Here is a 72,089-nt window from a genome sequence, read left to right on the forward strand (position 1 = left end):
AAATAATAATGTCAGTTCAAGATAGGATATGTTTTAGTAATTGAGAATCAAAATTGTTGATACTTTAAATTATAAATGTTGCTTTGCTTCATAACATATAGAACATATTGAAGAAAAGGGTGTTAGATATCTATTTTTTCTAAATAAGGGTGAAAAAGGGTGATATCTATTTTTTCTAGGGTGAAAAATACTTCATTCTACCCACTGAAATGCGTTCACAGTTGTCTCCCTGTGCTAATGCACGGATTGGGGATATGAAAACCTCTGTTAAGGAAAATCCAGTGGTTAGCATAATTTCAAAAGTAGCTATCTGTGCCATACCCTTCCTGGACTTCTGATGATCTGAAAACCTGTAATAGTCACAATGCTATAAGATGGCAATGGGTTGTTACGGCTCTATTTATGCTGTTCTTTCCAGCTGTTTGGAAGTTCTGCAGGGAGGGGTGTTCAGACAGGCGCGCCCTCTTTGTGCTGGGGGATGTTCCGGTTGGGCAGTGGCACCTCTAGCACACGGTGTGTGAGGCAGAGCACTCGCCGTCCACTTCCAGTCTGTCTGTCTTTGCCTTCCCCACGTAGGAGATTCCGCCTGGCTCTATCAACTCCTTCTTCACAGAAACTAGAGAGAAAAAAAGCCCTTTTTGGCAGTTGTCCTGCAAAAGACTTATGAGGTGGTTGTGCCTTGGGCCAACCTGGCTGCATGTCCTAAAATGTTGGAGATGCAAAGCCATGCTTCCTAGATGTAATACAAAATGCGGCAGTAATGATGGGGACTAGTGGAGCTATTTCCAGTTTAGTTGCTTGTGTAGCCAGTAAAATGTGCAATGGACAGTTCTCTGGCCAAGAGGCCAACTCACACACCATGATTTCCATACATAAGCATTCCAAAAACAAGATAGTTGCATCCAAATTGAGTATTGGGATCGTTCCTTAATCCATCATGATTCCTGAGTTATTCTTGGGTGAGTGCTCTTGGCACAGGCCAGTATCGTGTAAGAGACCATTCCAAATATTCAGCAGTCAGAGTGACCGTGGGTGATGCCCAAGTGATGCACCAGCTTTGTTTGCTTTACTAGCGTAGAGCTAGTCCCAACTGGCACCGTACCCAGGCTTCTAGGCAGAGGGAAATAATGTTAGGTCAGACAGTCATTACATATAAAGATTTTTGTTAAGTGCTTGTTATGGCAGTAGCAGACTGTGAGTGAGAGGGAGAAATATTTTATAATTATTCTAGGAGTTTTAACTTAATTTCTCTATCAAGGGACCCCAACCATTACTTTACTTTAGATAAAAAATTAGCAAGTCTCAAGCAGAGAAATTCAGAGGGCTGAAAGATTCCTGAGTTCTCTGCTCAGTCCAAGTGTTGGAGTGTCTAAATCAGCATCCCCATCAGTAAATAGTTCTTTTGGCATGCTCTGAGAGCAGAAAATATCATGTTTATTATGTAAGTGGGCTATAAAAAGGAAAAAGAGAATATTTAAAATATCATAAGTGATTATGCATTAAAAACACAACCACATCTCAAAAAATTCTTTGCGCATTCATCTACATTAAGTGAAGTGAATATTTTCTATGTTTGACCTTGTCTCAAAGAGTTTCTAAAAGAGAATGATCAATACCAATACAAGCACAACAAGAACTGTTATTCTGCATCCTCCCACTGCACTTATGTTTCATGATGGAGACATACAAGCAATTCTGGTAACCCCTCAATGCTCAGGCTAAAACATTCTCTCAAGCTCAGAGAAAATGCATGCAAAAATCCTTTGCTGGGTTAAAAAGAAATCTTAAGCAAAGCTAAAACAGAAACTCCTGCAGAGATGTGACTTGGGTCTCTACATCTGCTGTCTGAAACCTTATCTTTAAAATATGATTTATTTTCAGAATATAGAGATAAACCTGCCAAGATTAATTATGGAACACTAACATTTGTCATAATTAAGTCAACATGGTGATCAAACACAACAGCCTGTCTTAAAGACCTGATACAGAATATATAGAATTATGGTCTGAATTTGATATAGAATACATAGAATCTGATATAGAATACATATACATTCCTGTGAATTTGTAATCTATTCATGAAATTCTGGGAGAATGGTAATACAGGGAGTCAAAATGTTCAAGATCACCTCTCAAAAGGTGTCAGGTCAAATGCTGACAAGTGTGCTGCTCGATGCCGAAAGGCAAAAGGGTTAAATTTTCTGTTGAACTTGATGAGAGCTAAGAAACTGTATTGCTTTTAAACGCCAGTTTTAAGTGACTTAAATAACAGTTATGTTTCTTAAATGTGTAGGAGCCTCATTCCATCTTGAAAATAGAATTTAGGCTTCTGAAAGCCATCTGAAAATTTTAGCGTTAAAGCTACAAACATAGGTATTGGGTTTGCAACAAAAACGTGCATGCCCTACAGTGTCAGGAACCAGTCTCAGAGGAGATGGAGCCAGCCAGAAGCCCTGTAATTATTGCGTGCCAGCAATAGCATGGCACAAGGTGTGTGGAACAGGCAAAATGCCCAGGAATACGGCACTGCGTTAAGGGGAGTTTTACAGGTTTTAGATTAGAGCTCAAGCAATGAATAAAGGATGCCTGAACCTGGCTGCAAAGGACCTGTTTTTTCATGAAAGACATAGGCAGGCTATGGTGAAATATTTCAGAAATATTTTCTGAAATAGACTTAAACTTACAATATCTGAACTATGGGACCCTAGGTTTGGAGTTGTGTCTTTTGCTGTGATTTTCAGGAACAGAATGTGTGTGTGTGTGTGTGTGTGTGTGTGTGTGTGTGTGTGTGTGTGTACATGAATGCACATGTGTGTATGTATGTATAGAGAGGTGGTGTACCTCTAGGGGACTTTGGCATCTGAGGTTCTTATATTATAGCCTGTTTCTTTATAGCATTCATTATAGCAAATCACTTTTTCATGCAAGATCACTGATATTATATTAAGTACTTTAAGAGTGTGCAAGTGGATCAAGTTAAGTTGCATTATGTGGCTTGTGTTTTCACTGGAATATACGAACAGGAAGGAAAATCCCAGCAAAACCTACAAACTTATGCTTTTTTTCATTTCAGCAATTTGTTATTATTTAAATATTTTATATGGTTGCTGAAGGGAAAATTCTAACTTCTGGCCAATTCCTGCTAGCTAGGTTTTGCATAAATTCATACCCTGAGCTGTCAGCTACAATCTAGTGCAAAAGCTGCTCTGTGGTTGCAACTGCACTGTGGGAGAGCAGTGTATTTCACAGCACTGATGCTTCCTTCCTCATGAGGGAGCGGACTGGAGAAGGTTGTGAGATGAATTCCTGCTTCCATCACTCAGTTCCTGTCATGTGAGAATGTAAAGGAGTCTCTTCAGGGGGAGAAGGGAATGAATCTACTTCCCCGTTGCAAGAAATCCTAATTCTCGGATGTATCATTTTAAAGAGGAGGGCACAGAGGCAAAATGGGACATCCACACATTTTCCTGGGTAAAATATAGAGGTGGACAAGCTCCACCTTCATGCTTGTTAAACAGTTATGCTAGCTGGGGCAAAATATGCCTCTCAGACTTTAAGAAACACATTTTTTTTTTCTTCAAAAGCCATGTTTTTGATGCCTCATGCAGTATGCCTACACAACAGGGAAGAAAATGGTATTTCAGAATAGTTTATTATTGTAGAGCCGAGAATGCTGTGATTTGACCTTTTCAGAGACTTCAGTGACTATATTTTCTCCTAAGACTGCTAAGACCCGGTCAGATCCCCGGAGAATGGGCCACAATTGAAATTTCTTATGGCTTCACAAAATTGAGGGTGAAATCTGATGTCCCCAGCTTTTGTATACTATATACTGGTATTTGCAATTAAAATAGTCTTTGTTATTGACCAGGCCACATGATGTGATAGGGAGCCTAAGAAGGCACTGTACATAGCCCGAATCTGTCACATAGAATAAATTAGAAGAAAGCTTTACTTGAGCTCAGTCACTGTATATTCTCCTGGATCTGAGTGGTAAGCTGACAGGCACAATCATTTTCACAGATCAATGATGAAGTGCTTTGCAAGACATATGATACATGAATTGACACGGTTTTTCTTTGCGAAGTGACAAGGAGTTTTTTGCTATTGCTTTTCTTCCTTATCTAATCAAGGAAAGCATAATTTATTTTTACTAATTCTGAGAAAAATGTATCCCAAATAAGTGTTAATAACTACATAGTAGAATCTCTACATGGCAGATTATACATTCCATACGTACCACATATTGGGTGAGTTTTTGCCAGAAATTTTCTCTTTTCTACTGAATGTCAATAACACTTGGTTATCATTGACTTAACAGCTTTCTTCTTGCCATGAGCTTTTTAATAATCCTGGCTCGACATACTTGTTTCTTGTAGTCTCGCTTTGGAAACTCACTCAAATACCATTGACCCTACGGTGTTGTATGCCTATGTTGGTTGTGGCTATGGATGGAAAATGTATTTCTCTATGTCTAGCTGTAGTAAGGTTACTTGGAATAAGAATCAAAAGAGACCAGCACAGTGCTGATTCCTGATGATTTCACAAGTCTCCCTGTGTTCCTATGTTACAATAACCAGGACATGCCACCCATCTCCACTACTGTCCACTCCTCATGATGTCTTAAACCCCCAGTGCATGCCACACAACTGAGTCCTCTGTTTTGCAAGTGGAACACTTCAGTGCTCTTTGGACTCTTTTTTTCTCTGGAAAGTAATCCATATATGATTATTCTGATGACATAATAGCATAATAGCATATAATTAATGTTTTCTGTTCCCCTTGCAATTCCTAATTCCATTGAGTAAGTGCTGTGCTGATGTTTTTGGAGAACTCACTGTTGCGAGTCTCAGCTATCTCTTCTGAGTGACAAGAGTTAATATAGACCTCATTGTTGTGTTTTCTCACCACACACGCATTACCTCACAACATATTTTCATAATTGATTTTTTATATGGCAACTTGTGTGCCTGGTTAACACATTATCCCATCAGGTAGTTGTGTTCTCAGCAAAAAGGTCACAGGCTCTACCAAGCAATATTTACTTTCATTTTTGTGTTATGCCCTCACCAGAAAATGAGAGCTTAAAAAAGACTAGGACTTTAGGAAATTATTTAAGTTGATGCTTCTTGGCTTTGGAGGCAGCATTTTCAATTTGCAGCTGCCTATGTTGAAAAAAAAGATAATTAAGAAATCAAGAGGTACCAAATCTTGTCACGAAGTAGAAGGTATAGTTAACATATAATGCGTAAAACATTCACCATCAAAGGGTGTGAATCAATAGTTACTGCCCGACATGAAATAAGAAAAGAGTTAAAGAATGTGCATTCCTTGACCTGCTAAGAAGAACCTATGGAGATGAAGCAGAGTTTTACTCAAAATACACTTGCTGATGCTGGGAAAAGGTACACAAATAAAAGCTAGTGGAAAATGGAACACAAAAAGAGAACGTAGGGGTTATGTAGCAAAAAATGTGTAGGGTACTGTATGATTGTGATGAGATAAACTGACCATTTCTGTTGTCTCTGAATGAATTGGTACCATTCTTTAAATTGTAAAAAGGCAGCATGACTTTCACTGGCCTTTGGGCCAAGGAGGGGGTTTCTTGAACAAGTGAGCCTTATAATCCATGATGGGAAACAGAGTTTTCAAGCAAAATAAAATTGCTGGAAAACAATTGGAGGGATTGAGACTATTTACAGAGTCCCAACTGAGCAAACTTTTGCAACTAAAAGCAGGATGAGAGTAGGAATACGGATTGTGAAGGTGTCTTTTCTCAAACTTCTGTTGTAAACAAGTTTAAATCAAAAGACAATTTGCGAGAGAATTTTTACAAGTGTTAAATAATACTCCCATTTTGGTAACAGCAAAATGTTCAAGTTGAATTTCCAATTTCAGAAAGGGGGAAAATTCATTGAGATGAAAAATAAATTTATTTTTGACACAAAGAAAACATGATTTGGTTGCTGAAAAAAAATGCATTATTCAACAGCTCTGTTACAAGATGAACTGCTACCCCAAATCAATATTTGTTTTAAAAAAATAGAATTATGTTGACTTAAGAAAGAGGAGAGGAAACTTATGCAATTTGTTCATAGATCTTCTTGTCTTGGTTTATAAGATTGAACTTTACAGTTCTAGGACTCTTGTCAGAACATGCTGCCTATGACACTGGACTATGAAATGCTGTTTTTGAGCTTCCTCGAATGCTCAGAAGACTGAGCTCTATATTCAACCTCACTTCCTTCTCTGTCTATTCTGTCTGTTGTTGCTATCTTGCTATTAAATATCACAGGCCGGAATACAAAATTACTTTCAGCAGCCACTTCTCACTTCAAATCATTCCAAGTTTAAATCTGGCCTTTTCTATATAATCCCCACTGAATACGTACTGAATGACTAATAATATATTTTGTTGTTAGTGTACTTGGTGCATCATTTGCTTTTTGTCAATTCTGCATCGCGTAATTTTCCTCCCTGACATTAGGAATTTATTTCATCGTGATTTGCTGTCTCCTTATAGTGCTCTTTGTCAGCAGATTCTCTAACAACTCATTTCAAAAATGTTAATGCAGTTGAGTATAGTTGACACAATGCATATACATGTGTATGTATGTATATATCAGCTGTCTTGCCAACTGCACCCTGCCAGAAAGTTTAGTGCTAGTCTAAGCTAGCATACCTTAATTTTATTGATTTTTTTGATTTCTGTAAGGATTTCAAAACAGCCTTGGTTTCACCAAAATCCTCTGAATAACTCCTACTAACTGACATAAGCTGTAGAGCTGTCATAAATTGTCTATTGTGCTCCAGATGCTTCTGCCCATAATTCTGAAGTCAGATAAGCATATATGTAGCTAGCGCTTTTAGAAATCTTCTGTCTTCTCTGCTCTGACTTTATTTTCCCCTTCGGAAAAAAAGGATCAGATCATTGTCATTTTTCAATCTCCCTCTCTCTAAAGCTTTAAAATTTAACTTCTTGGGATTTTTTTTTTCTCCTGTTTTTGTAAATAGTTTAATAACTGAATCTTATAATTCTCTGTCCATTGTTCATGAAACTGGGATCTTTCAGAGATCAGAGTTTCACGGAAACATCAATTTCTCTGAGCTCCAGTTGGGTCTTTTTCCATGTTTCAGGCTTTGAATACCAGTCTTCCAGTTTCTCTTGGGACGTAAGTCTCTCATCCTGTCCCCTGTAGATCTTTTGTGGAACTTCACCAGGAAATCTTTTTGTAATTCAGCATATCTTCTACAGAGAAAAAAAAATAACAAGGAAAAGTTTGTAGAAAGAGCTGTTTCTTTTGCTTAAACCAGCCAATACAGATGGGAAAAAAAGTTTCAAGAACACAAAATGCTTTTTCAGATCTGAAAAAATGAGCACCAAGCTTATTGTATTTGGGCTAGAGGGCAAAATAGAAGCATCAGATTTAGAGCTGATTAATGTAGAATTAAGTAATACATTCACAGATTTATGGAAGAAAATGTCATTTTCTCAGTTATCCATACTTTTTTTTTTCCTCCTTTTTATGCCTAGTGCTGAGCCATGTCTAAAGCAAAGGTGTCTTGCTATGAAGTGGTAATGACAGCAGTAGATGTGCTATTGCCTCAGATCAGGCCACACAGTGTTGGCATCGACACTGTTGTTAACTTCTTCCTTCCTACCCACAGTCTTTGCACCTGAGTGATCTTTTGATGTGAGAATGGTAGCAAGATCAAGGAGTGAGGACTGGCCAAAGGGAGAGAAATGAAGAAATTCAAAATTACAGGTAGGAAGCAGAACGTATTCAAACCTGAATAGTCCGAGATAACTTGGCATCAGGATATTCCTTACACAGAGGCTGTAAGTATGTGTGACAGCCATGTGCAAATTTGCCTTACTGAGCTGCTTCTTCATGGAACAGAAGATTCTGAAGTCCAAGACTGTGGTTGCTGAGAAGCTAATGATCAGCTATAGCTGTTACTGTTGGCTTGGTGCGTGTGAGAGATAGAGGTGACTAAACACTCCGTAAGGACAAGAAGGTTGAAACAGGGACGTCACAGAAGCAAGGTTGCTGAGTCAATATGAGTTAAAGGTGAAAATATTAAGTAGGTTGGTGCCAAACATAGAAACTGACCGTAGGCTAATGTACTTTGTGACCTTATCCCTGAAAAGGTCATGCATACTTCCTGAGAGAAAGTCATGGTCTTTAAGCAGCTGTAGTGGCAGATAACTATACACGTATCTCTGCTTACATTTTAATAGCATGTATAATAGTAGCATCCTGGATCTGTTTTTACAGGGATGAGGACCCCTATAGATTAAGCATAGTGTAGATATTAAGAGGAAATAACACCTTCTGCTTTCCAACATGATTCTTTGGCACACGTCAGCCTAATTGCTGGAGCAGGCTATAATGCAAAGGCTGAAGAGTCTGGATACAATTAGACATTTCACACCAGGACAAACTGCTTTCCATGATTTTCTGTCCCTCATTTTGTTCAGAATTGCACTAAGGCTGCTGCTGTGGTCATTTCAGAATAGGGAATTAGAATATGTTTAACTCATCCTATAAAGTAATATTCACATGCTGGCTAGTGCTTACTACCATATGCTTAGATCCAGTTTCTGGCCTTGAATGGATGTTTATGATTCCCATTGATAAGAGGGATAAACTGCCCTCAAATATGTCAGAGAGTTGTTTAACGTTTGTCATGTTGTGAATAAAGAAAATATTGTGAGACTTGGAGAGCTGAATAGCCTGAATAATTTTAGCTTGAGATGATTAATCATGCAGAACAGTCTAAATAAACACAGCAAAAGTACAGTCCACAATCTCTAGTCTGAATAAAATCAACCTCTGAATCAGAATGTTAGGAATGATCATGTTTTGAGCACAAAAAGGTGGAGCATATTATTTTAATAGGAAGTATATAATTATACATTATTTTATTACACTCTTGTAAATTAGATGTTTACTTAAATGAGTTTATCCCTTCTGGTAAGATGAAAATAAATACACCATATCCTTAGAATTAATTCAGATCACTCAAACTGCTAAAATGTATTTCTTTTCTCTTAGCACCTGAAATAATACTGATACCACTCCAAGTGGTATCACACAATGATTTTCACAGGAACTAGCTAAGTGAACTGTTTGCCTTGTTGTGGTCAAAATGTGAGCAAACACGCACAGATTATATCATGTTTAAGAAATTGGTCAAAAACCCAAAACACTAAGGTTCACTTAGTCTTAAGTTATGTAAAGATTTGCTTTGGTTCTAATTAAATCTCAGATGTGTTTCTCATCGTTAATTCCTACCCTGGCACTTTCTGGCTATTTAATTTAAGCAAATAAAATGATTGTTTTACAGCAAAGTAAAACAACAAGTATTTATCTTGTCAAATAATCACATGCAAACCACGAGGTTCCTTCCAAGCTTGTTTGGATAAGAATTAAGTGTATGAAAATATAGAGCTTTTTCTGCCAGCATGCATAATTTAGTTTTTAAAATAGGCTAGTCTCCTTTCTGTTGGCAACATCGTGGAATTTGTTAATTTGCCGTAAGCAGAAATTACTCTTCAGAAATATATGAGCATCAGACTTCTTTTGCCAGTTTCTTGGCACTTCTGTTTACTTTGGATAATTCTGATTTTTTTCTGTTGCTCCTGTATTCCAGATTTTTCAAGCTAAGCATAATAGTAACAAAAAGTGTACAGAATCCACAATTTACTATTGATAAAACTATTTAGCATCATCTCTACTACATGTGGATTCTTCTCTGTTATTAATGATGTTGTAGAAACAATAAGGACCAAAATTACCATATATTTAGGTTTTTATTTCAGATAGTTTCAGCTGGAAAATGAGAGGAGAAAATTACTTTGTTTGCATCAACCTTTTAAAAACTGTTTTCTTCCAGTAGTTTTAAAAAAAAAATCACTTCCAAATTTTTGAAAGCTTTTTCTGTTTCAAGCGTCATCCAAATATGGCCTAAATAATGAAAACAGAACTAAACCATGTAATTTTTGTACAATTAAATCTGTAATCATATTTTCTTCAGCTGAAAAGAGTTTGTATTTGTTTTGTTTTCCTGCTTCTGGAGCCAAACTGAAAATATATTATTTGTACAGCTCTAATATTTAGCAAGTCTTAAATTCAGCTAAAAAGAGTGACTTCAGCTTCAACTACTGACAGAATTATGCCTGTGAAGCCTAGGAAAGACAGTTTGCTTTTAAAAGCTGTTAGATGAATTAAGTTAGTGGGCAAGGCCCTATTACAGAAATTTAAAGCCATACTCAGCCTGAGGACAAATGGCAGAACCCCTTAGAAGTCAACTTAGCCTAGGGAGAATTTATTCTTTCCATAATTTTGTCATGGAAACTAGTCACTTAAAGTTCCTGTGCTTACTGTAAGGAGTTTTAGTGCAGAATCAACTTTTCAACTGCTTGTAGAATGAACTTAAAAATCCCAAATGACCACGAAGAGTAAAGGACATGGGAAGAACAGTGGTAGAGAGGTAGCACATGTATCTCTTAAGTAGATCTTCATTTTTAATTCTCAATTCTGTCCTGGAATTGAATTCTGGAAAGCTAAAATGGCTTTAATCCTTTAGAGGAAATATAGTCTTTTCTCTTACCTCTTGTCCATTGTGGTTTCTCATGTCCCTGCTACTGTTTTATGAGGTACAGATTTTGATAGCCAAAAAAAATTAACATGTGATTTGCTGCCTTTCGTACTTGATCTCATAAAATTAAATGGTTTACATTCTTTAACCACAGTAACTGTAACTTCTGTTTCCAATCTGAAATGGAAAGATTAATGGAGTAGTTTTGAGACTGATAAAAGTCACAGATTGTGGTGTCAGGAAGCTGCATTCCTCCATCATTTTTCACCGAATGCATGAATTCCTAGTTTAAGACCAGTAGCCAGCTGATGGCAGTCATGAACTGCCATCTAGTGCAATAACTTGGCTGGAGAGGCTCTTGATACAATTTGAAACTGGCTCCCAACTTTCATCAGCGTCACTATGTACCACTGACCTAATGACAAGGTAGCTGCGAGTTCTTTCTTGAGAAATCCAGGCAGATCTAGGGAACATATTCAGGTAGAGTGACTGAATAAAGTACGGGAAATTCTCTTTTATGAGAGATAAATCAGTGCAAGACTTAATTCTGGGAGATATTTCCTATTGCAATTCATAGCTTTTTCTCTACTTGCAATTCATTCTTTCTAGATAATAACTGGGAAGATAAATTACGCCAAACTGAGTAAGAGCCATCTGAGTGTATTGAAGGCTATAATAGCAAGTCCCCATACAGTTGGTATTTGTGGTAAGCAGAACTGAAAATATTTGAATCAATTCTTGCCTTCAACTAGTACAATAAAGTGTTACCTTTTTGGACGGCAAGTTTACCACCTTATTCCACGGCAAGTGTATGTTCTAATCTGTATTACCAAAACTGTGATTGGACATTTCATTAAAAAAAAACAAACAAACCTTATTTTGTTTTTATTTTTCCAGCAATGCATCCTTCCAAATGAACTGGAGGTACAATGCAACTACTTTCCCTCTTTGTATCTTTTGTGGTCTAGATGTTTCTAACCTCTTTAGAAATGTGGAGGTTGTAAATAAAGTTCTTTGAACATCAAACAAGACATTCAGTGACCCAATTTACTGTTGTCTGTTGATCTTCAAAGCAACTTCAGAAATTGGATTCATATTGATATGAATGACAGCAGTGATTATTAAGATTTTTGTATCAGCCTTTTATTCTCTCCTTTTACTACAAAAGCTTATGGCATTTTCTCTTTACTGCCCAAGCTTGTCCAACAGTCCTCTTTCTTTCTTCAAAAGTCTACATTTTAAGAGCATCTTACAGAAACTGGGGATTTTTTTATTCATTTATTGGTTTGCTCATCAGAGTACTGATTGCTCATTCCATAAACATTTTCCTAGACAAACACTGCCATTTCTTTAAAAACAAAGTCTGGCAGGAAGTATTGGAAATAAAAACCTGTGGAGAGGTCAAAATCTATGCAGAATCTGGCAAAGTTCTAAGTTTTTAATATTTTTCATGATTTCTGTCTTGAAGTCATAATGTTTTAAGTCAGGGTGAGCTATTAAGCTCTGATAGTGCATTTATCCATAAAATAAGGAAGGTATATATATTAGTGACACTAAGGATATTTTGATCAATGGCTTTGAGGTCATATTCTTCATTTGGTTCCACCTGTATTTTCTACAATCAATAAACTTAAATACCAGGGTAACTGTGGAAGCAGCAGCATTTATCAACCAGACAAAGCACCTCCCTTGCTTTATAATCATCGAGTAGTCCCGTGAAGACAGAGTCCTAAAGTATGGAAATGTTTTTCTCCATGATTATAAGGGAACAATGTAAAGAGGAAATGGGCATACAGATAAGCTACTTCATGATATATTATGAAAAGTTATTTTGCAAAAAGTTATTTTGATTTTAAATTAAAATGAGAAATTATTTTGCAATGAGATGTGCTATGCAAAAATGGTTTGGCAAAGGATCTTCTCTGCAGAAGTTAATTTGCAATGAGAGATTTTGAGGCATAGTTATTATAGAAAAAAAGATTATATAATTGGTGAAAGAAAAATAGAAGGCAAGCCAAATGATGCAAGCACTCAGGGATCACATTTACTCAAAAGGTTAGAGAAATTAGACTTTTATTCTGTGGCTGAAAAAAAATGTGAAGCACATAAAATTTTGAGAAAGTAGAAAAGTTTCACTACGGGCAATTGAATTAATGCTGACCATAAATTATTTTAAAAAAAGACTATTATTAGTCATGTATGTATGTGTACGTATTTAAGCACATATCTTCAAGAAAATATATCTTTTGATACTTCCTTCTCCAAGTATTAACCATAATTTAAAGGTTTTATCAGTTATTATTTCTCTCTCTGTTTCCTCCATACTTCTGATGCCAGGACCATACCGAAAACACAATTTGTTTTGCTTACAGAGCCAGTAAAAGGGTGAAAGAGAAGATTCCTTTGAAGCTGTTTTCAAAGGATGTGATGGTGCTTTTTTTTTTTTTTTTTTTTTAATTCATTTTCTAACCATACATTTCTGATGAATGTCCAATAGTGCACTAGGGAAAACCCTGCAGTTCAATTCTTTATATTAGCTCTAGAAATAAAGCCTTTCTATTGACATACTAGATTTTGATTCAGCTATGAAGCCTAGTTAGCTAAAACTGCCACATGCATTTGTAATGTGAATACAAAAAAAAAAAGGCTAATACATTTGGCATTTACTCTTTATAGTTTTGCAGTATTCATGCTTAAATGATGCCATTTGTACATAAAATAACTTGCAGAACTTTTGCCTCATTAAACCAGTCCTAGACTCTATGTCCAGCAACGTGGATCCTTCAATATTCAGACCTGAATTTGCTGGCACTGTGTATATAAGCAAGGATTTTTCAGGAATAGGCTACCCTCTTCCTACATTAAATGACCATTCTATTTTGATTAATTAAACTCAATTTTTCAAGAATGAAGAGTTTGTTTTGAGTTTAGAAAGGTGTTTTGTTACAAACGTTTTTGACCATCCTGCTTTCCAATAGTTGAGTCCATCTTTCATGCATTACAATCAGATTATTAGCACATTATAAAAAGCTGCTGGTTTAAATATGGCTTTTCTTAGTTTGGAATATCATTATTAGTATTTAACATGTAATTACACTTGTTAATTTGCATAATCTCTAAAGGCACTTATATATTTCTTTGATGATCAATTTTAAGTGCACATATCTTTTGGAGTAATGAAAATGAAATGTCTTTGCATGAAGTCTCAGTGGATTCAGTGGAAATGGATAAAAGCACATCTACTTTTTAGTGTAAACAGGAATGACAAAAGTGAAGATGAGATGAAACACATAACTGTTCACAAAAACAAAGCCTAAAAGCTGTGCATCATTAGCTATTTATGTTTAAATACTCTTCTTAACATTAAAAATAACAATTAGGAAAGTAGGATTCTTTTTAAAATAGTATGTGACTTGCTACCTGAAAACTTGCATTATGATTGCATCTTCCCCAAAGGATCTTTTTTAAAACTATAAACCCATGAAAATAGGGTTTCACCATAAAAATCCTGACACATTCTTAAATATTGTGTTACAACTGTGACAATATTATATGTGCAATTAACTACCAAGGGCAATAAAAGAATCTATTAATATAAATTGTTTTAAAATGGAAGATGGGGATGTATTTGGAAAAAAAAAAAAAGGAGTATTGCGGGGATAGAAATGCTAAATCAAGGAAAGTATGTGCAGTAAATGCCAGCTTACAGATCTGCTTTAAGATTTACTGCAAAATCTCAAGGTAGCTTTATTTTTCCTTAGAGGAAAATGAAGTTATTACCAGATTTTATGCCAAATCTTATGAATTGTCATGATAAAGTGATAATAAATTGACATTTACTGTGCAAAGTCATTGAATAGTGCTTCCACATGCCTGTGCAAGGATAGAATATCTTACATTTTATGTTAGTATCTCCAAATCTTTTTACAAAGATACTGTCAAATCTGTAATATTAGAATTTCTGATCTTCCAGAAGAAAATGTGTGAGTACTAAGCAGTTCCAATAAGCTATTTGCAAATATTGACTCTCAATATACAAATAGGCCTACATAAATTATTTTTGTGTCTATATAAAAAGGAGCAAAATTATTTTTTCTGTCTTGCAGTAGAAAAGTTATTATATAATACTGCACAGTGAACACAAATATATATAATATTTTTCTTTAAATCAGCAAGTTTTGAAGAGTGAATTATTCATGTTAAACATACAATCCATTTATAGATAAATGATATTAATTTTATTATTATTTTATTCTTATTATTTTGTCTAGATGAGCTGATAACCTAAAAACTCAGATAACCCAACATGTCTAGTCTGAAATACTGCCAAAGTACTGAAAGGCTGGGAAGTCCTGGCAATGGAGAGCTGGGAGAAACTTAGAAGGTGTTCTTGAAATCTCCTTTCTTCCCTACTTATGAGGAAGACCACTTATGAGATCTCATCTTAATATTGGTGTAATAAGAAGAAAGCACAGAACTTCTCTGGCAGTATTTCACAAAAGGCGGAGAAATCAGAGTCAACTCTTTCATTTATTGATCTCATTAAAGAATATGAAAAAAATAGAAATTTAATTCAATACCTTCCTTCCATGTCTTAAACATAGTAAACTCTCTAAATCTCTTTGATTTTTTTTTTATGAAAACAGCTTCATCTATTTTTTCAAAATTTGTTTTCGTAAGAGATTGAAAGGATGGATTTTTGATTTCATAACCCATTTTTCTAGCATCACTAGAACCATATTACTGGTTGACATGACTTTATATAAAATCAAGATTATCTTTTGACTGCTAGAACATGCATTTCTTCCCTGTGAGTTGAACTAAAAATGTCAAGCAAATAAGAGAATTACATCTCATGCATCAGTTCCCACATTCACTTTGCAAAGATTAGTCCAACCTCCCTTAATTCAATGAATTCCATCTGAAAGATTTATTATTTCAGGCTTTTTTTAGTTCCATCCATTTTCTGCTGTGATTGCTGATCATCCTTATATTAATCCCAATATTCACTCTGAGTACAACATGTTAAAGTGGTAGGAATCTGAGTGTAAGGAACTAATCGAACCCAAGAGTACAGCCAAGTAAAATGGGCAATTTAATGATAATGACATTTTAAGATACACTGAAGGGCTTTCTTCCCTGGCAGCTCTTACTGATATACTTAAAAGTTGTGGTCATGGATGGGAAGCTCAGTTTTGTGGGCGATGAGTGTGTAAATAATTTTTCTAGAAGTAATTTGCAAGCATTTTGTGAGGAAATGACAACATACTCATGGTAAACAGATGTCTTTTTCTGTGAAACTCATCAACTGGTTTTGCTTGCCTTGTTTTTAATCAATCCTGCAAATGTTTTTTATTGAATTTGTTAGATTTTAGATCTGTCTGTAGACAGGTCTATTCCTTTGCAATCTGCTACACTGCCTATACCCACATTCCCTCTAGCTCTTATGTATTTGTTTTTCATAAAATAATTGCAAAGCAAGCTCTGGTTTAGTGCAAACAGGAAGTGCTTTACATAGAAATGTGAAAATGCATTACACAGTATTAACATAAAAGAAAATGAAAAAAAAAAAGAGAAACCCTCATCAGCTACTCTTCCACTGTTTTCTCTACATCTATTATTGAAGAAGAACTTCGTAGGGGTGAGTAGAAAAATCTCAGCTGACATTTGCAATAGGGAAATGAGACTGTTGTGTTACCACTAAGAATGGTGAAGGTAAGCCTATGTCACATCCTTCCCCATGAAATTTTCTTTTTCTGAGACGAAGTCTTATTTTGATCGACTTTATGGCCTGTATTAGCATGTTGTTCTCTAGGCATAATAGGAGGTTCATAGTAAGTGGAAGTGTGTGTGGTTTGGAAGATTCAAGTACGACAGAGCTATTAATGCACTGAATGCACTAAGCAGCTCCTCGCACAACTCATGTTTTTGGGGTGGAAACAACCTCAGAAACAATGACCCTGGTTTAAATTTTTCACCTTGAGCCATCCAAAAACATAATCAGACTTGATCTTAATTGAATGAGGGGATGTTTGCTTGTTTTCTGGAAAACTGAGTGCATGTCTCATGAAGAAGTAGAGCAATGAGGATGTATTTTGTCCTTAGGGACGCTTCCACAACTCTGCAGCTGCCCTCCCTCCAGCTTTGCTTCCATCAAACAAAGTGACTGCAGTGTGTTTTCCATGGCAAGCACAGCAACCAGCACAGGTACAGCATATTTGTTCCTCTTTGGGATGTCCCTACTACTTATGCCCAAAGATCTAGCAAGGAGTTTTGTCAACTTCATTACCTTTGTTTTTTTCCATGATGGAAGCTCAGGCAGAAACGAGAATGTAACTGCACTGCAGAAATAAATGTGGGCTAGCTGCATGAATACTTTGGGGATTTTATGAATGTTTTAAATTTCTCTCAGCTATGTATTGGAAGTCTGACCTAGGAATAGTGACATGGAGCACACACTATTTCTTTCAGCTGTCTGAGATATTTCTCCTCTAGTTACTATAAAACAACCCAAACTGTTTTAAAGAACATACACAAATATATTTCTTCGAACCCTTGTCTTCTAGAAATACTAGCTTTTTAAAAGGATGATGAGTTAAATTTACGGTACTAAATAAAATGAGGCAGCAACTGTTCTTTGGCCTGAGAGCATCTGGTGCAGTACAAATTTTATCCATGCTAGTGAACTCTTACTTTCCCTCCTCTGTTGGGAATAATTCCCCACCCATGTGAAATTAAGACCGAGGCATTTTCTAATGCTTGGAGGACTGCGAGTTGGCAGGGGTCAAAACTGTGTCTCAGACCTTAATCTGGGGTAATTGGGTATTGTGTGGCAGTGTTTAGGCCCATGCTTTGACTTTATATTATTAGTATAAAGATAGCCGTCTTATGAGGAGATATAAAGGTAAACGTAGATGAGGAGAAAGGGAGAATTTACTCCTTTTTATGAGTATCTTATGAACACAATCAAGAAACAGGAATGATATGTCTTCAAAGAGTTTTTCTTTGTGGTCCTGAAGACTAAGTAGTTATAGCATCTGGAAAAAGTGCCAAAGAATTTTCCTAAGTTACTGACTTGTAATAGGGATTTTCTCTTTTAGTAAACTACTCTGCTAAAAAAATAGACAACTTTTGTCCCTAATGACTACCTTTAATATCTGTTCCAGGATATCTTAGAAAAATATGTTTATTTTATGCTTTTCAGAGAAACTAGTTAGTAGAAGAGTTCCTGCTTCCATGAGGCATCTCTCTTCTTTACTTGTTTGTTTGTTTGTAGGTATAACAATTGGAGACTACAAGATAAAAACTGAAACTCTGGAGACCAGATAAGATTCAGAGATGTGTTGCTATAATATAGGGACACATAGGCTGGGATTCATCTGACCAAATGCAGAGACCTACAACCCAAGCAAGTTATTCACAGCTCGCTATATATAATCAAGGAAAGATGTAGATATTTCTAGGGAACAATTTGTCTCATCCTAATAAAGACTTCTAAGGTAGTTGCAATCTAAATCTACTAAATTGAAACTCCTTTAGAGCAGAAAGAAAATGCATCTGTTGTCATAAGGGCCTGCTAAATGGAGGCTGGACTACCTAGTTTAGATACATACACCTTTATCACCTTTATTTCAAATGTTTGCCTTTTTTTATTTATTTATTTATTTTTTTTTTTTTAGTCTTGTCCTTAGTGACACTGAAAGAACTTTGTGAAAAAGAAAGTGACACTGGGTGCTTTTTTCTTCCTCTGCAATTCTCAGCTGCTGAAGTGAGCTTGGTTATCCAGAAGCCTTTGAGAGGGTGGCCTTATGTGATAGATGCAATGATTTAACTGATTTAACTGGAATGGGTGTAACTCTTCTGCTAGTCTTCTTCTGTGAGCTTTAAAGGAAAAGCCAGCACCTCCTGGAGTAAACTGGAAAACATAACCTCTACTATTGTTTGGAGTTTTGTTGCTACATTTATCTTAAGTTTCATATTGACTTCAATGATTTGCATATATTTCTCCTGAAAACTGAACATGATTAGCATGTAATATTTACTAGTGATGTCAAGGGGAGGAGGAGAGAGGAAGAAATGGAAAGGTTCACAGTTTTATCACAGAAATACATTTCATACTGTGTTTAGTGATGGGCTTTCTACTGAACCAGAGAGAAAATTTGGTTCAGTTTAGATGGGAATATCTAAATTAAGGGGAGAACCAAAGGAAAGCAGCAGAAATGATTGGATGGCTAGGAATAAATGACTTATGTTGAAAGATTAAAAGAGTAGGGGATTGTAAAGAGAAAAGAAGACCAGGAGGTGAACATGTCAACAGTTTTCAAACGCAATAAAGGCTGCTGCAAAGAGATAGGAAAGAAAGACCTCTGCTCTCTTTCACTGTGAACAGAATGAGAAATAATGGTATTAAACTGCTCGAGAGAAGACTTAGGTTATGGATTAGGACATGAATCTGTAACAGATGGTTGCTTATGGAGGTAGGGAGCTTTTTAAAATGTTTTCATTAATTTTGAGAATGACACAGATACAGCAATGATCATGCATTGAAATAGTTAAATGGTCTTTAAAGGACCTAGTCTGGTCTGTCTCCTGACTTTTTTTTTTCCATAGTTCTATAAAGACTAGCTGAAATCATTGTCCTTTTTGACCCAATTTCTGTTCTCCAATTCTGCTTTACTTTATCTCAGAATTCATAGGTAGCTGAACTCTCTCTTCTGACTCAAGCATGGTTGATTACCAAAATATTCTTGACCAAACATGTGATGAATTTTTTGCCAGTGTTCCTGTCTCTTTTCTGATTTTTTGTGGCTAGACTTCTGACTTCTGCTTCTATTAATTGATTTAGTTAAATCTTTTTCTCTGCCTCATCATTTCTATCCTTGCCTGTGATAGAACATCTTCTTGGGAAATCCCTGAAAAGCCCTATAATATTATGTGTACAAAGTTTGGTCAAGGAATAATATGCAAAAGCCTGCCTTTTTCGAGATTAAAATATTTTCCATGATGATATAGTTTGAATTTCTTTTACCTGATTTCATGTAAAAACTTCTCCTTTATAGAGACGTCTTGGTTTTCTAATGTATAAACTAGCTATCTGTTGAAGATTTACCTTTTTATTATCATTTTTGCATTATGGAAAGTTTGGGAAATATAAATTATTTTGAAATCTCTTCAGTCTCCCTTTACCGTTGTCAGTGTAGCTCTGGATATCTGACAAACCTGCTCATCTGATGACTACACTGTAACTGATTTGTTAATCAAATTTTTGGTTTTGTTATGATTTCTGCCTACTGCTATTCATATTGACACTGAAACATATAAATATTGCTTTGTCTGTCCTCACAATTTGAATGCATTTCTCAGGAAATAAATTAATCCTAGAATGTATGGAATTGCACTATTTTGATGTTTTTAGTAGATTAATAGGTTGCCTCTTAATTACTTCTAGCAATTACTTTCTATGGCGCAGATAATTTTCCAATCTCTTTTCCATTTTAAAATCACCCATTAGGAGATGAAGGCCTTGCAACATCAAAAGCAGACATTATTCTTGACTCCAAGCACCCTTGTGCACCTTTTGTTTTGAGGTTTAATTTTTTACTTTCTCTCCCTCTTCCCAACAAAACTGATTCTGAATGACTAAATTATAAGTGCAATACTGTTAAGTAGGTGCTGTAATGGCACTCCTGTAATGGTTTCCATTGGAAATCTGACATATTTAGTGTTTTATAAAATAGTCTGCATGTCCTCTGCAACTTTTGTAAATCTCTCTAAGACATTTCTGTTATGAATGTCCAATTTTATTTAATATTTATACTTAATCTTTTGCACTTCATCTTTTTGATCTACCTTGTTTTATTGATCAGTTTTACCACGTCCACCACAGCTTCTTCTCCATGACTGAGGAGACTAAAACCAAAGGAAAACAGTTCATATAAAACATAATTTCTTGCACAAATTTATTTTATTCCTACCAATCTTTAACTGCATGTACAGTTGAGAGTCCCTTAAATCTGTCAGGAGTCCCTTAAAATAAAAGAAAGATTACATTATGGAAGTATACCCTGTCTACAAGGCATTTATCTTGTGGAAGCTAGGAACACAAGCTAGCAAACTCATTGGGTGAAGTTCTTGCCACACAGAAATCAATAAAAGTTTTGCTCATAATGTTAATAGGGTCAGGGTTTCATTTGCTCTATTTTTTTTAGTATATGCTTGAATTATGAGCTAAAGTCACCCTTAAGTAACTGGGCAGAACTTTGTTTTAAGAGATGTTTATGCCTACTCCTGCTAGTCATAAGCTCAGTTTCTGCAACTTTTAATTCTACTCCTTGGCTCACTGTTAAGTAACTCTTGCCATTTTGCTGACAACTAATTATTAACCTTTTATTCAATACCCTAGTATCTATTAGAAGGAATTTTCCCCTGCAGAGCAAATACACAGGGCTTTAGTTCCCCAATACATCAATTCTCTTAGCTCTAGGACAAAATCTGTATGACAGACATGTCAAGTATAATTCAATAGGAAAGCCTGTAGTGGTTTCTCAGTATGAGCATGGATGAAGAAAAATGGAGAAAAGATGAAACTACAGCAGGCACTTGTGTTACAATCTCAAATATGAGGAAGACCTTCAAGATCACCTCATCAGGTGGCTGTAAGCCATATGGGGGGCTGCACCTTCTAGAATCACTGACAAGCAGATACCTGTTGAGTACTCAACAGCTGTTGAGCTCAAATACATGCCACTACCAACTTCCCCAAGTTTTATGCTACAAAGAAATCAGAATTTCAGGAAGGAGAAGTCCAGCCAAAGGAACTGGTCTGTTTTCTCCTATGCAACATAAGACCATGTTTTCTACAGAGGCAATTAGCCCCTGAAACAGCTCATCAAGGGGTTCAATGGGATCTTTAAATTTTGATGATTTCTGAATAGGGGGATCTGTATGTTACAAAAGTGATGGATTTGCTTCAGAAATTACCAGATGAGATTCTTCCCTGCATTTCAAATGGAGATAAACTAAATTATCACTAAGGGCGCTTCTGGTTTAAAATCATGTGATTTGCTACCATGTTTGTTTGTTTTTAAGAGAAATTGCAAAGTATTACTAGTGAGTAACACTTTAAGCTTGCGGAAAATTTAGCACCAAAAATTACATACAAAGGGTAATTTATACTATTGAAATAAATGAATGGACATAAATTCCTTTTTGGCAGGGTTTGGTGAGGTCTACCCAATGATGAATTACTTTAATTAAATGTACCGTAGAGCTGATTCTCACAAAACACTGTTTTAAGTACAAGATTTCAAGGATGGAAACTAGATATTTATGAAATCTAGGCTTAAAGCACATCATGAACTTCTCATCCTTCTGTTAGTAGAACAGAACTACAGTCTGTAGTCCTATTGGTTACGTTCCCAGCTTTCTTACTGAGTAATTTTGCCTGATTTTTTTGGTTTTAAGTGACTGAGATCACTTTTTGTTTTGTTTAAATGAAATGAAGAACAGATGTTGCAATATGTTCCTGATTTTGGGAAATGAAGTGTGCTGTATACTTAGAGCATGTCTATCCTCTAAGGTCAGGGCATCGTTCAAGGATGGACATTGTGTAAAAAATCTCTTGCTAGTAGTACCCCCAATGAAACTTCTTGAGGAGATAAAATGATGGGATCCTAATTTAGAAAGGTTGAGGATATTTTTGTCATTGTGTTAACAAAAATATAAAGTAGGGAAATTTGCTTGAACCTGATACTCTATATTATGGTTTCTGTCCTTTTGTTGTTGATTTACAGCTCAGTAATACTAAAACTATGAACAGTCTGAGTACAAGGTAAAAACTCATGTGTTCTAGGAAGACCTAACTTATTTTATTATGTTATTGTTCACAAATTTTCACTAGAGAAGATATGGTAATTGCTTTGGTATCATCATAATACCTTAGTATTTCATAGTACCTTAGTATTTCACCCTTTAAATTGTGATTATAGGACATGAGAAAATTGTTATTGAACTGAATTTCTCTATAAAACGTTAAGTCGTGATGAAATTTCTAGGATAATCTTAATTGCATATAGGTCCACAAACAAAACAAATCCTTATTGCCCATTAAGCTTGCTGAGTTCTAACCCTTGTGGAAGCTGGAATGACAGTGAAGATCATGACTTCAGAGGAAAGCAGGCATGCTCAAACCACCAACTAGGGGTGCAGTGGCCTGCACCCCCTGGCTTAGATATTTACTACTTTTTCTGCCTATTCATCTTCCAAGAGGGCTTTTCTTTTATTGAAACTTCAGTAAAATATGTTTATATAAGGGGGAAAAGAGGATTTTTACAGCTTTGAATTGGTTATGCTGCTTCTAATCCTATGCAGCATCTTCATGATTTTTCAAAGGAAATAGGAACGTGGCAGAGCTAGGAAGCCTGGGAAATCCTTACATCCAGGCAAAGAGAAATAAACAAGGAAAAAAACCATGATGGAATCATGATTTAATTGAGTCAGTTGAATATGTGGATCTGAGACTCAGATCAAATTCTTAACACGACCCCCCCCTTTTTATTTTTTCAAGTTTGTATTCATCTCTCATCTTGATTGGAGATACTCAGCCATAAAGACTTCTTTTTCTGTTAAGCTGTTTATTTCAGCTGCCAGAGACTGCATTGAGTTAAACACTCCAAAGTCATCATTATTTCAATGAGATTTCTTTGGGAGCTTATAGCAGCTTTGTTTTCTTTTCCCCATAGCTCCAGCCAGCTCCCTCAAAAATGCTGTCACTGTTTTCAAGCAACATATTTCCACATATATCACCTGAAAATGCACTGATAGTATCTCTCTAGTAATTCTTATGTGAGTATTAGTAAGGTCACATGGTTTACCCTGGGGCAAAAAAAATGTGCTTAGAAGTTGTGGTATTACTCTTGACAACCTCTCTGTTTAAACTCCATCTGCTGAATACAATAATAAAAACTAAAAATCCACAGAGTAAGTGTTTGCCCATGGAGCTGGCCAAGCAAGTGCTTGGTGTTTGCCCAGCTGCTCATCCTGGCCAAAACTGCGCATTCTGGTTGGCGGTGACCATAGTTCAAAGTAATGCACGATCCATGGCACTATAGTAATATTGCGCTTCATTTGGCTAGGAACAGATGCTCTCCTGTCCTCTAGCCCACCTCCAGATCATACATTCAGCATTTCTGAAATAGTTTTCCAGCCTTTGGCAGCTCAGTTTTTACAGGATGCTGGTGGAGAGCCTGCAACACAAGGATGGCTTTAAGAGAGGCTGGGGACAGCTCTGTGTCCATTTGACTGGTGGCCTTTGGGGATAGGCCCAGACATAGCAGCTGGGACACAGTTGAGCTGCTTTAAGAAACCAGACAAATAAAATAAAATACCTGCACTCGAATGTCCTTAACGCAGGGCTGATGGCACCAGAGCAAGGAAAGCGAGTGTCAGCCTGCCCATGCTGTTCAGCACTTATTCTTAAAAAGAGTGAGTTTGTAGCACTTCAGCTGGAAAAACATGCCAGTGGATGACTTCAAAACAAAGGGAAGAAATCTGGATGCCCTCTGTGTACTTCTTACAATGTCAGGGTAACTCTGATAGGACACTATGTAGCATGGTACTGTATAGTATGCAAATGTTAGTACTTTTTACTCACTCAGATGGAAAAGTTAGTCTATATGGTGCTGCTTTCGGTCAGGGTGCATCATTTTCTGTGAGTTACTGCTTGCTCATATGAAATTTAGATTTGCTTGGACTGACAGCCATTAATAAAACATCAGGGTAGAGCTTTGCGACCATGTCTGTCACACGCAGCTAGAAAATACAGAACTAGTAAATTAATTTTGGTTTGATAAGAGACAGTAACAGTACATTAGACACTAAAAAGTGAGGAGGCAATTTATTTTGAAGTTTCAGGAAAGTGACTAGAACTGTATGCTAAGGAGCAAAGCTGAGCTCTTCATTTAAGTGACTATGTATCCTGCAGCTCCTAAAGTCTACAGAAGAGACACATAAATTCTATCCCTGGCTGGGAATGGAAGCAGTGTGGCTCCCTTCAAGTCTTCTTCTGCAGCTGTGCTGTAACAAGAAAACAAACCACTTAGTTTGAAGCCAGATTGAGGAATATGCATATACCACTTTTACAAATGTATTTTGTTCCATCTCCCTTGGTCACTAAGGGCTGCACTCACCTTACAAGCACTCTAGCTTGCTGTCCAATTTCTTCACAATGCCGTATGGAATTTAATCCCAGACACTTATCTCTTACCCTACCTTGCCTAGCCTGGTGAAGAAATCAAAGCATAAAACATTTTAGGCTGTGGGATAAGTAAAAATAAAATAAAATAAAATAAAATAAAATAAAATAAAATAAAATAAAATAAAATAAAATAAAATAAAATAAAATAAAATAAAATAAAATAAAATAATAAAATAACTCTGCATGCCATCTGTAGGTATTCAGCAGGCTACACTTTTGTCATCTTATAATTCATTTAAAACATTTTATTAAATCTTTATTTGCTGTCTTGCCTAGAAGCAGTTACTAATCTCCTTATGAGTCCATTAAAGCCCAAGGAGAACTTTTTTTAAGTGAATAAAAGTTTTTGGTGCCTAAAGATATGGAGGGAAGCAAAGTCCTACCAAATGCACAGACCCACTTGAGGAATTTAGGTCTAGCTTATCAAGAAAGACACATGCACTTGTGAATTGATTTTTTTTACATTATAGACAGGTATCTGCATTTCCTATGATGTAGTCCTTGTTGCTTGAGTTCTCTCTCTCAAGGGCAACTGAATTTTCTTTGAGGAAGTGGAAGATTGCAGTAATATTGCTCATTTTTTGCATTAATATTTCATATAAATATACATAGATATTTCTAGAAAATATCTGTGGAAAGGCATAGGTATCTGTTATCCTTGGAATACTGTTGGACTCTTTGTGGTTTGTTTTACCACAGAGTTTGTTTGTTTTAACAGTTAAATTATTTCCATGTTACCTCTGAAAACAGCCATAACTGAGTGCCCTAGTGACTTTCATACGAAACTTCTGACTACGATTTTCTGTGACAAATACGAACATTATCATATTTAATAGAAAAACAGGTAATCAGATTGTTTTAAGAATGTAAGTGATATTCGGTTTCAGAATAAGTAGCTTCTTACCTTGGACAAAACATGAGAAAGATGGCAGCTTACATTATCTGTCTTATGTTTCTATTTAAACACTTTCACCAGTTGTTTTCTTGCAAGGAGAAAATTCTCATTTTTAAGCTAAAGGAAAATTATGCCGATATGGCAAGGAAACCTCTACCGATGAAACAGTGCTTTACGCAGATTTAATCAGTGTTTTCATGATATAAACTTAGTAAAACATTTAACAAATAAGGAATAAATATTATAACAACATTTTTATGGCTCAGAATTAATTTTTATTTAGTATCCTCATAAACCTTAACTTGACTCTGTGCTCGACATATGATCTAGCACATGAATAAGATGCAATAGAAATGGACAGTCTATTATGTTTTAATATCCTGTTAGAAGTGTAACAGCTTTAAAACTATTTTATGGGTCTTTGGGGACTGATCAAATACATGCAAGTGAAGTTTTTATTCCCAGTGCTGTCTAATCCTCTCTTGCAGTACTTTATACTCTCTAACCATGTAGGTTTGAGAAGTGGAAGGGTTGGGCTCTTCATTTCTTCTACTTAATCTGTGTGAAGTAAGTGCCTGCCACTTCCTTGCTTCTGTTGAGCAGTCCAGTATGAAAATTCACTTGGTTGCCTTCCTGAGCGTGGTGATGTAGCTGAAAGAAGTCAATTCCTTGGAATGGAACATGAGGCGGTTCTGGAGCAAGCTGTTTTTTACCTTTTCAACAGCAAGAAGTTTCATGTTTTGAAGATATGGAAGCACAAGAGGTATGAAAGAGCTACAAGGTCCTCCTGTGAAAATGTGACCTCTTAATTTCAGAGTGAAGAAACTGTTGCAGACAGTGTTCAGCACAAGTGAGAGTCAAGTGCTCATGCTTCCTTAGTCTGGATACAGGTGTAGCATCTTGTTTTGCTTTGAGGTAGAATTGCCAAAGGGATCGGAGGCAGAGAAGCACAGGTCGAAGGTTTCTCATTTGCCATCACCAACTCTTGACATGACCTTGAGGGAGGGTTGCCAGGCCATGCACCTGGATTCTGCTCCTGAAGCAATCAACAAATAAAGTATCCAGTCTTTCTTGCTGTCTATCCCAGGATTCACTCATGTAATTAAATCCTTGGAAAGATCTTTACCAAACCCAAACAAGAGGCAGCATTAATATTTATTTGATGCCTTGCCTTTCTGGGCACAAAGTATTGTTGCCCTCTCTGCCTTTATATTTGCAGTGGTCAAAAAGCTACAGGAAAATTCATAGTCATGGATCACTCTTAGGCATTGAAATATCACTGCTTGAATGTTAAAACACCACGAACTCTAATCCAAGTTTTACAATTTTTTTGTAACTCCTTTATATTACAGTGCTTGTTCTCAGCCAATTTTAATATAGCACTGTAATAAATGGGTCTACATAATCTTGAGACTCCTTGGAAAGAGGAGCTTGGCTCCTTGGAAAGAGGAACAATAGCCAGGAGAGGTGATAAGGCGGAAGGCCCTTCTGTGAGCTTCTGCTCTTGCTTGCAGGTTAAGTGCCTGGCGTTGACTTGTGCATCCCCACACCTCTGTGCCGGCAAGCAGGAGGGAATGCAGCCATCTGTAATTCCCACAATGCTTCTGCTTAAAGAAAAACGTGATTCTCTGTTGTCTATCCACCTTTGAACAGATGTCCCATTTCACCGACCTGGCTCACCAACCAAACCCCTGCATGTGCATGTTGACCCCGGAGTGGTCTCAGCAACCTGAGAGACTCCAGACACCACGGGCCGTGACCTGCTGTGGTGCTCATGGGCCCTCACCACCACGCAGGGGCTGTCCGTTAGCTCTGAGCCCTGTCCTGGGCCTACAAGCCCTCCAGCCGAGGTGGACCTGGTCCCGTGGCCTGACGCGTCGTTGTGCTCTCACGCTGGAAGGTGTTGCTGGCACCATCCTTATTGCCAGAATGGGCAAGGGCATGGAAGCCACGTGCGCAAGGCCAGCAATGGTTCTGCACAGTTGCTCAGGCAACTGGCTGCTCTCAGGTTTTTGCATTGGCAGCTTTGCTATTTGTACTCAAGATAAGTGAATTATAATAAGTAGTTTACAGCTGTTTGAACTTGTTATATAGCAGTCAAAAAAAAAAAAAAAAAAAAAAAAAAAACAAGGACAAAGTTTTTTTCAGCAGAATAAATATGTTTTAATTTCTAAGTTCTCTACAGAAACATAAAAAAACCTGCTTATCAGCCATGCTGGCTAGACTTTCTGTTCTAGAGAGAAACCGTTTTGCTGTAGTTCTTCATCAACATGATATATCTACCTTGTTTTCTACCATTACTCTTGATAAAGATGTCATTGTCCTAGAATAATTACATTACATGAAAATGCTCACCTTTTCTTCACCCTTACTAAACATATATTTCAGGAATAATGTTAACTGACATTGGTGAGCCTTTGGAGAGACCTCGACCTCTTGAGCGAAAGGACAAGGGCACAAAGAAAAATCACAGCAAATGAATAAATGGACACAGCTGTACTTCATTCCCAGAAAGTTACTGCGCACGCTGCATAGTAAGCATATTTTAAGTAATACATTAATTAGATAAATAATACATTAATTAGATAAAAGTTTTAAAGATCGCTTGTCAAAGACTATTTACTGCTTTTTTCTTCTTTCTTTTTTTTTGTCTTTTTTTTTTGTCCCTTTTAGATGTAGTCAGGAAAAATCTAGGTGGGCGGACTTTATTTTCCAATATTTCTGTTCATTCCTGTTTTTAACAGTAAATTAGATCATATCTGCTGATGTAAAATCTTGATGAAATGCCATCAAATGAAATGCAATCAAATGAGTAAAGAGACTCAAAGCAGAGAAGATACAGGATATAGAGAAGATACAGAGAGGGAGTTTTAAACAGCCATTTAAATCTTGATTATTTGTTAGTATTTCCTTAGGTCCAGTCCAGGGTAAATGTTTTCACCTGTTGATTTAGGTCAGTAAAATCACAGAATCATAGAATGCTTAAGGTTGGAAGGGACCTCAGAGGTCATCTAGTCCAACCCCCCCCCCACACACAGGGTCACCTAGAGCACGTGGCACAGGGCTGCCTCCAAGTGGGTTTTAAAGATCTCCGAAGAAGGAGACTCCTCTCTGGGCAGCCTGTTCCAGGGCTCTGTCACCCTCACTGTCAAGAAATGTTTCCTTAAGTTCCTGTGGAACTTTTGGTGCCTCAGCTTGTGGCCGTTTCCTCTAGTCCTATCACTGGCCATCACTGAAAAGAGGCTGCCCCCTCCTCCTCACTGCCTCCCTTGAGGTATTTATACACATTGATCAGATTCCCCCTCAGCCTTCTTCAGGCTGAACAGGCCCAGCTCTCAGCCTTTCCTCATAAGGCAGATGTTCCAGGCCCCTGATCATCTTTGGAGAGACCAGAACTGGACACAGTCTCCAGATGTGGCCTCACCAGGGTTGAGTAGAGGGGGATGATCATCTCTCTCTACCTGCTGGAGACACTCTTCTTAATGCACCCCAGGATCCCGTTGGCCTTCTTGGCCACCAGGGCACACTGCTGCCTCATGGTCATCTTGTTGTCCACCATGACGCCCAGGTCCCTCTCTGCGGGGCTGCTCTCCAGCAGGTCAACCCCTAATCTGTACTGGTGTCCAGGGTTATTCCTCCCCAAGTGCAGGACCCTGCATTTGCCCTTCATGAGATTTCTCACCGCCCTGTCGTCCAGTCTGTCCGGGTCCCTCTGGATGGGAGCACAGCCCTCAGGGCTATCAGCTACTCCTCCCAGTTTGGTATCATCAGGAAACTTGCTGAGAGAGCACTCCATCCCTTCATCCAGGTCGTTAATGAATAATGGAATGAATAATGAATAATGTCCCCTGGGGGACACCGCTAACTACAGGTCTCCAACTGGACTCCGCGCCACTGGCTACCACTCTCTGTGCTCTGCCATCGAGCCAATTCCTAATCCATCTTCCCGTCCACTCATCTATCCCACTCCTTCGGAGCTTGCCCAGGAGGATGCTATGAGGGACGGTGTCAAAAGCCTTACTGAAGTCCAGACAGACGACATCCACTGCTCTGCCCTCATCTATCCAGCTAGTCACTCCTTCATAGAAGATGATCAGGTTAGTCAAGCACGATTTCCCCTTGGTGAATCATGCTGGCTACTCCTGAGCACCTTCTCCCCCACGTGTCTGGAGACAGCAGCCAGGATGAGCTGTTCCATCACTTTTCCGAGGATGTAGGTGAGGCTTACCGACCTGTAGTTGCCCGGGTCCTCTTTCTTGCCCTTTTTGAAGACTGGAGTGATGTTGGCTTTCTTCCAGTCCTCCGGCGCCTCCCCCATTCTCCAGGACCTTTCGAAGATGATGGCGAGCAGCTTGGCTATGACATCTGCCGGTTCCCACAACACTCTGGGGTGCATCCCATCAGGGCCCATGGATTTGTGGGTGTCGAGTTTCCTTAGGTGCTCTCTGACCCACTCTTCCTCTACCCAGGGCAAGCCTTCCTCTCTCCGGCTCACTTCTTGTGTCCCTAGGGCCTGGGATTCTAGAGGGCTGCCCCTGACAAACACAGAAGCAAAGGCAGCGTTCAGCAGCTCTGCTTTCTCCGTGTTTTCCGTAACCAGGGTACCCACCCCGTTCACTAGTGGACCCACGTTCTCCCTGACCTTCCTTTTCTTGTTAATATATTTGAAGAAGTTTTTCTTGTTACTCTTAACATCCCTTGCCAGATTTAGTTCCAAACATGCCTTAGCTTTCCTTGTAGCATCCCTGCATTCCCTGACAACGTTCCCTTCCAAGGGGCCTGTCCTTTCTTCCACATTCTGTATACTGCCTTTTTCTGCTGGAGTTTTGTCAGGAGCTCCCTGCTCATCCACGCAGGCCTCCTGCCCCCTCTGCCTGACTTCTTACGCACAGGGATGCACTGTTGCTGGGCATGGAGGAAATGCCGCTTGAAAACTAAACAGCTTTCCTGGGCCCCTCTTCCTTCTAGAGCCCTAGCCCATGGGATCTTTCCCCGCAGGTCTCTGAAGAGGCTAAAGTTGGCCCTCCTGAAGTCCAGCGTGGCAAGGCTACTAACTGCCCTGCCTCCTCATTGGATCCTGAACTCCACCAGCTCGTGATCACTGCAGGCAAGGCTGCCCCCCACCTTCACATCTCCAACAAGGCCCTCTCTGTTTGTTAGTACGAGGTCCAGCAGCCCACCTCTCCTCGTCGGCTCCTCCACAACCTGCGTCAAAAAGTTGTCATCGACGCATTGCAGAAACTTCCAGGACCATTTGTGCCTAGTTGTGCTGTCTTTCCAGCTCATATCAAGGTAGTTAAAGTCCCCCATGAGAACCAGGGCCTGTGACCACGAGGCAACTTCCAGCTGCCTGTATAGGGCCTCGTCAGCCTCCTCCTCCTGGTCAGGTGGCCTGTTGCAGACACCCACCACAGTGTCTCCCACGTTGGCCTGCCCTTTAACCCTTACCCACAAGCTCTCCACCCCCTTATCATCCACTCCCAGGTTGAGCTCCATGTATTCCAGTTGCTCTCTCACGTACAGAGCAACTCCACCACCTCGCCTTCCCAGCTGTCAGGGGAGGTTTCGATACGATCCCAAGAGCGAGATTAAGACACAAACGAGGTCAAATGCCATACAACCTTATAAGCTCTATTTGCATAATAGTGATAAGACAGAGAGAAGAAGGAAAGAAAAAAAGAAAAAAGAAGAAGAAAGATAAGCAAGCAAGCAGGAGAGATGCAGCAAGATTAGTTACCACCACCACCAGTCGAGTTACATTTCGTCGTCTCTGCCTCGGTGCGGGTGATGATTTTCTTGAAAGAGAGTTGAGAAGAAGGAAAAAGAGCTTCTCTCTTAGAATGCATCTCCCCCCCTTGGGGGGTAAAACGTAGTCCTTTTATTGTCCCAGTTCTTGAAGAGTCCGCCCACTTTCTTGAATTTTTTTGCTTTGGTGCTCCTCTTCCCCCCCCCAACCCCCACTCAACTGCCAGCGCCGCTCGTCAGGCTCTGCTGAGCATTGTTGGGGTCTTGGGCTAATCCATGAAGTTGTAAATTGTGTAGAGATAACAAAACTTGAGCTGGTAACCCAGTCTTCGCACAGACAGGATGCCAAGGCCAAGAAGTTGTTAACTGTATGAAAATAAAACACCTGGCATATCTCAGTCTTCCCAGAGACAGGAGGAAACCATATGGCAACAATATCGAGACAGAACACAATCCACGATAGTCTCTTACATAAACACAATCCACAATAGTCTCTTACACCAGCCTGTCCTTCCTAAAGAGCACATAGCTCTCCATGACAGCACTCCAATCATTTGAGCTATCCCACCACGTTTCTGTGATTCCTATGAGATCGTGGTGCTGGGACTGCACACAGATCTCCAGCTCATCTTGCTTATTCCCCATGCTTCGCGCATTGGTGTATAGACATTTCAGAGAGGTAAATGAGCCTGCATGTTTCCCAGGAGGGGTGAGAGAGGGCCCTCTATAATCATGTCCTAGCCGTACTTCCCCACCACCATAGGCCTCTTGGGAACCCATTGCTTTGGTTGTGTGGGATTGATTGCCCAGTCCATATGATTTCTTCTTGCTCAGTTTAAAGCTCTCCTAACAAGATTGGCAAGTCTTTTGGACAAACACACGCCAGCCCTTCTTGCTGAGGTGGTTCCCATCGTGCCGCACTAGCTGGCGGTCATCAGAGTCCTGTGGTCATAGAAGCCAAAACCCTGTTGCCAACACCGCAGCAGCGCAGCCAATTGTTGACCTCAAATATCCGTTTTCTCCTTCTTGAATCCATTCCCCTCATTGGAAGGATGGAGGAGAACACTACCTGGGCTCCCATACATTTTACAGCCATCCCTAGGGCTCTGTAATCTTGCTTAATTTTGGACCGTTTCCCCATGGCATCATTAGCACCCATGTGAAACAGCAGCAGGGGATAATAGTTGGAGTTTCGGACCATTTGAGGGAGCCCCTCTGTAGCATCCCTGAGTTTTAAAGTTCCCTGAAATTTAAAATGGTAAGGTAGAGGCACCTTCATCATTCTGCTTGGCACGAAAAGTCCACAAAATACTCACCCTGGATTTAATATCAGATTAGGATGACAAGGCATAGCATATCTCTGAGATAAAATAGAAGAAAAAAAATCCTAACTAAATCTTAAAGATCTAAATAAAATGGAAAGTGAATAACTCCTTTACCCCCTCCTTCACATACTCCCAAAATATTGTGCAAATCTTTTGCAGGTGTTTTCTTCCGCACACTATGCTTCTCTGGAAGTGTAACATGTTATAGGCATAGCTAAAACTAAGTATTTTATTCACAATATTTTGAAGTATGTAAACAGTACTTCCACAGTTCCTTTGGTTTGCTAACAAATTTGGTTTTGAATGTATGTTTTCCAAGATTAAAAGCAGGATCTCATGATCATTTAGGTACATAAATAATTTCAGACAGGTGACAACCATGATTGAACTGGAATCACTCATTCAAATAAATTTATGTGCATATTTAAGTGTTTACAGACATATTTATTCAGATCATTCTTTGAGGGTCCTGTTGTGGATTAAGCTACACAATAGTTGTCTAATAGATTCTCTGTCCACCTTTCAGAGAAGCCTTATTGAAATAATAAATCCATTCAATCGCAAGAGGCTAAAAAATTTTTTATATTTGTTTCATTGCTTACAACTAAACATTTAAATATGTTTGGTTTGTCTTCCTTTAATTTGCTGACTTTATCTGTTACTATGAGTTTCAAGCACATATTTAAGTAAATTTTTATACTCTAGTAGTTCAGATACAAAACTGGATTGAAGTGCAAAAAATCAGATGGCATTTTAATTCCTGGTTTCAGTAAAACCATTAAATGTACTTAGGAAAAGGAGAACCAGTGTGTAGGTACATTTTCTTGTGACTGGGTTTCTCAAGATCCTGCTAATTGATTGATGTCAGTGGCAACCTGCCAATTGCCAGTATTGTGCTAATGATCAGATAGTGGGTGTTTAAAAGAAAGCATATCTGAAAGAAATGTTCATATACGTTTTCTTGACAAGTGATTAGATGCTATGTGTTGCAAGCACAGTAAGCCAGGATTGCAGGCCCTCTCTCCAGAAGAGTTTGTGTCTCACTGTTCCTCACTGTCCCTCTGCTGCCCCATGTCTTCCGTCCTTCCTCTGCACCCATGGGTGCGTGGGGCAGGGGACACCAGCACAGGACATATGCATTACAGGCTGACACCGAAATTGCTCTCCCACTTTTGTTTTCTGGTCATCTACTTCTATGCGACAGGCATCACCGCTCTTTTTGGAGGGCACCTAAGCATTGAATTTGAGCTGTTTCCACCTTTCAGGATTGGTGTGGCTCTTTGAGTATCATAATAACATAAGGACATCAAAAGTAGCAGCTGAATTTGGCAAGTATATGTCTCAGTTTCTCATCTGTAAAATAGCAGCTATGCAACATCCCTACCTTGCAGGGGTGCAAGAAAAAGAAAACAGCCATAAACATTTATAGCTACCAAATTCTATTGTCTGGAACTTACAGTAGAGGATACATAAAAATCAAGGGGTAAAAATGAAATTACCTAGAGGAACAGTCATGGGTATTAAAATTTTGGTAGTAAAAGAACCTGCAGCTACTTCGGATGCTTTCCATGTTGTGCTTTCCATATTGTGTCCAAGTGAATAGGCAGGTCGTACCACGATAAGTTATACTTCGTGCAGAAGAGCAAATGGGTACTGTTTGAAAGACAGGGATAGATATTGTTTCCTATAGACAGACATGAAATTTAAAATGACAGTTCTAAACTATCCTTGGTAAAGCATCCTGTCCTAAATCATTTATTTTTGGAGCTGTAAGTACTTGTTTTCCAGTTACTGCTATACCTATTGCTTTTTTTTTTTCTTTTTTTTTTTCTGGAGAAAAGGTCAAAACATGTTTTTAATCTTTTATTTGAAAAGACTAATTATACATTAGCTGCATACATGCAATATGGAATTTCCTACCTTGTTCACTATTACTAAAGCAATCAATAAATCTCCCTCAGGAAGTGCAATGCTGTTTTGTGCTGACCCCTTTCTGTTTACTCATCAAAACCATTTTATATCCCTGTGAGAGACAGCAGAATGAAATTCTGTTTCAGAAAGATTTCTACATTTGGGAGAGGAATATTCACAGGAAGTGGTAATGTGGTGTCTATCAAGATAAAAGATAAACTTCATTATAACAGAAGAAATTAAGGAACTATGTCTTTTTTATTATTTTATTATTATTTACAGAATAAGTTTTGGATTTATCACTGACATAAAACTGTTCAAACTTCTTTGACTTCTGTAGAGGTGCACCTACTCCTTCCATGGATGAATTTGCCCTAAAGTACATGTTCATTTTTTCCTAAGCAGCATTAATTTTACTGGCAGATCATATAATACTAGCATTTTTTTAGGGTTAAAGCTTTTAGAACATATTAACCTAGATCGTGGTTGCTACAAAAATAAATCTTGACTTCTACATATTAGGAGCTTCCAGCAACTCCTGCCTTTTCTTTTGACCCCATAAAAGAATATACCAAATCTGGCAGGAGTTTAAGCAAACTACATAGGTCTCTGTAAAGTGCCATTTCTATATAATGGCTCGTTCTCTGTGCAAAATTTCTTTGTTGTAGATGAGACTGAAAAACTATTGAAAAACTATGGCAAGACCATTTCTATTTTGTAACACTACTGTCTTGTGTTCTACAGGAAGAGGAATATCCTGTACAGGAATAAATTAATAAAATAGCTTTAATTTAAGTTTTATTTTGAAGTATTATGTTTGTGTCACAGAATACCATGCTTTAATCCCTCCTTCCATGCTAATGCAAAACTTCCACAGAAAAAAAAATGGAAATAATATATGACCAAGCAAACTCCTCCAATAGTAAATTCACCAGAGGTAAAATCCATAATAGTATATAATATCCAGTAATATGCATGCACTAAAAAGAAAGGTTTATAAAACAGCTTTACCAATATTTACAGTGGATATGTTTTAGGTGGGCAATTTATGTAAAATATGTAAGAAAATCAATCAGAAATAGTTCAGCGAAGCACTTTTGTTGTTGGAATCTATCAGCTCATGCGGATCGAACATTTTATTCCCAGACATGGTTTGATTTTTAACAAAGCAGTTCCAGAAGCTGCCTTTGCTTGCCTGGCAGCTTTGGAAAAATTACCTGAGACACATGGAGGTGCAGTGCCACCTGCTAGGCCAGGAGATTTGAGCTCCCTTCTTTCCGGCCAGCTGATTTTCAAAATCACCATGCTACAGGATTTTCTGCCATGAGACAGATACTTGCTGTTTCTTTTTGATACCCTCCCTTTTGCTTGCATATATCATTAAATGCCCTCCTCTCCTGGGGCACCTGAGAGCCCCACAATCGGGGCACTCACCAAAGTGGTCAGGGACATCACTGCCTGCCTCCCTCTGCTTATTTCAGAACCAAAACGGAGAAGAAAGGATTATCTCCTTTCCTACCAGTTCTGTGAATTTCTCCTCCGACTGCTCTTGGTTTGTTTTTATTTTTGTATTTTTATGACCAAAATGGTGCAACACTTTAAAAGAATATGGTGACAAAAAATGCTTCTCTAGGTCTAGTCTAATAGGATGCAGAGCACCCATTGACTGCATTATGGTAGGTGCTCCTTTTTTATATTTCCATGGGATTTTACCTTATTCCTATGAAAGATGTCTTCAGAGAGGGTACAGAAGCAAGATTAACAATGCCTTTAATATAATGATGTCATCTTGCCTATGTCTTTAGCTGTTCTTTTCTTCAAATCTCCTGACTTTGACCTTCTTTTCATGTTGTTTTCTAATTTTGAAAGTGCCTTGTGCTTTTTCCTGGCTAAATATTTTGTTTCTGACTATTAATTACTTTTAAATCTATTCTTTATATCATAGCTTTAGTTCACAGCTGATGACTCATTCTCCTTTGCCTCATCATTTAGATATAAAATTTTATCTATCCACATTGGATGACAGCTGGTCTGGCCATAGCCATATCATATATCATAGGTACGAGGCACAAAATAAGGAGCTGGCAATATGCAAGGAATATGTAATTAATAGAAATGAGTTAATTAATAGAAATATGACAGCCATGTTCAGTGGAAATTGGCGCAGGCATCTGAACAAAACAGAAAGCTACTGATCCTCCACAGCACAAGTGTTTCCTTTTGTTCATTTATCTTTTTGAGGTTATAAGTAGAAGATAAATCTACACTGTAAAACCGAGATGAAAAGATGTTATCAGGACTCTATGTGCTTCCCTTGCAGGGAAGCAGGTATATTTGTTTATGGCAAGGTAGTTTAACTTTTTCTTTACGTTTTTTCCCCTCCTCAGTTATAGCCTAGAGTTGTGACACTGGTATAAGAAATATTAAATCTGATAAGTGAAGGGGATGTGCAGCTCAAGGACTTCTTCGCTCTGCTCAGCTGCATCCAGCCAGAGGTGGTGGTGTGGGGAGGTAGCGAGCAGCAGGTTGGCACAGTTGTTTGCTTCGATGTCTGACTTTTCCCTGCAGGGATTTCTGCAGAACGCTGTTCTGGTTGGTTTTTTCTCAACACCAGACACAAGTTTTCTTCTGTGACGATTAAAACTATTTGAGATTCTGGAAGACTTCCGGTTTGCTGGAACGTCCTAGATTACCTAAGGATGAGTTAACACTCAGTGATCACATATTGCGGTTCAGCTGAAATAATTGGGCAGATCTCTAAATGGCCTGTCTTCATATTATTTATTTCCATCAATAAAAATGTCTTTGATAAGAAGTAACATAACTCCAGGGGTTTCTACGTGATACTTATTAATCACACTCCCCCCTCCCCCCACACTTCATTACATTTTTAGGCTTCCGACATGTCCTAAGGATATAATTATACCGTTATTATTTTCCCGTTGTCTGCTCTGTCCCATTACTTAATTACGTGCTTTCCAAAGAGCCTGGCACATAGCGTCAACATTGGGAAAGGGAGCAGTCAACATCCTTTACCTATGTGGCATCCAAATCTGCTGAGCCCACGAGTGCCTGCAACGCCCAACTGAACCGCTCGCTGGGCTGGTGCTGGTGCTTCCCGCTCCAGCATGGGAGGCTCGAGCAAAGCTGCTCGCAGCAGGCAGCCCAGTACCAGAGGCTGGGCTGGCACAGGGGGCCGTTTCCTGAAAATGCCGAGCAGTGAGGCAGGAATTTCTTAATTATGGCAAAAATTTGCCTCAAAATAGGGGAGAAGTTTCTGCTGTTTTATCCCACTTGGCCTCTTTCCTGAGGAGAGTGTGAAAAGGGGACAGGCATGTGAGGAAGGGGCAGCAAGCTCCTGAAGATGCAGCGGTGAGGAGGAGGAAGGGAAAAGATCATTACAACTACCAAAATAGCCTGCATTTCTAAGACCAGAATGTGTGTGTAAATATGGCTGTGCTGGTCTGTTTACTAAAAACCTATTAAAAAAAAAAAGGGAGAGAGAGAGAGAAAGAGAGAGAGAGGGAGAGGGAGAGAGTGGAAAGAGAAATATTTTTCTATTTGTTGTTTTTCACTTGCAAAAAAAAAAAAAGGGAAAAAAAAACACCTTGGTTTGAATGCTGAATGAAATTAATAGCAAACTGTCTTAGGTCCTGTTTTCAGTGCCCGGTTTCACTGTTATGATTAACTAGGACAGCTTCTTAGATGCAGGAAGACATAGTAAAACCTAGAACTTGGCTTAGGTGGCCTTAAGATTCCTAATAAAAGGAGCTGTTTTCACATTAAAATATTCTCACTTTAAAATATTCTTAAAATATTCTACCACAGGAAGTACTTTTTCCTGTTTATTGTAACATAGAGAAAAACACAATCAGCAAGTCGGTGATGGAGGTTTCATTCTCTGGGCTGAAGTGATTTAAACTTGCAGCTTGGAGCTGTGACCATCCCAGTGGCCAGACTGCCCCTCCATCCTGTCCCTTGTCAAAGGCAGGCACCTCGCAGAGAGCAGTTAAATGAGAATGACCCTGAATATTATCCCTCTTCAGAGTGAGGATTCGCAAAGCAATTTTTTTCCTACACTCCAGGAGGACAAGGACAATTTTTTGATTCTGTGTAGATTTGCTGAAGAAGAATATCTGAGCTAAGCGTAGGGCAACTGCTTTAACGAATGAACACCAGGTAGAAACGTAACTGGCATTTTAAAGGATTCTTAGAATGACCTAGTTCTGTTTTTCCTGACGTACGAACAAATGCATTCAAAGCAAAACTGAAATAATTTACTCTTTAATGGCCGTATGAGCAGTTTAACTAAGGATCATTAATAATTAATTACTGCTATGAGGATAAAGTAATGCAGAAAATTTTGTTCTTTCTCTGCTGCATGGTGAAAGACCTTCATTGGCCTTGGATAAAGGGAAAGGCAGACAACAGAATTTCTTACTCGCAGCATATTCTGTATTTGTGAAATCCTGCCACAGCAGGATAAATTAAAATTAATTATGGATTTGGGGGTTTCTTTTTCTATGATTCTTGTTCTTGATCTTCATTTTTCAGTGGAAAACAGCTTTTGTCTAATGCCTTGTGTCCATTGTCACTTAAAATACAGTAAATACGTGAAGCCAGCATTTGCTGTGAATCCAATCATCCTCAGTGTATCAGCAAATTCCTGCACACCACACGCACATTCCCCCTTCCTACCCATCATCGCTGGCAGTCCTGCTCTTGCCAGCAAGAAAAAAAAAATGGACAATGCATCCAGAGGAAAATTAAAGAGAAGATTCCTAAGAGCCTGTAGAGCTAATGGGGCATATCCTGCCAGCTTCCCCTGCTCCTATGATGATGAGGCTGTAAGTCAAGGTAACAGAACTGATAGCGACGGCCTTGGTGTATCACAAGAAGGGAGCTGCGTGGTTAGTTTTTGGACAAGTGAGCGAGCCAAAGCACGGGCATGGCTTCTACACAAAGTGTCCCGTGAACTGCGTGGAGGATATTGCTATTGGATGACAAAACAAGCAGAGAAAACTTACTCATGCAACCATAAGAGCAGCCAGTGGCAGAATCAGGACGATGATTTCACAGGTGGGTCTTCCCACCCACCGGCTTATCCATCTGCTCCAACCTGGAAGAGCTGCTCGGCTGGGGAGCAGCCAGGCTTGCCATGGAACTAGTCTCTCTTTCGCAGTTAAGTTGTCTGGTTTCCAGGAAAAACGGCATTAGTCTCCTGTAATATCATAAAGGCATCCAGAGCCAAATGAGCTTTGCAGGGAGAGAAGCAGATGTGAAGCACAGCTGGTTCTTCTACCATTTTTTCTTAGAGGAGGTGCCACTTTAAAATGTGTTCTCCATACATCTAAGCCTGATGAGCAGAGAATTTCTGTTGAATTCACAAGAGCTGTCATCATGACAAAATGCTCTTACCACAAGACTTCGATCTGAACTGTATTACTTCAGTAAAATGGATTCCTTATCATTGCTTATCACTGGGTATTCATCTGGCAATGGAAAACTCCATCTCTAATTCTGGAAAATACTCTGAACTGAATGTGTTTAGTGGAATACAGTTATTTAAATAATTTGCTGAGTTGTGCCTGAAGATCTAATATTTCTTCTTTAGTTGTCTGTAATGGAGTGTAAGGAAGGCTGACTAATATACTACTATACTATACTGTGTTCTTCACAGTCTTGGGAGATGCCAACAGCTTCAGATTAGTGTTCTGTCCTTTATCAAGTCTAAAGCAACAAATATTTTTATCATATATTAACAAAATTTTGAAATTTTGCAGAGCATGTGATATTAATTTTTTTTAGAGCATGCTATTTAGCAATTAATTAGTGATGTTCCCATTGACAGTTTGATATTTGCATAGTTTAATTACTCTTCTTTCAGTAAAGAGCTAGAAGAAAAAAGAAGAGAAAGCTCTGGACTTGGTAGCTTGTCAAACTACTGAACATAAATTTAAGCTAGGATGTAAGTAAAAGCAATTTTACATTTTTAAGTGTAGGGGGAAGAAAAGCATTTTTACCTATTTTTAGAAGCATGTATTTATTATAATCATAGTGATGATATAGCTGTGTAAATTGAATATGGGTCCCAGGCCACCACACTTTAGTTGAGGAAAGAATTATATACCCTTGCTGGTTCTCTCCCTCTAGAATATAAAGTGTGAAATATTTCAGAGTGTGAATTTTCTTCTTTCTGTATAACACATGAATTTAAGTAGCTGCCAATGCTACTGAATACAGTATTAAACATTACACTCAATGATAGAGTGTAAACAAGAGGTTATGATCAAGCAGCTACTTTGCAGCTGGGTCTCTGAAATCTGAGTATTCAGGAGAATAGCTATAAGCAACTGAAGTCTATCAGGACAGATTTGAATAGCTGCCATGGATCTGTTTTTTTCCTTAAATGATACCATGTAGGACATATATTGTAGTGGTTTTGGTATAGAAACTTTTGATAAATTAAATATCTGAAGTTAAACCTAAAGAAATTCCTAAAGTAAATACTACAAATACCTGGGAATCAAATGACTATCAGTACGTATCAAAATGGTAGTACAGAAGCTATTTATGCATCTTATTAAAATCATGAAAATATTTTCTGCAATAAATCTTAATATCAGAAGCATAGTGTGATAACAGGACCCAGCATCTAGAAGCAAAGAGAAAATGGTTTATGTGGCAGGAAAGGCTAAATCTAGCCTGATGAGTCCTGGATTGTTCCCAGGGGTTGTCATCCATGTGGGGACTGCCAGGCTGGTGGAAAAAGACATCTGCTGTCCATGGTGAGATATGAGATAGCAAGAAGCCTAAGCTGGGCAAAAGCAAAGGGTCATGCAACAGGTCGCCAGAACAAAATGCAATATGGCAGTTATTCAATAGGTGCTACTAAAAATAAAAATGAAAATTTAGGAACAGAAACTTTCAAATGGGTTTGAAGAGATTTGGCCTACCAGTCTTCAGTGGTAACATGTCCTAGATCATGTCTTTGGCCTGTTCTTTTCTCACCAGCTACATCTACTTACCCCTCAGCACCAACCCCACCACTGGTTGTTCTGCAGTTCCTTGGTTCCTGCGGGGAGCAGACTGGGATCTGGGGACCAAAGTGCCCCAAGTTCTGACCCTTTGAAGCCACAGCAGGCATGTAGGAAATCTAGCAATGAGAAATTACTCACATTTGCAACTTATCCAGATAAATTCTGCTATAGTCTTTTCAACAAAGTACTATGTATTGGCAGATGTATTCAAGTACTGCCCTTGTGATAGGTAACCTTGTGACAGGACCTGTGAACAGGGCTCTTGTGTTTAAAAAGTGTGGTTAATATATGGTCGGACAATCTTTTCACATTTTGTACTCTCTTTGTCTCTCCAGGTAAGGCCTATGTTGCATGTGAGTGCTCTGCTCACAAGGCAGACATCACAGAAAATAATGTATTTTACAAAGGAAACTGCTGGCTAGCTGAAACAGACTGACAAAACTCTGCCGATGCAGCAATTTCACAACACTCACATGCTGTATCTTTCCAAGTCTTAAATTATGTGTGCTCTCCTGCAATCCAGTCTTTTTAAAGATCTTCACAAAGAGCATGTTGTTCAATTCATATGTCAAAAAAAAAAAAAAAAAAAAAAGACTTAGAGGATCAAATTACCCTTGAAGGAAAAGATTTTTAATGAATATTGATGCATTCGGACATACAGATGACAGAGTGAGCAGCTCATCCTTGTAATTCTGCAGGCTGCATAATCAGATGAGAATATTCTGCACAGATCCCACATGTCTGGGTTGGTCTGTATTAAAAGACCTAGCTGCCTTGATTTTTGCTGAAATCATCTATTTGCTTTTTCTAGGATTATTGTAATGGGTTGTCCCTTTTCACATTATTGTATGATAATGGAGCACAGCCACTATTTTGGAACTTTCCTTAATATTCATTTGATGGAAAGATGTGCTTCTACCCCTTTTGCAAGCAAACACGCTTTAAAATGTTGCCTTCTTGAACTTCTGGCTTCCAGCCTGAAAACTTTGCTACTTTTTATTAATACCACAGTTCTTGCTCAAAAAGTAGATGCCTCTCCTGATTACAGCCTAGGCTTACCTGTGTTGTTACCCATGTTAGCACTGGGATGAGTCATCTCAATCATTGCAAGAGAGGATTGTCAAAAGAGCATAAAATTATGGTGCTAAGAAGGTTTTTATCAAAATAAGAAATTACAAAGAAATGACAAAGAAATTACATAGAAATTCATTCTATATTGATTACTAACTGACTTTTAAAAATAATCATCATGAACTATCTTGCAGCAGTCAATACAATCAAAATTGACATTTCTTATATATATGCATTTTGCATATATAAGAACTGATATATTAACGATAATCAATGTGTATAATCTGCAAATAGCATTTTCCCCTCTCTAAATGCATACAACATACATTTCTTTTAGGCTGCATTTTTCCTTGAAAAAATTACATCACAATTTTCAATGTGCTTGTCTGTTGGATGCCACAGAGGATGTAAGACCACTCAATAGTCCTATTAACTAATGCTACAGATACTGCTTATACTTAAAATGGCAAAAACAGATGGCATGACAGTAAACCTTAAACGTTATGCAGCATCAGATGCCTAAAGAGATTATTTGCTAGTGCAGCCTGATGGGTGTGTGAACTGTATGCTCATCCTCAGTAACTAGAAATCTAGTCTTTTCTCTATTCTTGTTTGAGATAAAGTTTAAAATTTGAGTGCTTTTAGATTCTCAGGAGAATTTCTTTTTTTTTTTTCATGTGGTAAAGGTAATTAGAACAATATCATCTTCAGAATGTCAAGTAATGCAGTACACCAAGAGAAATCCTCTCTAATAAAATCCCAATTACTAATAATTAAATTAATAAATCAGCCTGGTCTTATTAACAGACACTCAGAAGTCTTCATGCTTTGACAGAACTTTGTTTTGTTAAAAGGGCAAAAAAGAGTGTAATACTAATAATGAAAAGGTTGATTTGATGATCTGTCTCTGTAAGTATAGGAGAGGTTCTATGACTGTATTTAAATATATTCTTATGAACAGTACTACGCCAAAAAACAAGCATATATTATAGCTGAGATTAGACTAATGAATAATTCATGGTGAATAATTCACATCAATTTCATGGTGTGATAGCACTATGCATGCTTTGACTGTGTTTATTCCAGAGTCCTGCCAGTGATGGGCAAGCTGTTGATCAACAATGTCTTTCTGCAGGATTGGGCTGAAATTCCTGATTTACTTGGAGTGATTCTGGTTTATCTGGAATGATCTATCTGTGCACTGAGTAAAGAAAACAGTCTCCCTTCTCTTCTTCTAGTGAACTTTAGAAACTTTGCAAAGGCTAAAGGTATTTCCTTTGTTGCAAAAAAAAAGGCTTTGGCTCCCCCTTAGAGAAAAAGGAAATCAATGTAGCTTTTCCAAAATAAATGGTATGACACAGTGCTTTTCCTGCAGTTGTATAGTTCTTGTCTGCTAATTTATTTTATATACACAGTAGATATTGCATTGGATTTTTTTTCTCCTGTTCCTTCTTTTATAACATCCCAGAGAGAGCATCCCAGTTCAATTAAGTAACTGTGAGAAAGTTAATTTTAATTTTGTTAACAAAGAAACATATTTCTATAAGTCTCTGAGTTGCAACACAAACTAGAAAGAATTGATTTAACTTATTTAATGTTGACCATCTTCAGGTGCCTTTTTTTACATTACATTTCTGAATGTTCTGCTCTTTTAGAATGGGTTTTCTGGTATTCCCAAACAGCACCTTTAAAAAAGCTGTTTTGAGTATTCACCTCGAAACCCTCTGTAAGCACTCTGAAAGGTAGGGGACCAGGAGGAGGAGTTCTGTTGACATCTGCTGAAGAGGAAACACTTGAAAAAAAAACAAAACAAAGCAAAAACCAAACATACAAACAACAACAAAAAAAGCCAACTGAAATGGCTAAAATATGTTTACTTCTCATGCATTACTGTGGTTGAGATTTGTTTTTGTTAAAACTGAAATGACCTGAAAAAGTTAAGAGGTCTGATAGTGTAGAGAAATCCAGACGAACTAACTTGGTGTGAAAATACCCACAGGAAAGGGTTGCTCTGATTTAAGGCAATAGCTAGCAGGTTGGAACGCAAAGGAAGAAGAAAGTGACTTTTTTTGTGAGCTATGTAAAAGAGAAAAAACTTAGAAGCCCTCCTGTGAGTTTCCTTTGACCCGTTACTTAATGCAGAGTCCATTAAGTCTGAACATGGCTCAGTGAACACCTGGCAGAAAAGTTACAGACATCTGTGGAAACTAATGAGAAATAAACAATTCAGCTCCAATTAGATAAAGGAGGAGCGATATTATGTGACATTTGAACACAAATTCATCATTTTTATAACGTGAAGAGTTATGCTAAGTCTTCATGAATGTAATGGAAAATAGCAATCCGGTTGCAACTTTATGGTGGCACAAAATGAATGATATGTTTAACATTCAATTTCATAGTTATGAATCAAATGTTTTGCTCTGGCCACAAGATATTAGGAACTCAGATTTACTTTTAATCATCTGTAAAGCAATTTGCAATGACATCAAACAAGCGATAATACTTGTTATTATTTGTATTGCGTTAGGGCCAGAGAAGGTCTCACCATCAGCGTGATAGGCATGGGCTGGATAGGCAGTATCTGGAAATATATCTGCCTGATGAACCCAAAATCCAATTAGAACTACTAATGGAGGTCAGCTGGCATTTCCCTTTTCAAAGCACTCTTTCTGAAGATGTAAAGCAGTCAAAAATACCACAGTAGTATGGTAGATTTCATTAATGATTAAGAAGCATGTGCTTATGCCTGGGTAGGTAGAGTGGGCATCAGTGACGCCCCATTGGATGTTGCACACAGTAGAAAATCCAACCAAATATAGAAAATTCTCCTACAGAGAAGCAATTTTCAAGCAGAAAAAGACCTGTCTGGAGAAACTCTGATATACGATATACTTGTCTGTGACTCCTAAACTGTGCATTTCACTGTTCATATCCTGAATAGTGTATAGGATTGTTATTTGAATTGCAAATAATTATTTGCTAAATTAAATGTGACATATCTGCCATGTACCAAGTCTTAAGGTCTTTTGTAGCTAGCTGTTTTGTTATAGCTGCTTTCTTTAGGGATGCAGCTTAATCAGTATGTAGAAAATCTATGTTAAAAAAAAATCTTTTATGGGACAGATGATTTAAAATTAGTTTTCATCCACTAGTAGAAAGTTTTTTGATTTGCTCTTACAGTACAAATGCTTATCCTTAGATGAAAGAAATGCTTTCTTCAGAATAAGAAGGGTCTTACTGCAAAATCTGCCAAATTACATTTTTATAATAAATTTTTAATGATAATAACAATAAAAATCCTCTTCTACAGCTCATCTGAGATTTCCTAATAATTTTGACGTGTACTGAGGAGTTGATAATAAAGAGTAAATAATTGAGCATAAAGGAAAAGTGACAGTCTCTCTGTTACTACCCATGCTAAGAAACCCTATTATACTGTCACTTGTGTGCTGGCTGAATAGAAAGATAAATATTACATTCTGTGGAGAGTAATTTTTATGGGAAATAATACATTTTTAAAGTATTTGCTAATTACTTTTCATTTATGTTTTGCTTTCATAACAATGAGGGACTGATTTCCTGTATGTTGTACACTGCAGTGCCATTGTTCCTGGATAAAGAAAGTACAAGGACTGCCAGATTAGATAATTGTGTTTTGCAGCCATTTCGCATAAATGCAAGTAGCCATAACACATGCAAGACGGTAGATCAAGCCCTAGTTTGCAGGTATCACTTGCCTATTACAGTTGTATGAGGAAATTGTTATTATAAGTAAAGTGAATGGCTATTTCTGTTTTCCTGTGTGAAAAGAACATGTGGGAGTTAAAGCTGAAGTGCCAAAAGAGAAAATTCATTTGCTCTCCTTAGGAATATTCATGTACACATCCATGTTCACAAAATGTTTAATCATATTATTACAGAAAATATATTTTCTCTCTCTATGTATATATATAAAAATATATAATATATTCTCTATATATGAAATATATATATCTCTAATAATATGATTAAACATTTTGTGCAGTCATTTTATGCCTTTAGTGTAGTGTACATAGATTATATCATGTAGATGTTGTCTTGAAACATGGTACTTTGTAGTCACACCTTGACAACTTCTTGTTAAGGCTATTTCTCTGAAGTACATTTCAGATAGCCAGTCCAGTACACAAGCACATTTCTGGTCTAAGCAGGTGGTGTTCAGAACTGACTAGGTAAATCCCTGGAGGGTCTGATGCTTTGCAGAAAGGTATACTTAGGTAAGGCTAAATATAGCAGAACTCGGTGCTGATATTGGCTAGCTGGGATTTACAGAGAGGAGACACTAATGCCTAAACCTTTGAACCTTCGTACCTAAAAAAAGGTTGGAAGATAATCAGAGCAGCTATGGAAAAAGATGTGTGCTCCCCCCGCCCCCCTTTTTTTTTTTTTTTTTTTTTTTTTTTTCAAGGGAAGGAGCAACTGCTGCTAGCACTCCAATGATGAGTTTGAATGCCTGTAGGAAACTCAGTCAACTATTACCTAAAAATCAGAAATCAGTTCAAAAAAGTCAACTCAACTTTTGACTTTTTTCTTGAGAATATTTTGGAGAATAATTTTCACAAATTTTCTTAACCTTTTACAAAATCTTTCTCCTTTATCCTTCTCTCTTGCCAGCCCCTTTTGTCCCTCATCAATATGACTGGGAATTGGAAGAGAAGAGCAAATTATGTGAGAAATAAAACAGAAGAAATGCAAAGGGGGACAATTTTCATGCAGCTGCAACATGCAGGTTTCAGGGTAGAACGAGGGAGATATCAAACAGCTATCATACATCCTCCACAAAAGCCTCCAGCATGTGTGTGATGTTTTGCTTTTCATATGGTTGTATCTCAATCATAACACTGAGGTGGTAACTGGAAATGAAAGCATTTGATAGAAATAACAAGCAGCTCACTACCCAACTCTGAAACTAGAATTGTTTTGATGGGAATGAGCCAGCAGATGGGAGCAATTTGCTTAGTGGCTGTGTAAGGGAAATAGTGATGGGCAGTTGGAGGCAGGAACCATCTCCACCAGCTCAATTGTAGCTAGAAGTTTGTGGTTTGGTAAGTAATACTTGAGTTACTTTTGCGAAATATGTAATAAGAAGTCAACATGGTAACCACTGAATTTGTTCCAAAATAGGAATTCTGTTTTAGTTTGGACTGTTAGAAATCATAAAGCAAGGATAGTAGTGAAAGTCTCAGGTAGGGGCTGTCCATGGCATATTAAAGGAACACATGAATAAATAGGGAATTTGGGTTAAAACTGTCTTACATGTTCAGCATGAAGTGTGCATTTATACATATATGTACATTTAATAACATTAAGAGTGTAAAAACCTTTTGTGAATGTTTGGACTGATTGGAGAAGTGACCCATCGCACTAGTTTTGGTCTGTATCTGTTTGTGCAATGGGTGAAGGTGTGAAGGAGTTTTCAAAGCATTTATTGTAAGACTGCTTACTGCTTTTCCTGTGAATTCTTGGAGCTTTCTGTTAATCATCTGGGAGCAGCAGTTCCCCTTCTTGGGAAATATTCCTAGAAGTTGAGTGTACTCAAGCACAAAGCAAGTATTTGGGCCATGGAAAACTGAAAATTCATGGTACCTGTGCAACGTCTGTTAGAAAGGCTCAAAGTAACGTATAATTTTGAGATGTCATAGATCCTATTTGGAATTATATAGCACTTGGAGTAGGTGTTAGACAATTCAATGTTTAAAATGCCTGCAAGTGATTTTTTCAAATTGAAAGATATTGGGGATCATTAACTTAGCGGTCCTCGCAGCTACCAAATGGCTGAAACTAGCCAGATATGAGCACAAACCTTTCCATGCTCAGGTATTTAACAAATACAAGTTATTCACTGACCATCAGCTTTTAGCTGTTAATGAGGCAATAGATTTTGTAATCCCTGCAGAACACGTTAGCAAAAATCAGTTTTCTGGGTGAAAAAAAAGTGTGTGTGGGGTGGTGGTGGAGGGATTACATGATGATGTGATATATATTTCCTTTCCATGGAATATTGGAGAACTGCTGCTAAGTGACTCAATTTGTGTTAAGATTTGGATCAGATGTCTTGGGATCATTTATATTTTGTCAGTTGGGAAAGAATCCTTCTGCAGCTCAAAGCGGGCAAACATGTTGGTTTAGAGTGTCTTGAGCATTAGAAATATTTTTGCAATTGATTCTTACTTCAACTTTTTATGAAGTGTTTATTTGGGTGTTTGTATATTCCCTCTTACTAACAAGTAGAAAGTTGTTTTTGTTGGGACAAAGACACTTATCACTGTATTTTTAGCCCTCATACATTGTGCTTATGCTAAGAGCAGGGAAACTCAAGTGTGAATTGGCTGTGAATGCTTGGATAGCAGTGAGGAAAGCACCAGTGCCTGAGTATCCATGTTAATAAGTCGTATACATCATACAGATGTTAATGTGCATAGCTGAACCCTAAATGTCTGTTTAATGCCTTATGTTGGGGGGACATAGTGAAAGACTGGAAGAAGAAATTTAGATATAAACTGAAGCTTGGAAAACAAAGGAACAAAACTTATCGCTATTAGCCTTCCATTAATGAAAATGATTTCTTGTTTTCTAGTCTCAGCTATGTTTTTCTTCCTGTTAAGACAGTCCTATTTTGGTGTCACACTGGGTGTGTTCAATTCTTCTTGTAGTGTTACCCTCTAGGCTGAGAACCACTAGAAATGGAAAAGAAGGTAATAATACAAGAATTTAGGAAAAGGCAATGATGCTGATGGCAGACCACGCTTGTGGAATAAGAGCAGCCTGAGCATCTCAACTGCTCTGGATGTTGCTCTGCTATGTCAACGTCATGCGTAGTAGTGACGCAGATACCATGCTTGGTGTAGGTGCAAAGGGATCTCCTAAACAAATCTCGCATCACATTCTTCATTTTGGAAGCAAGCACAGAGAAGAGGGGTGGAAAAGGGAGAAGTAATGCTGTCAGTTAATTCCTCCTAAAAATTAGATTCTATTCGTGTCATCTTTAAAAATTCAGTTTCCTAGAAGAGTGAGAAATGAAGGAGATGAGCTCTATTTATCCTAATGGTCAAGAACCAGGTGATATTTACAGAAACATTTGCAACTGAGTATTAATGCAATAATTATTAGTATTATTTCTTTAACATATTATTTGTACTATTCTTTATCTTAATGCTTCCTTTATTAGCATTTTAAAATCTTCTCAAAGGTGCTGTAGTGTTTACTGAAAAAGCAGAAGGGTATCGGCCATTAGAGGTAGCCAAACAATAATGTTACTTCTGGGTGATTGAGGCCAAAAATGTAATTCTAATGCAAACCACAAACTCTACTTCTCCTCACCCCTGGCTTGTATAAAAAAGCAAGTAACTAATTTCTAGCAATGTGAAGTGTAGTGTTTTTTTGATATTGCTGTTGTTTTGGAAAGGAGCTTCTTGAAACTGAACGAGCAGTCTAGACAGAGAAAGAAATGAGAAAAGAGTCTTTAATAACTAAGGTAGCACTCTTGGAAATTTTAACTTATGCAGCTACAGAGTTATTTGCTTCAAGTAAGGGATTTTATTTATAAACAATCCACCTGTAATAGTGCACTGCATTTGTATGGCTCCTTTCATAGAATATTTGAAGCATAAGAAAATATTTTATTTGCATGGTTTAAAACACAACTAAAAATCAGATATATTTTATTTAGCTTTTAACGTAGAAGCTACTACTCCATTGTATATAAATAAAAAAATGGGAGTGGAAAAATAAGTAGCATTTACGCAATTTACTCCCCAAGTTTGGAAATGTGCCCAGCAGGTCCCTGAAGTGTTTTCTAGTACAAGAGAAGGGATTTTGACAGGCACGAATAGCATGAATTCTCATAGTGTTTTAGCTCCTGCAATGAGAGGAACTGTGTGGATTCTGTGTGAGAAGCAGGCACCATTTATGGGTTTTAGTGAATAATAGATCTTGTTTTGTTAACAAAGGTTTGCTGTGAAAGGCCTTACTTTTGAGAGAGAGAGGAGGAAAAAAAATATGCTGGCTAGGGATGGAGAGGCGCCCAAAGGAGCTTCTATTCCACTGTTTTCGTGCTCATGCTGTCCAAAGCCTGTGATTGACTACTGAGGTAGTAGCCTGGGATGGAGAGGGTTTTGTGGCTGTCCAAAAGAAGAGTGTAATGTCCAAGGGAAGAGTTTTCTGAGTGGCGTGTGTGAACCAGGTTCAGGTGTGAACCTGAATAGAATTCGGGAAGCAAGGATTTCTGTAAACTTACTGGTTCTTTTTTTCCAGCTTTCCCAGGTTACAGTTTGTACTGACCTCATTCCTTGGTTACACTCACCTACCTCTGCAAGTGTTGTGTGCCTCAAGGCAATTCTTGACTGGAGTCACATGCTACCAGAAAAGGAAAGAATTAAGAAAAAGCCTTACAGAGAAAACATTCTTCTGCAAAATTATTCTTTTAACTTTGCTAGTTGCTTATTTTGTAGCTTCCAGAAATGTTCTGCTTTAATCTGCAACCTTCTTCCCGTTTTGTCTTCTCTTGCATTTCCTTCCTACTTTGTGCTTCCTACCTGTGCTGCTGCTAGGGGATAAAAGCTGCTTCCTCGCCTGCCATTAAGCAGTTGAGCTGCTCCATTCTTAGCCAATTATTGTTTTAAAAGCTGTGCCAAGATCAGGGGAATACTTTTAAGTATCTGCTTTAAATAACTGCATTAAAATAGCCCTTCAGTGTTTCGGGTTTTCCTTGAAGAGTAGTGGAAAGGAGCATAAAACTTCACAGAGTGCTGTTAAACTTTGAATGTCATCATTTTGACTTTGCTGTACTATCAGGATGACTGTAAAAAAAGGAAAAGACACCTGATTTTTGGAGAGTTTGCATTTCCTTTGCTCTTAAATAAGCTGCAGTTCTCAAGAAAGGATGAGCTTTGAGCCGAATTACCTCCCTGCACTAAATGCATGAGGTCCAAGCCTCATGAGGTCCAAATAGATGTCATAGAGTGTGGACAGATGTTGGCTTTGGCTGAAGGTGGTTTTGGAGAGACGTCACCCAAAGTATTTGTCGTAGGTTATGTGTCCTTTTTGTGGGGAACAGGAAGAGAATGAAGAAATAGTAAGATTATAACATAAAATTACTTGCCATTCAGAAGCAGAACTGAGGTATTCAGCAGCTTGTTCATGTTGATCTTTTAGCTTGCTTGTATTAATGGCTAATTGCCTAATGCAGCTGGCTACTGTCTGCACTTGTGAGTACAAATAAAAATGGTGTTTGATATCTGTTCAGCACCAGCAGTATAAAACTGGGGTGAAGCAACAGTGTATACATGGAACAGTATTTTTTGAAGTCTCTGCGCAAGTTTATGAGCATGGATTCATGAGGATCTTCTTTCAAAAACAAGTTGCCATCATGAATGGAGAGGAAAAAAACTGAGTAAACAGGAATATTTTCGTCTTGCTCCCTTTCATTAAAAATTGCGGTCTGAAAACGCCTGCAGATAACTGCCAAGCTGAGCTAAATGACCATTTGCAGTTGTAATTTAAACCAGCAATCAGAACCTTTAATTTATGCAGTCAGTCTTAATGATGTTTCACATCTGAGTTTTTAAATTATTTCTTCAGAAAGAGATTCATTTTCACTGGCTGATAGAACAATTACAAGGTTTGTTTGCTTATTTACAGCTAAATATAACTCTGCAGTAGATGTGTCTTTGCCTCTCGGGAGCCATGTTACAACTATATGCATTTATTTTAGTAATTATAGACTAGCATATTCAAATTCTAAATTTAAATTTTTCTATGTTAGATGTTTATTTACTAGGTAATTAATGTTTCTTTCATCATTTGGCTAGAAAATGAAATTCAGTTTAAAACTGTTGCCAACAGCAAAGAAAAGTCATGTATGCTATGGCATATTTAAATTAAAAAAGCATAGCCTCATCTATTATTCTGTGTTTATAAAGTTTGTCTTCAGAAGTTAACTAGGGGTAACGCTTATAATTCTGCATGGAGAATAAAGGTTTATTTGTAATTGCTTGTGTTGACAAGGATGGATCTGTTTTGTTTTTTTATACCTTATTCCCTTCTTGTTTAAGATGGCTTTGAGTGGCAATTCTTTATCTCTTGAACCAAGGTTAGCTCAAATTTGCTGTTCACAGGAGTGGCCATGAGACTGAGAAACATTTAGACTTAATGACCCTCCAGAGCTTCTGCTTTGGAAGACAGAGACAGTGATCACAGCAAATGGCCCATGTCCCAGTGCTAGGCATCTGCGTCCACACTATGTATAGTAAGTTAACAGTTGAGTTGACATATGACACCATCCATTCTTTCTGTTGAAAATATCAGCTTTTTGAGTCAATAATTATAATTTGGCCCTTTTTTTTTTTGTTGTGGCATGTGATGTTTCACTCATTAAACTTGTATTTTGAGATTAAAGATTAAGCTGACATTTATGGATATGTAGACATCCACAGCTACCTGTTCTTAGCTTCAATTCTTAATTATGTTACGTACAACATCCTCTTAGCTGGATAAGCAAACCGAAGGAACATGGTGGCTAGGATGTTCCCTTAAGTATACCTTGTAATTACAGGTAAAACAGATTCGTCATGCTTTATACTTCTTCTGAGGGCACCCCTCCTCCCTTGCCTTCCTGGTGTGTAGGTTAGGCTTATTGGTTAAGAAGTATCCTTTTTATATACAAAAAAATGCTGCTAGCTGTTACGAGACATTGTGCTTCTGGCATGAGGTTTTGCTGTAGAGAAAGTCAGCTACAGTTCCAGCCCAAAGTCTTTCATCCAGCTCAGCCTGAGCTGTAGGGCAGGACCTTGCCCTACATGCCCTCATGGAAGAGAGCTTGCTCAATGCCCATGTTGTGCAAGCATGATGCCACTACAAACTCCTTCACCCTCCCAAAGGAGAAAAGCATTGGCACTTGTTCATCTCCAGCTACACAAATCCCTTGCAAGTGCATCATCTTTACATTGTTTGGATGATCTTTATACCAGTAAAGAATGAGTAGTCATGTACCTGCTCAAAGTTATTAAGAGCTTGGATCGCTCAGGCTCTTACACTCTGTATAACTTGTGGGCACTATTGAATACAAATAAATAATACTGCCTGTAGAAGGAAATTTGCACAAATGTTGGTGCATTTATACAGCAGAACTCTAATTTTGCAATATATTTTTATCTTGCAATGTGGTATTGCTTAGCAATTTAGATTGTCTAGTTTTAGTCCTTCAGTTATCTTTGTTTCTGCTCTGTATTTCTTCTGCTGAAACATGTACCATTTGCTATGCAAGCAATTGAATTTTTCCAATTAAAAAATGAATTGTGATGTAAATATGATATATAGATATGTGTATATACATACGCATGTTTTCTGAGTTCTACAGAGGACAGTGATGTCAAGAGTATTTAGAAATACATTGATAAGGTTAATTAAAAATTATACAGCATTGATCACTACAAAATGAGCATTTCTGGAAAGAATTACTGTCCTTATTTGGAGTTCAAAGAAAATTGCTTCATACTTGGAACATAAATTGCATCATGAGGAAACAAGATAATCTGAGGCTATATGCTGTATCAATTATATTATTCCTTTGTTTGAATTGAGGGGACATTTTAAATGCATGCAAATGGCATGATGCATCATTTGCATGCAAATGCAGCTTAATAGATCATCAATATATATGTTGTGCAAATTTAAATTAATTGGTAGTTTTTGCATACTGCAGATACAGACAGGTCTTTAGCGGGAGGGCTTCTAATTCCTGAGATAGGAGGTAGGAAGAAAGCTCTTGGTCGCTGCAGTTCTCCTTGATCAAATACAGGAGTTGTCTGGAGATCTGACATACATATTTCACAGTTGTCTTCATAACTGACAACTATAACGAACTATAGTGAACTGTAATCTATTTTTTCCTGATTCTAAAACCCCTGGGAATTCTATTACGCAAATGTCTCAAGGGCCATATTGTATTTTGTCTAATGATCTGAAGCCTCAAAAGATCTGGAGTTTGCTGTTCATGTCGCTTCTGCTCAGGAATCAGTATTTCTGTACACTTTTGAGTGTGGATGTTCTTCGTGTACACCTCTAATATACACTGACATTTACTACTACAAAGGTACCGGAGTGTGCTGTCTCTTCAAGTTTGGGAATGAAGGGAATTCAATGAGTGGTGCAATCATCACTGAGTAATAACTGCAGAGAAGCAGCACATAATGGCATTGGAACAAATCCTTTTGTTTTCTTGTTAAAACTTGGTGTGCATTGTTAAATTAATAGGCATAAGGTATTTAAAGGAGTTAATTAGTAAGAGCTTTTTATTTTAAACTTGTACCATAGCTTAATTTGCAAGCAGGCACAAGTCTTTAAATGCAGTGGCAGTGGGGAAAGCAGTTCATATTATGTGTTCATTAGACACGAATAGGAGATTGTCACTTGGTGGGTCCTAAGTAACTTTTTTTCAGCTTTCAAACAATAAGAGGTCTCCATTAGGAGAAATGGGAAATACTTTTCAGTTTTAGGATGAACTCTTCAAATTTTTGATGAATCCCAAATCAAGCATAATGGTAGCAATATGACTATAAAATAAAACAGCTTCTGTATTGCTTTAATATCCGTGCATTGTCTTTAGGAATAATATTCCTAAATGTTATTTTAGGATATAACTTGTTTAATATGATAGACCAAAATTTTCTGGATTTGCTTGGTTTTACAGAATGAATGAAAAGCAAAGTAAGAATATAAAGACATATCTGGAGGCTGAATTTTAAACTTTAATGTTCTAGTTTGTATTTTTCAACTTCCAGATGAATAAGAGAAAGAAATTGTGTGATAATGTTTGAAACTCTCTGAAAAGGTGATTTTTTTGAGAGTTTCAAACATTTTCAGACAATTTCTTCTTTTTGATTTAAAAAGTCCCAGGGAATAATAGGATAGTATCCTATCCAAACCCCCGCCCCCTTTGAAATGTTCTCTCTTTGTCCATCTATTCTGCAAGAGCAATGGGCAATGGAGACGGTGATACTTGATATACCATATGTTTCTGGAGAAGAAAAAAGTCAAAGCCTCCAGTGTAGTTTTCCCGAAAGCTATTGGGATGTAAAACTACAGACAAGTTTCTTAAATGGTCAGGAATTCTTAATACGTCATCTCTTGAAGCTGAACATTGAAGTCAAATGTTTCTGTTTCTTTAATTTTGTTTTAAAAATAAGACTAAAGCTTCTCGTCTGGAAGAAGATGTATGTACTTTATAGAAAGACATTGTCCCTGTGGTGTTGTACGTAACCTCCACTGTGGTGTGGAGCTGCCCAGGTGTGGCAGGCCTCAGTGAAGACCTGCTTCCTTTCCTGGAGGTAGATGAGGTGCTGATGGTTAGACCTGGAGGGGAGCTCCTTGTCTTGCACGAGGGTGGCAGGAGCTGTGACCAGCTGATGGGTCCCAGGGGCTGCTGCAGCTGTGACTCCAAATGGGACAGAATATGCTGCTGGTAAAAGACAACAAAATGCTTTGTGTGCATTGAGAGATCTCAAGTTTCAGTGTGCAGAGCGGGAGTGATTAATGCTTTCATGCTTTCGTTTCTAAATGTGTAAATGTGCAGTAACATCTATGTATCAGGACATGCAGTTTGTCTAGGTTATCATATAATTTAATTGGGAACAGTTCTGCCCTTGCTAGTGGTGTTGCTAAGGACCAGCAACACCTATAATACTTGTAGGCACTTAGAGCTCTCCACGGGCTTGTAGTTCTTGCTGACTTACAGCTGTATAAGGGTAAGGCTAATTGCACTCTGAACTTAAAAGTGTGGTGTAGTTAATTAGGCTTGCTTGAATGGTTTTTAAAGAAAAGGCTGAGGGAAAATGAATTTCCAAGTTAGGTTATTTATTTGAAAAGTCGGGAGTGAGCAACACTTACATGAGAATGAGCACAATAACTCACAATAACTCAGAGAATACTCAGGCAGAGTATTTCATTTCAATGTCTCTAGCTTTTAACCTTATTTTAAAAGTTAAGAATAAAAATATTGTAAGTATACAGTAAAAATTAATTACATTGGTCTGAAGATATTATTCAAAATTTCTGCCTGGTTCAAGAGAAAAGACTCTGAGGTTAACTTTCTGTTTACACAGAGGCAATCTGCTCGTTCATCATTACCTTGAACGCAAGTGAAGTGGTTTTTTATCAGATTTGCTGTGTAATAATATTGAGATAATAAAGGAGCCTAATACAGCATTCTCTGTGGAGAACAACTTAACAGCTATATTCAGCATAGTTTTAATATGATAATTTTGAAAATCTAAATGCTTAAGTGTTTTCATATAAATGTTTTTTACCAACACAATGAAAACTTTCTTTTACACTAAACGTGCAAAGGAATATATATATTTTCTTTCAGGAAATATTGTTACCTGTTAAACTAATTCAGAGGGAGTAAAACTTTTTTTTTACCTATACACAACTCAAATCAAACCTCCAAGTCAAGTCTCCACATTGCTTTAGCCATATTAAAGCAAGAGTCCTTGTAGCCTTAATTAATAGCACCTAGCTGTTAGACTACTAGATGCAAGAGCAGGAGGAGGGGGAAAAATAAAGTGTGGATTTGACTGAGGAATGACAAAATAATACTGGGCAAATACCGTGCTCCCTGTAAGCTGCTTTCTGAAAGAGCCTCGTACCCCTTGGAGCGCTGAGGCTGTGTAGAACATGGCAGCTCACCCGTGAGGGCGGCTCTTTGGATCCAAAGCCTCTTTCACGCTTATTGATGACACAGGCAATAAAGATAAAAGAACGAAAAAGAGATAAAACTTCTTTCTATTTGACTCTCAGCAAATACACTGTACTTGGAGTTATTTTTAAAAGACTGACTCCACTTCTTATTGAGTAGCTCTATAATAAAAAGGGACAAAATGAAGAAGTCTCTGGCATAGGAAGTTAATTCTTTCTTAAAATAGGTTAAAGCATTTTTAATCACTTTCTGTGTCAATTCTATAGAATAAACTTGATGTTTTGAGTTAAGAGAGAAAATACAATCTTACAGGCAGTATATAAAACAGAAAAGTGGAAGAGAAAATGGTTTATGGTGCTGGTAATGGGATACAAGGCTTTAATGCTTAACCTTTTTGGCTCAAATCTGAATGAGGCTAAGATTAATAACTAAGATTCTAAGCTCTAAGATCATCTGGCTTCTCCACAGCACACTATCCGAAAGGGACCAGGGAACTACCAGTGTAGTTTCCTGAGCCAGCAATCTAGACTAATCCTTTTCTCAGAACTATTAACAGAGGTCTCTTCACCTTTATGGTAATAAAATACAGCTCAGGCAGATGTTTTAAAAGCTGCATGAGGAACACAGACAAAATTCCTGACCTACTTCGTTCAAATACAGAATAGAAAGTCTGGAGAAACCAAAGAGTCCGAGAAATGGGGTTGAGACTTTCAGGAGTTAGTCTCTAACCTGTCCTCTTGAGAGAGAAAAAAGTGTTTTTTGGAGCACTTTGTCCTTTTATTCATAAAATAGGAATAGGATGGAGATAGTCCAACATCTTTCTCACACTTTGTTTGTTTGTTTTCTAGTTTGTTTCGAAATCAAGTGTTGGGAAACTGCTTGCCCAAACCCAACTGGATTGCTTTTCTGTGGTCTCCAGATGAAGCTTGGGGACACTCACTTTTCTGAAAGTGCTCTTCTGGTGAGGTCTTGAGCTTTTCATAGACTAGTTAACATCTTGTAAAGGTAGATATTGTATTAAGATGAAGACTCAAAACATTAAGATTACAAAGTACATGGCTGCTCCATTATGAAATTTTTTGAAAATGTAATCATAAACCACTACACTTGGGGACTATCACATGTTTATGTCTGGTGATCACTAAAGAAAAAATAATGTAGTCCATGACCAAACGCACAGGATCAGGAATGATTTTCTTTCTGTGTCAGTAGAGCAAATTCAGGGTCTTCACCTAGCTTCCTGTGTACATAACAGTTGCAGAAGGTTTTCTTGAAAATATATTATACTAAGCTTATCTCAATATGTTTTTCCAAACAAAAAGATAACAAATACCGTATATCGAGCATGAAAGGAATAACATAAAAAATCAAATTCCTCTGTTGTGTGTACAATCTTTGAATAAAAGAGAGAGGAGAGATACCTTTTGCATTTGATCATGAGATTAAAGTTTCTCAGGAAAAAAATAGATTTTCTTCATATGAGAATTCCACTGAGGTGCTACTGGCAGATAGATAAATAGCTCCTAAATGCATTATCAGGTAAGCTATTAAAATTGTTTCAGGAAAATAATATGGGTACACAGTAACTTGACTCCAAGGCACCACAGTACTGGTGAGTGATTTGTGACCTTCTCATTTTGCCATCTTTTTCTGGGTCTGTTTGTTCAAACCAAACATTGAATTGGTTTATCTTGCTTGAAATCCCCCACCTTTCATGTTTTTTCATTAAATCTATGCTGAACTAGTCTCCTTTAGTGTCCCAGGAGCAGCATATACAATTTCTAAGGTTTCTTAATAGCAATTGTCAGAACAGGAATGAGATATTATGAAAACTACAACTCCTAAAAAGCTCAAATGAAGTTACCAGTCAATCCTGATGTCTGAATAATTCAATTTAGTAATGTGTGATTATTTTTGGTATCGTCTATCTATCCTACCTTAAGTTGTATTCTAGACTAAAGAAACCTGAAAATGGGGTAAACAAAGGAGGATCAAAGCAGGGCATAAGTGGGTCCAATGAGTTGGATTCATCTTGTCCAATAAGTAGTTGGACAGGAGATACAGATGTTTGGTCTCATCACTTTGTGTTGCTTGTTGAAAAAAGTGCTGTATGAAGAGCTGTGCATCTTTATACTAGGAAGGTAGTAAGGAGAAAGGTGTGGTGTGATTACTGCATGCTAGCAAAAATAGCGAGTATTTTCACATATAGAAAAGCCATCAGAGAGAGAGAGAGATACAGGTCTTCCTCGACTTGGTAGTGTATCAAAAATCAAAGAGTTATTTCTGAAGGACTGACAGATATGTTTTTTATCTTAGTCCCAGGCAGAGTTTTTGTAGAGAAGTTACTTTTACTAGTTCATGCTTTTGTTCAGAAAAACATGTGGCCACTAACCTGACAATATTTTCCACAGTAGTAGGTGTGGTCAAGGCCATCTGATAATGGAGAGATGAGGTTTATGGTGGGTAATGAGGAAACCCTTCTGAACCCATTACATGTCAACCAGATGTTGAAGTTTCCTGTGCTGGATCTGCTTGCCTTTAAAATATATTCATTGATTCTGGAGCAGGGTGAGGAAGGATTCAAAGTGAGGAGTTGAGCATGTTTATTTGGCTGTTACAAGCTTTATATTGGCTTTTGTTTGGCTCTTTGTCCTATAAACAACATGAAGATTGTCTAACACAGCTTGGTAGCTGTTGTGGCATTTAAATTTGCATATGTAATTTTCTGTCAAGCAAAATATTTTTGATATGTCATTCAACATCGATTACCAACCTTCCTACACTGCTTGTATGTACAAAAGCATGAACATGGAGAAACAAGCAGTAGTCACTTGACCTGAGACTGGTTGATGTTAACAGAGGAGGCACAGAGCACCCTATTGATTATTTTTATGTATATATATTTAAGCAGGTAATCAGACAGATTCTGCTAGTGGAAAGTGGTTGTTTCTTAATTTGATTTGACATATGAATTGTACTGCAATCCTTTGATAGTCGGACTTCATTCTTGGCAATTTACTTGGTAGCTGTGTTCAATTCAACTAGGTTATTTTCCTGTAAAAGAAAAGATAGTGTAAGTTTCTCCCTTTTTAAAGACAAAATAAAAAACTGAAAATTCAATAATGACTTAATTAGAATGTAGCATGTCCAGGTTTTTCTGAAAAGGTGGCTTCAGTATATGAGTTGCGAATACTGTCAGGTCTCATATTGATTTGGGGGGTAAAGAGTATCACTTAACAAGAAAGATAAAAAAAATTGTAATGTACAAAAAGTTTCAAGGCTACTTTTACTAAGTATGTAGTAAATCAATATTTCTCAATTTGCTCAGCTTCAAATCTCTGTAAAGGTCATGCGAGACAGAAAAGTGGAGAGTTCAAGTTCTTAAAAAAAATAAAACATTGCTGCATCAGATATATGGAAATAGTCATTTCAGTAGTCAAAACAGTTCTATAATATCTAAGGAAGAAATTTAAAAGATATTTTCTTTATCTATTGGCCCTAAACATAATATGTGCACATTTCCATTAATGACTGTTTGCATATTATTTATATACTGCTTCATTTTCTCTGTTACAAATTTTGAAGTTAGGAAACATATCAGTTTGCTGATGGAAATATTCAGAATTAATACAATTTATATCAATTTAGTTGTCTCATTACATGTTAATGGATTAACTAGGTATCCATAAAAATAAATCTATCTAAATATGCTTGTTCTTTTATTTCTTTGCTTTAGTCCATATGTGTTGTAATTGCTCTAGTCTTTTTTTTTCCTTACCTATGAAAAAAAAAAAAAAACAAAAAAAACAGAAAAAAACTTTTTCTTGTTATCTAATTTGCGCTGGAAATACTTTACATACTTTTTCATTATATCTATTTTCCTAATGCCCCTTTGGGTTATTATGCTCTAGTATTTTTATTCTGTGTGTACTTATTCCTTTTTCCCTCCTCCTGGCATTCACCCTGGACTTTAAACTCCTTACCAATGCCAGCTATTCTTTCTGCTAGGACATTTACTTCTTATCTGTATAGACCCTACCTGTCCTAAAGCAATTTGTAATTCTTCACAACACCATAATCCTCTCCCACCTGTGCTGTGCCTCTAGCTACATTTTCAATCTTCTTATGTTTCGCCACAGCTGGGGCTGAAAAAAGCCCAAGTGCTGTCCCCAGTCCTGCCTCATCTCGAGGCACAGGTGAAGAAGGTTGTGCCATGTTGTTACATGGGCACTCAGTCCTTCATCTCCCAAGCATCTCCACTAGTCATACAGAAACAGGCTGTCATAATGCTGCCAGTGTAAAAGAAATGTTGCCAGCACACAAGGAATGAGCTGTTTCTTGATCTTTGCCTTCTGGATGTACTTTTTCTTCCTCTCTGCTGGTTTTGCTGTTTAAGCAGTGCAAACACATGCTGCATCCTTTCCATCAAGGGGAGAAGCTGGAAGTATCCCAGAAGGGAAGTGCTGACAAGGCCTTAGTGATGATAATCTTGCTACTTGGAGGCAATCAGATGTGGAGGCCAAGGCCAAACTCTGCCTTGGATTTACAGCAGCAAGTTACACATCCCCAGCTGACCTGAACTTCTGCAGCCCTAATAATAAGTGAGCATCACTTGGTTATTGGGCAAGAGCCAGAACCACAGGGAAGTATGAACAGTGGCTGCCGGCGCAGAAGCTCTCTGGGCAATGGAGAAGAAGGGAGCACATGAGCAGCAGCAGCAGCAGTCCTGCTGGAAGTCACCAGAAACCCCACTGTGCCTGCTCCTGAAGCCGCAGCCAGCACTAGCTCACCTCTCTTTGCCCAGATTTGCTTAACCTGGAAAGCTGCGAAGTCTCCTGTGCAACTTTACCTGAAAGGCAGGTTTCAGATGTGCTGAGAGGATTTAGCATTTCTTTCTTAGCTCTTCATTTCCTTCCTCAGCTTTTAGGCTAGGGTTTACTGCCTCCTCTGGTCTTAGAGCTGGTCATTTTCTTCTAGATATCCTTCTTTTGAATATAAAGGTGTTCTAGTAATGCTACCTTCTTAAGAAAAAACAGCTTATAAATCAGAATTCTTACTACAAATTATGTGTAATAAGTGTGATCATCAGGCTTTTGAAGTATGGATTTCAGCTATAGACTTCAGAGTCTCTTGGAAAGAAAGCTGTTCACGTTATCTTGACTAGAGTGGCGTGCAAGCTGGTATGAAGAGCCATAGGTTTTTTGGACCCTGACCAGAACCAAAAATATCCAGCAAGCTCCAAATTCCTAATGACATCTTGATTTGTTACCCGATCTGCTGTGAGTTTCAGTTCTTGGATACTTCCTTTTTTTTCTTTTTTTTTTTTTTTTTTCTTTTCTTTTTTTTTTTTTTTAATATTTTCTGCCAAATCTGTATTTGCATATAGTCATAGGCAGTCTGCCATGGACAGTTTTCTGCAGAAAAATATAGTTTCTTATTATACCTCTACCCCTTCCCTTTTCTCGCCACCCCCAAATTACAGGAAAGGAACATTAGTGACATTACTGTGTTCAGGTTTAAAGATATATGGGTTACTCACAGGTAAATTAGGAAGCTATGCCAAGTGGCTTAGGTTGGTTTGTATCTAGGGGACATGAGAGGATGTGAAAGAAGCTCCAATGATGTTGAGAGACACCAGGATTTGTGGTCCAGCTAGTGAGATTACTGGCTGTCAGTGAGGAATAAACTATCTAGTGCTGTATAATTATGGAAGGAAAAGATAATCCTCTGTCCTGTTGTTACTCAGTAATATATATATTTTTTTCTATATTGTTGCTGGAACCTGTTCAGAGAGTGATGTTTGCCAAACCAAACTTCTATAGGTAACTCGCTGACTGTACTTCTCTCTTCCTCTCTGAGCCTTCTGCATAAGTGCGATGCAGAAGATAATACAAAGTGGATATCTTCTAGTACTGAAAATGATTTGTTTTCTCTAACGAAACTTGTGTGCACCATGAGCTCTGTTCACTGGACAGCCTTTGCAAGAGAGGGGAATGCAAAGCTTTTGGTGCTGTGTGTATGCATGTTTCTTTTTTTTTTCTTAAGGAAGATTGTTGGAGCATCAGAACAGGTCACTGTCTATAGAGTGAAACACATTATTTCATTTATTTAATGCAGTTTATTGCTAGATTTGAGAAAAAGTGAAGTTCTGTCTTTTTGACTTTCAAACTTGTTACCTGGATCATTTGTAGACATTTGATTGCTGGTTGATGTGCTCATGGAATGAACTTGAAGAAGCTTGCTTGCTGTTCTGTAAACTCACTGAAAAGGTATTTTTCCTCACTATGAATTATTTGAAATTGCCATTCTCATATAGTTCTCACATTTTCATTTACTTTTCATAGGGGGGAAAGAAATCTACTAGTTCAAAATGATGTTGCATTTCAGTAAAGATGACTTAAAGCTTTAGATCTGTAGTTTATAATTTATGAATGAACCATAAGTGTACTTTTTACTTTGATCTGTTTGAATTCTTTGAATTTGAAACAGGTTCATATTGGAGCAAATAGTTATTACTGTTGCTGATATTGATATGTATGTCTGCAATTATATATTATTGGTCTCCAAACCAAACATATTATGAAATACTTCAAAGAAGTTATATGAACTGCCTCCAGCTGACAGTGCTGCTTAGACACCAACAGTGCAACTGCTTTATACATCAATTGTTAAATAAAAGTAGAAATCACTAAGTAAAAGCTCTGCAGGAAAACATTTTAAAATGTTTTAAAACCTTTATAGAAGCAAATAGGTTCCCTAAGTACTGAGTACAAGAAATTAGGAAAATGTTAGGGAGCTGCTGCTCTTGGAAAACATAAGCAGTCAGTAAGAGGGATACATCACTGCCACAGTAAATTAAAATATATTTGATATTTATGAGGAGTATTGACTAACTGGGAAGACATTTACTGGGAAAAGACTCTTTGTGAAGAGATAGATTCTACTAGGTGCATGGACCACAGTGATGTGGCCATGGTTAATAAGATCAGATTTAAAAGGAAGGAGAAGACTGAAAGAGTCCTTAAATATGCAATAGCTCTACACACTAAAACAATGGACTGCTAATGAGAGATATAATTAGATATTATAGTGGCAATAGAGAGGTAAAGGAATGGCAACTGGGATTTAAGACAAGTTAGATATTGCTTAGGAAAAGAAAAAAAATGGCTTGAAAGTTGACAAAGCTGCCCTGTAAAATATAAATTTTCAAGAATAATTAAAGCATGGCTTAAATGACACTAAAATATATTTAGGGAGAAGGGATAAATGTTTCCTCTGGGGTAATCCTAAGAATCTCTGTAGATCTCTTAAATGTGAACTGGATGTGGATAGAGATACCAATGAAATCATTACAATAATAATTTCTACAGAGGATTAGGACAAGACATTTCAATTTACTAGATATAGACTGGAGAACAAATGCTACCAATAATGGTGGGACCTGTATAAGAACCAACACTGTTTTCCCTTCCACATTAATCAAGTGGCAAGCTAGTGATGCCCTATGTCCAGTACTGAAAACAAACAATAAATGCTGGACTACAAGAAAATATAACTTAAATAAGCAGTATCATCTCATTATTGCTTTACATGAAGGATGATAAAATTATTATTAATGTTGTTGTTATAAAAGAAGGTCCTGTAGATGAAGAACAAATATGTTTTTGGTTTTTTTTTTCATATGGGAAGCCTGAATATCTATAGGGTTAAGCCAGATGGAGCTCTGCTAGCTGTGCATTCACTAAGCCCCTGAGGCACGAGGGCTCCCCAGCGTGGAAGCTGTGCCATGTTAGCACAGTGCCTGACCTTCAGGTGAGGCTCTCGAGGACCCTTGGGCTTTGTGCTGCAATGTGCAGGGTATTACAAGAGAAAGGCAAAGGCATGGGTTTAGTAGACCTTCTTTGCAAGGCCTTACTTTTGTGGCTGTCCTATAGCTGAATGATTGTGTTGCCTCTAGGCATAAGCATCAGTGTTGGCAAGGGGCAAGGAAAAACCCTTTCCCTACATTATTCAACACTCACTCATCTTCCTATTAAAGTACAAAGGAGCAAGTAGCAATAGCCTTAGCTAGTTCCTTGGAGAAATGAAGATTATTTCCAGTGTTGGACTCAGTGCAATCCTTCTGCCTTCTGCTTTTGAATAACAACTGTTCTTTGTTGCCTTGGACCCCTTCCTGTTATAAGGAATAAATAATGTAGAGCTCGTGTTCACCTTCTCCTCCTCTTCTTGTTCCTCCCCAGTGGCACCGGCTTGCTACTTTGCTGTTGTCTCACTCTTTGGATCCCCTGTGTGTGCAATAATTGAGATTCATGAGGAAGGCAAGGGGAGAAGCGAAAATAATTTATAGCGTAGGATTTGACAAAAGCTGCCTGAAATGAATGATATTCATTATTTCGAGTATGAACTTTAAACCGTAACTGTTTCTGCTTGTCTGGGTACTTTTAAAGTCCTGGTGCACTCTATGCTGAGATTACCAATGTAGTCCAATACTCACTTTCATGATCTTAAACAAAAAAATAACAATGTGAAAGCAATGATATTCAAAGTTGTGTGGACAGCCTATTTCCACTTGCATCCTCTTACTCAATTCTAATAGCTAATACATTTAATAAACAGACATACTAGAGAAGAGAAACCATCTTAGTTTTAAATTCTTATCTTTGCACTAATAAAATTTAATTAGTCTAAAACATTAGTCCTTAAAATACAATACAAATTAAAATTTCATCAAGGTCCCCCTTAAGTTGAAGCTGGTAGAAATAGGAATTTCAGTAATTTAATTTTAGATTGATAAGTTAAATATACCAGTACTTCAATTGCTGCATGTTTGCCTGAGGGATTTATTTTATATGGAATTTCTCTGAAAATTTGCAATAATTTAGCTGTCAGCTAAATTGAAAAGTGACTGTAAAAATCATATTTTTTTACTGAATAGACTCATTCCTGGCATGCAGTCAGCCTTATGTTTACCCCTTAGGGGAACTAAAATCAAGGATTAAAAGGACTGTGTACTTAATATTAGACTTGTAAATTAATCTGGATTTTTTTTAGAGGAAACTTTTCTTTTGTTTCGGGAAAATGCAGATTTGTAAAAATTGAAAGTTTTTGGTGTAGTAGACTAGTTTCAAAGCTTTTATCAAGAAAGATTATTTTCATGGGCAGTTTTTTACCAAGATATGAGTTTTTCGTTTTTTTTTTTTTCCAGTAAACCTCAGCTTTCATTGGATGCTCCTTCTTCCATGCTTGAAATCTAACCTATTTCCATCATAGTTTGCTGCGTAATCAGGTATCTCTTGCTTCTGAATGATGGAGAAGAGATTGGTCCAATGGTGGGGGTCATCCATCTTTCTATCTCCTTCACCTCATCCCTCTATTCCTACTAGAGATTTTCTGTGAGATTGGCATCCTCTTCCCTTTCTTCAGAGAAGATAAAGGAAAAGAGGATGTATTTTTTGTTCCAAATATTGCTATAGGAAAAAAATACCTGAAATCAAAGTCAGGGTTGAGGTGACTAGAGTACTTTAGCTATATAGCAGATGCGTAACTACATGATGTTTATTTCTCTTATTTAGTTGTCAGTGAGGTTGGAGAATAATATGGGATATGTTTAAATCCAAGGAAAAGGAGTCAACTCCAGCATTAAAAAGAAATGATTTCTTTATATTCTATGTGGTATCCATTCAACATGAAATTCAAATCATATATTATGCTGTTTGAAAAGGGTTGTGCAAATCATTAAACTCTTCGCCACTGACGCTTGGTTTCAGACTTCTCTTTTCACCTGTAGAGTCTGGCTGAGCTCTTTGAATCAGTTAATCAGGTGGTTGTACAAAATGCTATGTCAGCTGTCAGATTTTCTTTTATCCCAAAGGCATTAATATACGCTTTTCCTTGGTTATATTTTACTGCACCTGGGCTTTTCATGTTTTGAAATCTTGGTGCCTCAATGTATATGGAATTTACTGCAGGCTGGCAGTGCTGTCACATATCTGTCAGATTAGGAACAAGGCAGTTGTTATACTTGAGTGATCATCTTTTCAGGTGGAAATATCTTGGGATAACAGATTGGATGAATCTAGAAGAGCTAATTCCTCCAGTATCTGAACATGGCGTTTTTTTGAGCAAAAGAGAATGCCTTTTGATACAATGGAGAAGGATGTACTGGGAGAGGTGCTCTTGAGGGATTAGTAGAATGGAACGGGCAGCCTTCAAAAGGATGGAGTCTTAGAGAAACTTGCTCTCCATAGCAGGGAAGTAGTTGTTTAATTTTATCATGAACCAGGTTATCTTAAGGAGAGGAGGAAAAAAAAAAAAAAAAGAGAGGAAAGAAGAGTTTGAAAAATGGAATGGAGGGTAATGGAGAGAAAAAGTCTTGAGGAGAAGGGAAATCTACTTTTCTAAGTCTTTGGAGAGCTCATTTAGCCTGTCAAATAGCATAGAAAGTGTGGTAGATTTGCAAGGTGCTGGCACATGTGACTCATTTCCAGTGAAGATGCCATTGACTTCAGGATGCCATTGATGCTCAGAAAGGTGCAAATGCAGCAATGTGTAGGAGCTGCAATGCTGTCTGCTTTGGCCCATAAAGCAGTGCCTTGCCTGTATGCTCCTAGCAAAGCAACCTCATGACAGAAGACATTTGACTTTAATAATTTGTCATTTTGGACAAATTAACTGGAACATCTCTTAAAATAAATATTTAGAACTTTGTGCAAAATTTTGACAGTGAAAAACACATGAAAATTCCTCTCAGTCGTATGATACAGCATAGCATACATTCCCAATGAAACTGAAAAGCTAAAAGGCTGTAAAAAAAAAATCTGTCTGGTAAAAATATAGATCTATCTGTCTTCTTTAAAACATCCTCCCTACAGTATGCAGCCAAGCCCTAAATAGTTCAGAGAAAGTCAGCAGTGCCTGTGATTGACAGCTTTGTCTTGATCTTACTATATCTGAGCTGTCTGTTCTGTGCTGCTGCCTATTGTGCTAAGTGCTGAGCAGATGAAACTATGATCCAGCCAGCCAGTGAAGCCCATAACATCCACAGTATAAAAGAGATACCTGGACTAAGGAGTTATCTGTATGACTATGTGTAACTTCACCACAGAAGTTAAAAAGATGAAAAAATTATTGTGAAAACTCCTACTGCTGGATCTTAATTTTGAATCCATATCTCTTGCTTTGTTCAGATGTTGAATATTCAAACAAAAAAACCCTAGCTTTTAATATTTGATTTTTTTTAATATGATGTCTTTTTTAATTATGATATAGCTAGAAAAAGTTTTAAAATATCTGTAATCAAAAGTGGTAGTCTTTAATAGCAAAGCTGAGATATAATATGCATACTGATGGTGATTTAATATGCATTGATCCAGGTCACCAATGGTTGTTTTTTGTGGTGGTGGTTCAAACTAAATGGCAACAAATTAGGGAGGTCAGCTCATTAATGCAATACCAGAAGATTTAGGCTATGAATAGTCCTGTGATTATATAATATATACATATATAATTATATTTTAATACAATATATATACTATACATAATTATATATATAATTATATATATTATGTATTTTAGTAGTTTAGACATATTAACAAGATTCCTGCTGATAGCCTGAGTAGACAAACATTTTACAGTTAGTTTTTGCTTCTTCAGCTTGAAATTGAGGTCTAGAAATCATATCCTATGAGGAAAAAAACTGTGGAAATTTGTTTGCTTGGTTCCCAGGAGATAAAGCAAAGGAGAGACTTGATAGTAGAGATAGGTAAGACATTAACATGAAAATGGCTTGTGTAATGAGGAACAAAAACTACAAGTCTGCTGTTGGCAGGACAAGAAATAACAAATCTAATTTGTAGAAAGGTTCAAGTTAAGCTTTGTGAAGGATTTTCTTACTCCAGTTAAATATTGAATAAATTGCCTAGGAAGGCTACAGAATTGGTTGTTTAAAAGCTAAACAAACGAGATGCAGTTTTTTTTGATAAATAGTTTAGGAAAGGTGAATCTGTCTTGAAATATTTGAAATGGGAACAATCCCTAATTTCTATGCTTTTATGAAAATGAAATTTGAAGTAGCCCTGTCATCACCTCCAAGTGTGAAGACTACATTTTTTCTTAATGAAGAATTGAAGAAGTGAAGATTGCATTTTTTCTTATGATTTAATATATTATTTATTGACAGTGACTGTTCTCATAGGGATAAAAATATCATTAATACTTGCCCTGACCTATGAAGTAATGTTTCAGAAGGGAGGCCACTGAACTAGATGTTGCTTAGGTAAAAGTAGTATCCTAGGATCTCTCTTAAGTATTCCTTCCAAAAGAGAAATAGGGTAATACCAATTTTGTAATATTTACTGAAGTGTTTCATATGCCAATTGGGATTGATCGTGCTCCACTATGGTCTAACATTACCTTTTTATTCTTATCAAGTACATGTCTTGATGGTTGTATGTAACTTGGACCAGCTGCATAACTTCTAGAATAACTCTTAACTCTGGCAATTCTTACATTTAATGGTTTTAGGAAACGTACAGATGTGCGAAAAATAATTTACCTTGTTCTTAGATTACCTTTAATCTTGGTAATTAATTACCATTAATTCTGTTAAACATAAATTAATTTGCCTCTAATCAAAATTAATATGATACAAAGCTATTTAGAAGACTAATGTGTTAAGTGCCCTATAAATCAACATGATTTCACATCTTGAATATCAAAAAGAATACAGAAAAAATGAAGCGTGTGTGTGTGAAAAGGGAGGAACTGAAGGTCCATATTTGGGCAGTATGCTGCCCTTGGGATTACATGGAAATGGTGGAGAATGGTGGTGTGATTGGGAGTACTGCAATGGGTGGATAAAGGCTTCCGGGGAAGGGCAGCAGGGAAGGTGCGTGTGGGGCTTGGGTGTGGAGCAGCCAAAGGCTTATGGCCAGGACTAGAGGGAAGGGGATGTCACCATGGGCATCTCACATTTTACTCTTTAGCAGGACCTTTGGCATGGTCTCTCCTAGCAGACTGAATGAGAGCACTACTAGATGGTTGGATCTGTCTGGATTGCTGGGTTGATGATTCAAGCCTAACTAGGGACTGGTGTTATGAGGCATTTTTTGGTGTTCAAGCTGAGAACCAATGTTGTTTAGCATCTTCAGGAACAATATGGGTGGTGGAATAGAAAGCACTATTGTCATGTCTGCAGGTAACATCAAACTGTGAGGAGCTCTGGATGTGTGGCAGGGCAAGGCTACCATTCAAAGGGACTCCTTTGAACAACTGGCAGAAGGCTTCAGCTCCATAATGACAAGTCTTGTGCATGAAATGGAGTAATGCTATACAACTGTGCCAAAAGGGCCCTGCTGGCGAGACGGCCATGAGTGCGGCCCAGCACCCTTGTTTCCACAAAACCACCCACCTGCTGAACTCTATTGCCAAGAGAATAGCCAACAATTTAAGAGATGCAGATACTTTAAATATCCAGTATATGCCATTCTGTGTCTTTGGTATTATAGCCAGCTCTGAGTTTCCTAATGCAAATGAGACACTGATAAACTTATTTTGGACTTCTGAAAAGTCCCAGCCTAGTCACAGGTCTACTAGCAGAGCACAAAGTTCAAAACTCTACAAACAGCCAAATAAAGTAAAGGTGAATAATTTAACACGTCTTTGCAAATTTCTATTAGCTGTGATGAGCGGTCACTGTATTATAGAAGTTTTAAATGAGCTTAAACGTTTAATAACAACATATTAATGATAATAACATGTAGAGCTTTCTTTGGCTGAAGTAGTTTCAGAAATGACCCCTAAAATCAAACAAAAGCCACTCACAGTGGGATTGATGTTGTGGCTCAACTTCCAAGATTCAAAGAAGTAATTTGAGTAGGTTTTGTATTAATTAATTTTTCCTCACCTAAAGTGGCTTCTCCTGCCTATAAAAATTTGCACTATCACTTTCCCTGGAGTTTCTTTACCTTCTTTTTGCCAATTTTGTCACCTTTGTAACATTTTCTTCTCTAAAGAATAATGAGCCTCAAGGACCGAACTCAGCTAATCTAATTTTCTCAGTTCATTTGAATCCCTACTGAGTCAAATGTATTTTCACATCCTGTGTCTTGACAGTTGATAAATTTCAATGAGAAATCAGTGGTCAGGTATAATTCAGAAAAGCAACGGAAAAGACAGGTAGGTATTTAGAATGATGTTCATTGCAGAAGAAAAAAAGGCTTCATTTCTTTCCTCTCTAAATATGCATGCTCTTCCTAATGGCTGCTTGAGACTGAGATTTCATAAAATAAGGTAATGGAGCTAGATTTTATCCCCCTTTTCAGTGGCAGTGAAGTACTTACAAACTGCCTTTTTTTTTTTTTTTTTTTTTTTTAAATAATGCTTTATAGCCATTATTAAAAAAAATAAAAAAAGATGCTTTAGTTTCCACTTTTATTTGCTCACTGTCTATTGATCTGCTATTCTCAGAATTGCAGCCTCGAACAATGAATAGTTTCCAAGCTGCTAA

The sequence above is a fragment of the Nothoprocta perdicaria genome, unplaced genomic scaffold (genome assembly GCF_003342845.1).
Source record: "Nothoprocta perdicaria isolate Ctin4 unplaced genomic scaffold, notPer1 scaffold_35, whole genome shotgun sequence".
NCBI classification, from domain to species: Eukaryota; Metazoa; Chordata; class Aves; order Tinamiformes; family Tinamidae; genus Nothoprocta; species Nothoprocta perdicaria.